Genomic DNA, 69,603 nt, shown 5'->3' with positions numbered 1-69,603 from the left:
AAAATCCGTGGGCACCTAAGCACTTCTTACGAGTTGTGAATGCGAAAGCATTAATAGAGAGTTTTAGTTTAGGGGACGCAAGCGGCTTGCGTACGCAAGAGCTAGGGGCTACGCTACTGCGCATGCGCAGACCCCTACGTCTGGCTCTGCGCATGCGCAGTACCGTGGCCCCTAGTTCCTGCGTACGTAAGGCGCTTGCGTCCCCTAAACTAAAACTCTCTAATGTCCGATTGAACGCCGCTGAGCGGTCCTTGGCGCTTTGCGCGGCAAGTAATGTACCATAGCGGTATACGTGCTTCCCGAGCCAGCAAGCAACAGCAGTCTGTGGTGCTGGTTAGGACACTGCGCGCCAGCTTCCGAGAGCGAGGGTGACGTGGCGTCGCGGTGATGCCCTCTCCCCTCACGCAACGCCTGGGGCGCTAGCGCCCCTGCAGGTGTCTCTTTCGCCCATCAATTGAAGTCATAGCGCTGGATTGACACGGACAAGGAAGACGACAGGACGTGAGCGAAAGACGACAAGGTGTCCTGTCGTCTCTATTGCCCGTGTCAATCCAGCGCTATGACTTCAATTGATGCAACGAACCAACTAACCCAAAAATCTGCGCTCTTTCGCCCGCTCTGCTTCGTCCAGGCGTGCTCGTGACGTGACGTCGCAGCCAATGCAACTTTTAGGTGCCGTTTCACTGCTGCAGACTACAGACGCCGGATTTCTGGCTCAATGGGCCGTTTGATGCTTTTGCATCAAAAATGGGGTTTATGGGGCTTATGGGGCTTCAGCCCTTTACCTCCCCCCCCCCGAAATTTTTTCGTGCTGTCCATGCACCGCCGACCAAAGCAACTCCCGACGCCTGAAATCATTCTGGATGTTGTCTAGAATGGTCTTTTTCACGCTCGAAAAAACATTTCCCTGCAAACATTGTGAACTCGGGCTGGATTTCGCGGCTACGCCCATGTACCGGGAGTCGCATAACGCAAGCAGCGCCATACGAGCACGAAGTTTCAAGGGTGTTTTGATAGCGAACGGGCTCGCCGCGGAACCTCGCGGAGGCCGCGGAATCTGCGGAGCGCATGGATGACAATTCCGAAACTTTATAGGTATCAATCTCATAAACTTTTGATGTGAAAGGTGTATTGACATTTCCAAAGTTGTGCTTTAGATTTTCAATTGCGGAACGTTGTGGGTTTAATGCTGTTATAAACATTTGACGACAAAGGTGCATTGACTTTTCTAAAGTCTTACAGCACACTGTCAAACACTATCAGACAAGTTGAGAAGAGACGAAGCGTTGTGGTTGATCATTTGTGCCGTCATGTCACATAAAAAATAGCAACATTTCTTTTTTCACCTACGCCAAAGTATCCATGTCAAGACACTAAAGCCAGCCAAGGTAACTACGTTCTTATTTATTTTTTCTGCTTTGACTTTTATTCGCACGCACACATTGCGCCTCTTCATTTTTTTTTCTTCTTCTCCGCCACCGCGCGGCGCACTTCGGTGCTCGTTCGATTTCCTCTGGCCGAGTGGATTTTCACCTGGCAGAGTTTTGGACGCTTTCTGGCAAGCAGATGAGACAAAAAAACAATGGTCGCTCGCCGCTACCACTGTGGGGACTCGACGGATTTCACCGCGTTCGCTTGAGCGCAACCTCTCCGTTAAGTCTTGTCTCGCCGGTGTAGGACACCGAGCAGTATGCGTATGGTTCTCGGTGGACCAAGCGTTTCACGTTTTCTTCGATATTCCTTCGGTAGCCACATTAGGTGCCCAAAGTAGGCATTCGATTGCAGCCAACATACTTTCCTTTGCGTATCTTCATTTCAGTGCCCCCGCCCCCACAAAAGGAAAATATATATATATACATTGTTGTGGCGCAGTGAATTGTCGCATGATGAAAGTTCGATTTTGTTACTTCTTTTGCGGAAAGTAATGGGCCACGGGACGCTTCAGTTGCCGGATACTCTTATTATATTATTGCGATAGCAATTATATGGACACGCCAGGCGCATTCCTGCCGTCGCCGTCGCCCTCATGTTTCGTATAAAGTCCAAGGACGATAACATCGTCACCGAGCGCCGCTTGCTGTATGTGCGAGTGAAAGCGTGGAGCGGGGGGGAGGGTTGAATGGGTGAGCCGACGATGGTGACTCAGTCTTGTGTGCTCAAAGGAGAAAAGCGGGGAGCAAGCGCGTCGTGCGCTGTACATCGGGGAGAATGAATGGAATGGGAGCGAGATCTAGGATTCTGTGAATCTGTGATTGCGCAACATGTTTATTTGCCTTGTTTGACGCATTATATGCAGTGACTTTTTCTTAGATAGATAGATTTATTGGGGGCTTATACGTATATTTAAGTATCTTGTTGCGAGGTTTTGTGTATACGTGCCGTGAACTTTGCTTGAATTGACGCTTTTTTACCTTTATAAAGCTGTATCTTCGCATTTGTATATCCAATTGTATCTTCGCCTTTCTAATGTACGAGGGAGAGTCAAATGAAAGTGAGCAACCCACCCCGCGCAATAATGGTTCGGTTCATCATCTGCGAGGCATGCGCGTAGCAGAGAGGCATCTCTCATTTACAAAAGTGATACGCAGGTGTGAGGATAAAGGTTCTTTAATGCTCTCATACACTGGGTTGAGCATGGCTGCGGGACATAAGTCATACTCCAAAAGTTGAATAGCGTGTTACCGTGAAGTTTTTGACAGCTGAAGGTATTTCCCAAAAAGAAATTAGTCGCCGTATGGCTGCCGTGTACGTTGAACATTGCATTTCATAGACTGTGAAGCGTTGGAGCAAGCGGTTCAGGGAAGGACGTGAAAGTTGCAAAGACGACCCAAGACCGGGCCAAAGCCATCGTGCTGTCACCCCCAACAAAATTGCAAAGGTTGATGAGCTGATGAGATAAGAACGGAGGATAAGCATCGATGAACTTGCAGAGCGTGTGAACATCAGTTACGGTTCCATTCATGCCGTAATTCATGAACATCTCGATTATCGGCTCTTGTGTGCACAATCAATGCCCAAGATTTTGAACCACCGCCAGAACACGGAGAAGTTCGGCGCCGCTTTGACTCATCTAATCTGGTATCACAATGAGGGTGACGACTTCTTGTCTGCAATTCTGATCGGGGACGAACCATGGTGCCACTGCTACGAGCCTGACACACGACGGCAAAGCTTACAGTGGAAACATTCGAATTCACCACGCCCAAAGAAAGCAAAGGCCGTCATTTTCACCGGAAAGGTGTTGCCGACTTTTTTTGTTTTTCGATCGTCAGGGGCCATTACTGATAGAATGTGCTAAATCTTGAGCAACTATCAATCGATTCCGGTATTGTGAAACGCCGGAACGGCTGCGTGTCGCAATCAAGAACAAATGACGTGGAAAATTCAGTAATGGAGCCATTTTTCTCCACGACAATGCCCGTCCCTACGTCGCTGATGTGGTTAACACAAAACTTGCAAATTTCAAGTGTGAAACGCTGAAACATCCGCCATGCAGCTCAGACCTATTGCCTTGCGACTTCCACATTTTGGGGCAACCGAAAAAACAGCGCAGGGGAACCAGATTCGTGTGGGACGATGACGTGAAAGAGTCAGTTGCAAACTTTTTGAAGCAGCAGCCCAAGGAGTTTTATGAGACGGGAATCATGCGACTCGTTAGTCAATGGCACAACCGCCTAAATGCTCATGGAGACTACTTTTAAATAATGTACCCCGTTTGTCATATATTCGCATTGGGTCATTTTCATTTGACTCGCCCTGGTACATTTTGCAGAACTCCTGCTTTTTATACGTGCTCTCTGTTGCGACTATAATTTCGGTGCAATTACTCACGATACACGACCGGTGACAGCTGCTCCTGCGTAATACATTGGAACAAATGACAGCGTCATTGAGGTTTTTCACTGCCCGTTGCATATGTACAAGAATGTAAACACGGTTCTTGAATGACAAAGTTTCATTAACATGTTTGTCCTCAACTTGTTACTTTCATAGCCTTTACATTTTTCATATCAGCGGCCTGCTTTGCTAGTTTCGAACTGATATAGTTCTAAACTTCGTGTGATGTTTTCTTTACTTATTAAATAGACAAAAAACATAGAAGCATTGATATCAGTAATTTAGGGCAAAATATTTGAGACATACGAGTATATTCTTTTATGAAAAAATACATATTTTACTTGTTTTGGCAGTGCGTAGCGTTCAAGAATTCGTTTGCAGCATCTGTGGCAGTGGCAATGCAAATATTATTCATGTATTTGATCCCTCGACAAATTGTTTAAGAGGAAGCTTTAGCTCGGGCCCAACTTAAACGCGGCCTATTCAAATACATGTAAAACACAGAGACGCTTTTCTAAGATAACCCCTGGATCGCTTTTAATAAAATTTGTTGCATTAAGAGAGAAAGTTAAATTCTAGTGTCTCTTGGAAGCGGAATTCTTGCAAGTGGAATTTCGATGTAGGCCTTGAACTTTGTTTAAAATATTTCGAGAAATTCGAAAGTTCTAAAGAAATAGAAGCACAAAGTTTACAATCTAATAGCTCTGCATCAAGAAGAGATATCGCGGTTCTGTAAACAGCACCTATTATAACAGTCAAAGCGGACAAATTTGGTATGTCAACTTGTATCTTACGTGAATTGGTTACGTTGTGTACAAGGGTTCCGCAAAAGCTGTATTTCCATAATACAATTTTTCTTTAGATTCATGTGTAACACATCAGTTTTGTCCGCTGTAGATGTACTATTAGATGCAACTCACAGAATTATGATATCATTTTTCATTGTTGAGCTACAGGGTTCTAAACTTGATAGTTTCGTTTTAGGAAAATGTGCGATTTTGGCCACTTTTTAATGATGCATTGACAGCGCAAATGAAAAATTCGAAACCATCAGTCAATAGAATGTAAGTTTTTATTTTAAATGCAACAAACCTCGTCAAATTTGGTGCAGAGGTTGCCGAGAAAAATGAATTCCCCTTCTACATGTATTTAGATAGGAGCACAGGATTTAAAGCTTTCTCTTGAGCAGGAGGCCGAGTTGCAACGTGAGCCGCCCCCCCCCCCCCACCCAACGAAATTTCTGGCTACGCCACTGCCTGACACGCATATCTCACTTTCTAGAAAAAGAGGCTCGCTTTCATCCAGCACAGACACTGTTTAGACCAAACCTTGGCACTCATGACAGCCTCCTACATGTGAGGGCAGGTGCGCTGCGTTTAAAGATGGTCGGTCGCGCAAACCGCCACCCGAGCATCCTCGTGGCGATGGAGCTCCGTAAAGCTTTTGACACTGTGACGCATGAGGCAATCATCGAGGCCGCTGAGAGACACGGAATCACATGCCGCCCCCTAAACTTCGTGCGTTCCTTCCTTCAAGATCGCGCTTTTTCCATGCGGGTTGACGGAGACGTCGGGAAGGTTTACCCATGCATGGCTGGAGTCCCGCAAGGCTCCATGCTCTCACCCCTCCTCTTTAATTTGACTATGATAGGCCTGAGCGACTGGAGGCTATTTCCGAACTGGGCTTCACAATTTACGCAGATGACATTATGTTATGGACTGCGTCACGACCAACTGACGACCAGCAGGAGACCCTGGAGGCGGCACTTGACGTTATTGACCACTACCTGCCACAAACTGGCATGCGGCGGTCTCCAGAGAAGACAACCTATGTGGTGATCAGAGGTTCAACGCAGGACGAAGCAGCCCTCACGCTCACTCTCGGAGGTGAAACGATCGGAAAAATCAGTGCGCGTTTTCGGGATACCCATTGACCACACAGCTAGGCACAGTGGATGCGTCCCTCGCAGACATTCGTCGGACATGGCACAACACTATGCACCTTATAAAACGAATATGTTTCCGCATGGGCTGTGCTGGCACCGACGTCTGCCGAAAGCTTGTTAGTGCTTTTCTGACATCCCGAGCGATATACGGAGCACACTGTTATGACCTGCTTGCTCGGCACTGGACACAGCTAGAGGTACTACACAGATCAGCTCTCCCTGTTATCACAGGGCTACCGAAACACACGCGTGTCGAGGAGCTACATCGCTATGCGATAAAGCCTACCCTCCGTGCAACCATCGAAGCAGCGAAGGTAGGACACGAGGAACGCCTGAAGCACACCAGACAAGGCAGGACTCTACTCGCCTACATGGGAAAGGATATATCAACTTTACCACAACTGCCATCCCACATTTCACCGTGGCATGACATTGCTGTCGACGACACTACGCCAACGCCCCGAAACATGGGCGCCCAACATGCGCACCGTCGGGCAGCATTCGTTGCGCGTCATGCGGACAAATTGGCAGACGCACGGCCAAGCCATGAACAAGTGTACACTGACGCAGCTTTAATTCGACCCACGCACCAGCGAGGAAGCAGTCGCCTACCACGTAGTGGGTTCTTGTGCGACACATTCTACCTTTACAACTGCTGATGCCGACGACCCAACGGAACTTGAACTCCGCGCAATAGTCTGGGCATTAGATAGAGTTTCAAGCACATGCACGCAAGCAAAACCCATCGATATATGCACCGACTTTCAGTATGCGCTGCATGCCTGCAAGTCACGCCACACAGCATCATCGGAAGTACTCCTAGTCAAGCAGGCCTTCAGGCGTGCGGAGGCCCACGGGGTCACTGCAACACTTCATTGGATCCCTGGTCACCAGGGCATCGAGGAAAATGAGAGAGCCCACGAGGCGGCGCGCGCCCTTCTTTCCAACCGCGTCGTCTCCCGGGATCTTACAGAAACCCTCACAACCAGCACAACCAGCACGACAAATGGAGCCCCTTATATAGGACCCAGACAGAGCTCTGAGAGCAGCAGCCAACCGACGCAAGAGGGAACTCCGTGCGACCTGTGCCCTCAGACCCAGACCCACTTCCCGCGGGTCTTCCTAGGTCGATCGGGGCACGTGCTGCTGCATAGGCTCCGTTCCGGCTTCGTCCTCACACCGGATGTGCTGGAGCGATGGCGGTAGTACCGGCCACGCCGGGAAAGACACGCCTCCATCTCCGTCTCCTGACTCCCTTCCATCGCAGGAACCCGGCCCTCCCACAGCCTCCGCGGACCAAGAAGCACCCTAGGCCCCACACAGGTGCCCTGACTGTGACATGGCCACGCGGCCATCTGCAGCCCATCTGCTTTGGGAGTGCCAGCGACGCGCTCAGCAGCGGGGCCACCACCTGAGGGCGGTGCGAGTGTCGTTCTACGAGGAGTGGATTAGACCGGCAACTGGCTCGATGGATTCCGACAGGGTCATTCTAGACTCGCTCTTGGCTTTCGCCAAGGACGCGCGGCTCTTAGGACGGCTCTGAATAGGCCTCCCCCCACCTCTTCCTATTCCGCATTATGGGCCTTCGAGCCATCCCTCAATAAACACATCTTCTCATCATCATGCTTTCCGGCAGCAGCTTAACGTTTACTGGGAAACGCTGGCTGCGAACGCTATGCACGAAGGTGAGCTTTCTGGTAGAAATGCGGTCTTATGCGTGGATAGATCTCCGGTTACTGTTTCGCACTTTTAATATTTCAGTCTGAGAACTAACAAAAGGACATGCGCTGTCGGTGTTTTTTTTTTTTATTACGTTTGTTTGTGGGCTGCCGTTTTCGAAATTCCGAGGAATAACTTCGTAAAGAATGAAAGACAAGATATGAGCAACTTTGGTGGTAGATAATTTGTTGGGTATGCGTGGTTCGAAATTTTTTTGTCGAAGCGACGTCCAACGCCGACGTGGGACGCCGGATGTTCTGCCACACGGGCTCGATCGTTAACGCTATCGCGTTGAAAAGCTTATAACTTAAGCTTTGCTTTGTCAATGTTCTCATGTTTGTGTGCATGGCGTCCTGTACCTTCGGGCGGGTTAATGTGTTAGCGAGCTGCCTTGAACTACATTTCGGTTTCAGGGCTGTTTTCATCTGGTTTTACTCATCATCAGAATCAGCAGCCTATTTTTTTTATTAACATCAGCCTATTTTATGTCCACTGCAGGAGGAAAGCCTCTCCCTGCGATCTCCAATTACCCATGTACTGCGCCAGCCGATTCCAACTTGCATCTGCAAATTTTCTAATTTCATCACCCCACCTAGGGCACTCCAAAGGGTGTAAACTGTTCTGTGCTGATAACGCGCGTGCCGTTCGTTACTGGAAAGTTCCGGGCTCGCAGCGTTAAAGAAAGGAAACGCATCAAGGCAGATGACGATTATCGTTGTGTGGCAGAAGGGGCACGCCAAACACTCTAAGAACAGTTTACACCCTTTGGCTTGCCCCTTCTGCCACACAAAAATAATCATCTGCCTTGATGCGTTTCCTCTCTTTATCGCTGCGAGCCCAGAACTTTCCAGTTACGAATGGCACGCGCGTTATCAGCATAGAACAGTTTACACCCTTTGGAGTGCCCCTTCAGATAACGCGCGTGCCGTTCGTCACTGGAAAGTTCCGGGCTTGCAGCGATAAAGAAAGGAAACGCATCAAGGCAGATGACGATTATTTTTGTGTGGCAGAAGGGGCAAGCCAAAGGGTGTAAACTGTTCTTAGAGTGAATGTGTAAACTGTTCTCAGAGTGCATGTATTATTGCGCAGAGGAGAAGGCACACTTGTAAGTGCAGCTCGCACGATATACACTCTAAGAAGAGTTTACACCCTTTGGCTTGCCCCTTCTGCCACACAAAAATAATCGTCATCTGCCTTGATGCGTTTCCTTTCTTTATCGCTGCAAGCCCGGAACTTTCCAGTGACAAACGGCACGCGCGTTATCAGAAGGGGCACTCCAAAGGGTGTAAACTGTTCTATGCTGATAACGCGCGTGCCATTCGTTACTGGAAAGTTCTGGGCTCGCAGCGATAAAGAAAGGAAACGCATCAAGGCAGATGACGATTATTTTTGTGTGGCAGAAGGGGCAAGCCAAAGGGTGTAAACTGTTCTTAGAGTGTATGGCGTGTAGCAGGGTGCCGTGCGGGAATGTGCCGATCTGTAGTTTGCGGAAGTTCACCGCCGAAAGTGAGAAATTTTAAAACTGTCAGCGAGCGCAGAACCTAATTTTCCGCTGTCCGTAATAGCGCTCCCTTACGTGTTTCGACACAACATGGCGACGCAACCGGACGTGTCACCATCCTGCCTAGAAACGTGTTAGAAACTGTGTGGGTGCCTCCAGGACTGTCACCTTGCGCGCGACATGTTTGTAATTTCGGAGGCCACATATATTTCTGCGCAACAGCTTACAGCACCGAGGCGCTTTCTGCCGCGGTTGTGGCGGCACCTATTGTGGGAGACACCAACTGCGGGATCGCTTTGTGGGCGTTTTGTGAGGCGCTGGTTTGTGTCTTGCCGGTGCGTCGAGCAACCCGTGCTCGTAAAATTTTCACGTTGGCGAAAAAGGCGTGACTTCTGGCGTTGTTGGACTTGTGCTCAAGTCAGCCGTGGCGCCTTTAAACCGATGCATCCTGGCCTCAAGCGTCCGGACAGAATTTCCTGACCACCAGTCTGCTTCGTTCGCGCTGAAAGGTGACTCGTGAGCCATTCGATTTCCAACTACGCGTCGCTTGTTTCTCGGCGCAACCAACTTTCATGTTTCGTATCACTTCGCAAACATCGGCCCATGTTTCCATTTTCTTGGCGCATACGATGGCACAATTTCACTAGCTTTGACCTCGAGTGAGTAGTATGTGTCGTGTAGCTGTGTCGTAAAAGCACGCCAATCGACCTCGGCGTTCGTTCCTCGATCGCGCGCCTACTTCCGCTGACAGGAAATGCATGCAAACACGTCGATTAGGATCTGGACCAAAGCTTCATTGTAGCTCAAACATTCCACGGCTTACAGTGGCTTCCCTGCGCACGGATAGAAGCACGAAAACGTCAGTCACGAAACTTCTCAACCCTGTAGTGCCCTGTTTAGAGCAACCGGATTTCTGGAGCAGGGACGGTGCTTGCAGCGCGGATTCTATTTATACTTTGCATCACTGTCCGAGCGCGCCACCAGCTCCTCGGACCCGATTAGCAGGGTGACAGATGTTGCAGAAAACAGCTATTTATAACCTAACCGAGGACAGTACAGCGAGGGCCAGGCGCGAAGAAAATTTCTCTTCACAACTAGGGCGCCGCTCCAGAGATCTGAATGTAAGCTTTTCTTTCTGCGTTTACGAAAGCGCGTATTGGCTTGAATATCGCGCCTGGCATGCTGCGGGAAGAATTTGGGAGACCGCCAGAATTCGTAGGGCCAAGCGAATGACGGTTACTGTGACCGCAAGGCAGAGCGCGGCCGCGCGCGAGCGCGGGTGCCTTGCGTCTTTAGCGCGGACGAGAGCGCGCAGCTGCGCGGGGAGCGGCTCTTTCAAGTGTGTCGGCGGCACACCTCGGAGCTCAGCAGGTGTTCCGGTCGGTCGTATCGGTCGCGCTGAACAGGCGCTCTGCCCATATCACTTTTCCTCGAATCGTGCGTTGCGCCGCCTAAACTACTAGCACCGGTGCCCGTTGGAAAAGCTGCGACCTCAGCGCTCCAAGTAAGGTTCACCTTGCCTTCGTGAATTTCCCTGTCATCCTTGTTTCTTCGTTACCAAGCTGCGTCATATTCTCTTCTCACTCGGCCTACAACGGGCTATAGCAGGAAAGGCAGTTGGAGCATCGTCATTGTTTTCGGTTTTTACTTACCGAAGGTGCGTTCGCTGTCTTAGTATAAGAACAGCCTAAAGAACGCCAGGTGCACGGTCGTCAGCATTGTCCTTGGCTTGTTAGCTTGACTTTCCCAGTACATTTGTGTAGCTAGCAGCAGATGCTTGATTTGAGGATGAATATATAAGACCGATACGTTTACAAGGAACTGTAGTAGTGGGATCACCCTCTTTCTTCTATGTAGGAGTTTTGGCACCTGAAATTGCAGAGTCGTCCTTCAGGAGTTTGGGTAATTGCATCCTTTCTCATAGGCATCATATTTGACACTGTAGTGTGTTCGATTTGGCTCTCCTTGACAAATTTGAAAATGCAATGCACGTTTCATGTTGCTCGTAAAGAATCTGTGGTAGCATGCCCAGAAAAACTCCGAAACAGAGACAGCATGCCTTGCCTAGAAATTGCACAGGTATTTGGCAGAGTTGCAGCCAAGTTTCACCAGAGCCTGGAGCGCTGTTTGTTTGTGTCCATGAACAAGTGTGTGGGACCTCCTTTTTTTCCTCGAGCAGCAGACTGATGGTGACTGCCCGGATGTGCAGGATGTGCGGCTGAGGGGCAGTGGCAGAAGCCCCTGCAACGTACTGGTGCCTAGTTAGGAAGAACACATCATTTGGTGCCCTGGAGCTGAGCGCTGGCGTCAGGCGGCGAGCGCCTGCGGATGCAGCCTTATGCGGGCGAAGAGCTTCCTTCTTTTGCTGGCCTGCATTGTGGTGACCAGCACCCTCATTTGCCTCTATGGGGACCCAAAACCCGCCCTGGACGGGCTCGTCTCAGAGACCCACCGGCAGCTCAGCAACCTCAAAAACCTCAAGGTGAGAGCTGTGTGCAAGATCAGAACTAATGATGCAGGTTACAATATTGTAGTCTTAAGTTTCTAATACAATCTAAGAAAAACCAACTGATTCCACGCATATATGAGAATTGGTAATAATCGAAGCTTCTTGATGCTTACTGAAATGCATTCACTTCTCCTTCTTCACTTCTATGTAGCTCAGCATTCCTTACTCACTGGATTCTTTGGTCTCATTTTGTTCCCTTTACTTCCTTCTCCACCTCAGCTACTTTTGAGACAGACTTCATCACTTTTCTGGAGCCAAGTTCTTCAAATTTCTGTTGTCGACGTCCTCACTTGTTGCCTCTATTTCTTGTGTCGTTGGACACCTGCCCAGTGACGCACACCCATTCTGGGGGATTGGCCAAGAAGGTTCATATACCCAAGTTGCACGTAACCAGTGGCCCAAGTTTGTCTGTGTGCATGTATACCCAGTGACAAATGCCTGATCACACATGTCCAATGACCCCAGTTGTCCATTTGGGCACACACCCAAAGCCCCAAGTTGTGTAATTGGAATAACGTCATCCAGTACCCATAAAGTTGGAGTAGGAGGCAAAGAGAGCTTTACTTTGATATGTTCTAGTAACCGGTTTTAGTAACACAATTTGAAAACAGATTCGATGTTCAACTTCAGCAGGTGCTTTCTCATATAACTCGGGACCCTTGTTTATTTCTGAACTAGTGAAACCGCTGGATTTAATGAATCGGTCATATCTGTGGAACTGGGCCTGACAAATGCTGGGCCTTCAATTGGTGCTATCTGCTGTATGTTGAGCCCTCGTGCTGTGCACTTGTTTGACTTTCATTCTCCGGTTTACCTTTGTGTACGGAAGGTCATAACTATGAAAGGTTCAGTTGTCCACAGCATATGTCTCTCCAGCCCCTCTTCTACCTTTTCTTTTTCCTTTGAGGTGTCAGTGTATGCAAAGGAAGTCCTTGCCCACTTATATATTCATGATTGAGATGTACCCTGCTTCGTCAGTCAGTAATGAGTCAATTCTTTTGTCTGGTATGCACTCAGGTTGTTCCTGAGCAGCGTGATCCTCAGGAGCTCGAGCGGTACCTGTTGCACCTGGGGCTGTCTCCAGCCACGCCTTCAGAGGGGGGCCCCTCCTCAGCTGCCCTCATGGCTAACGAGAGTGGCCCACTACCACCTGTTGTAGGCACCGCCATGGGTGTCGACCAGCTGGGACGGCTGCCAGGCTTCCTCGAGGCCTGCCAGGCACACTTCCCTGACCACTCTGTGGTCGTCTATGCTCTGGACTTTGGCACTGCTGAGCTGCTCACAGTCAGTATTTCCCACAGTTTTTCCACTATTACTTATTGTTGATTCTGATGTACTCTTTAGTTTGTGTAGGAGTGACGTCAGTAGTTTTGTTAGCATAAGCAGCTGTATTGTTGGGTGCACAGCATTTAAATGGCAGATTTCTGGCAAGAGTGAGAAACAGCTGTGCATGATTGCAGACATCAGTGCAAGTGAATATTTTCACTATGTGAAAGCAGCACGGTGTTTTATGACTCAACATTTTTCTCCTGTTCCATCACTGGAGATCACCTCTTGAAGATGAAGGAAACCTGCCTTCTGTCATCACACTACTGCCATGTGCACTTGTTGCTGTTCATACTCTAAATCGTGAAATTATGGGAGTTGGTCATTCTTACCGAGGCAAGGAAAACAGTACCGGCAGACAGCGTAAGCGACAAGAATAAGCAGCACAACACAGGCACTGTCTGCGTACTGGCAGTCAGTGGTCAGTACTTGCATTTTCTCATGGTTCATCCTCTCCATGTTGTTTCCCCTGTGCTGATCATTGCTTTTGCCATGTTTGTTGTGGTGGGTATGTATGTACATACATGATGTACATATATATAGCTGTGCATTTGGGCGAGAACGAAAAACTGGTAGTTTTGCTGTAGGGCCGAAGCATTGAAAGCGGATAGCAGGGTCTAGCGTTGCTCCTTGGATGGTGTTGTAACAATAATGCAAGTTAGCTGCTGCCGCAGAGCACGAACTATGTCCTGGCAGCTTCCAGGTGTCTTAACACTGGCATGATGAGCACTACCAGTGATGCTGTAGGCATTGAACCTTGTTGATGCACAGGGCAAGACCAACGGAAAACTGACAATGTTTGACAATGTTGTCAGTACCTATTGAAAGGATTAGATAGCTTTAACTTGACGGTTACTGTTCATTCCACTCAGGACAGTGTGTGCACCATCGTGCGGTAGGCACACAGTGACTTGGAATGCTAGTGTGTCTCTGCATAATGCTAATTAGGCAAAATGCAGCATTAGGCAAAATGCTGCCCGACATCGTTGTCTCCACCGATTGAGTGGACCGCGATGGTGCGTCCTCTTGGCTAGGTTGTTTTTACAGCCAAGTACACTGCACATTGCTCGTGCCTCTGGAGACCTTCTAACCTTTCGTATGCATGCCAAGATTGCATCGTCAATCCTGTAAGAGCATGACGGCTGCTGCAAAGCAGATGGCGTGAATGTGTCCCAAGTGGCTATATAATTGCTATTTCAGTAAAAAGCAAGGACTGTGCCAAAGGCTTTATGTCATGTTTTCTTTATTCTGTGTGCTTGTTTTAAACAAGCCGTTGTAATTTGTTGATGAATAGACCAAACATTCTTCTTGTTCTCTTGCCTTTCGTGCTGCCTCATTGCTGCTGTTCTTTTTTTTTCCATAGTGTAAGCTGCTCATGTTGGCACTTGTTTTCTTCCTCTGTGCAGGCACAAAACATGTGTAACTCTAGCAACTGCACCTTGCGCACACTCAACTTTGACTTCTACCCACCTCATGTGAGCAACCTCAAAATTTATGCCTACCGGCCAATCATAATTCAGGTGAGGCACATTCCTTCTTTGTTCCGTCCCTGTCTCTTGTAAATATCAATTTGTCATTTACCGAAGTGGCTTTACAGGTATGCCTTGTTTCCTATAAATAACACTATAAATGCGAAATGCAGCTGGTCCTATGCTGTGTCCTAAGACTTGATTCCGTGTGCTGTATCTATCCAGAAGGCGTGTGTACTTAGTTGTCTTATATAAAAACTGGAAAAGTAGTATACTGGCAAGTGTGTGGTATACATGGCATGCATGTGCACGCACATACATAAGGTGTTTTTTTTTTTACGTAAAGGGATTTTTAAAAAAAATCTCTTGCACTAGACAGACAGTGCATTTCCACCTTTACATCTAGGTTACACATGTGTGCCGGCTCAAGTTGCATAGCAGATGATAATGACAAAAAGAAATCATTAATCCGCTTTTGAATTACTGCATTTCGAGCATACATTTGTGAGGAAGAATCAGTCTTAACTAGGCAGACATTCACAGGAAGACGGAGACTTAGATGTGATCAGCTCTGATTTCACACAGAATGTCACTGTAGCCAACGTTTTGATTGAGATATTTCTCCTGTTTGAGACTTGACGGAGACAAGTCTTCTTGTTGAAACGTTTGCCACAGCGACATTCCGTGTTCAACCTACTGTTGGTTAGAATCACTCTGTCAATCTCTGAGGCCACTCCATATCGTTAAATTTTTGTTCTGCAATTGCCCATTAAAATAGTTTCACTTAGAGTTGCTGTCCATAAGTTTCATATATAAATCCTCACATCTTGCACCTTGTTGGAAGCACAGTATTAAGTGGGCTGTGTGTTGACGCGAACATGCTGCACCATACTGCTGGCTTCCTAAGATGGCAGCTGCTTATCAGCAAAGTTCAAAAAGAAACGATTCTTTGCTTTTCATCTTTTCTTTTTAAGTAGTTATCCATCTCTTTGCATCAAACAAATGTAGAATTACCCGAGATTTATCTGCCCATGCAGGCTTATCTAGTGATTACCCATAGTCTCCTTAAAGGGACCCTCAAACACTTTTTGAACATATAATAAAATGTTGCCGATTTGTTATTAAGGCTTCTGTGAACATTTGAACCAAATATTATTGTATGTGCCAAAATCGGTTAAAAATTGCTTGCTGTCACTTCCGCAATGTCGTCATGTGGCGTCATCGCAAGCAGCTGGGCCCCACAACAGCTATTCGCTGATTTCGTGATAGCGAGAACATTCTCTGTGATACAGTTATCGCTCACTTGTGGTAAAGACAAAAAGGGGCGTAACATTAAGAGACAAAGAGAGAGCCCTTTGGATCAGAGAGTAAACGGGTATAGCCAATATTCTGATTGACATTAAGAGAAAAAAAATGGAGCTGGGCAGGTCATGTAATGCGCAGGTTAGATAACCGTTGAACCATTAAGGTTAAACAATGGGTACCAGGAGAAGGGAAACACAGTCAAGGACAGCAAAAGACTAGGTGAAGCGATGAAATTAGGAAATTTGTGGGCACTAGTTGGAATCTGTTGTCGCAGGACACGGGTAATTGGAGATCGCAGGGAGAGGCCTTCGTCCTGCAGTGGACATAAAATAGAATGATGATGATGATGATGATTTAAAGCAATTGAAGATATCTAGTATGTCTGCAATCTCAAAAAGACAGAAAAAACATTGAATCTTTTCATTGCCGCTCTAAATACGACAGTTGTGCATTGCTGCATCTGCCGTGCAAGGCCTTCGAGGTTGAAAAGAGTAGTGTAGATACTGCGGCCGTCACGAGGTGCCACCACAAGCTGTCTCACGTTCAACCTTTGGGCTGGGCCAGCAGGGAATTGCTTCCCTGCACCCCCTTGCTTACTCCCCTGTGTAACTTCCAGCGCTCTAGTAAAAATGAAAAAAGAGAGAAAAACTATGTCCAATTTCGCTTGTGTTTGAACAATTCAAAAAAATCTTGCAGTAGGAGGTTCGTGAGGCAACATAATTGAAAAGTGTTGTCATTCTATGATTAGTTGGAAAAGTGTTTTAGGACCCCTTTAGTAAGTATGTAGCACCAACATTTTCCCATTTATAGTACATGTAGTGACAGTAAGATTTAAGTGCTTGTGAAATGTCAGACATACTTCCAAATTGACGTACAACTTTAGCACATAAGCTACACAGAGGCAGAACTGTTCAAGACATCATATAAACAGCCAGAGATGATGGCATTCCAGTGCTTCGTTAAAACTCTGCACATTTGAAAGGATCTTATGCATGAGCGAGGTGGTGTGCCTTGTGTGGAACCTGCACAAGTAGCCAATAAGTGCATCCTACTTGACCACATCAGTTGCTAGAGCTTGTAGCAGTGAGAGCTCAAGCAAATGGACCATTGTCACGTTACATAATACAGTAGAACTTCATTCATATGTCTCAGAAAAAAATTTTGTGAAAGAGCATACTAACCAAGAAAGCGTATGACCTGAAGTCACTAAAAGATATTGCAAGCTCGACTGCAGTTGAGCTTGGGCCCAATCAGCCCAAGGCGCATGTTGTCCTTTTATTATAGGTGTTTTCCAAATCCACGCTCCAGCGACGGCTCTCTATAGATGACGGAAACAGATCTCAATAGCTATGCTATTGCTGGCTGCATGCACCAGAAGCGATTCAGGAGCTGGAAACACGTCATAGTTGCCATCTTTTAAACACCACCATGTAGTGTTTTAAGATGGCGTTGTCAAACCGAGTGAAATCGAGTTGGTGAGCGCCACCACAATACAATGCCGCCAGAGGGAGTGAAACATGGCACTCACATCACGCTGCCTGCAGCAGGTAAAGGAGCCTTGTTTGGGTAATCGCCTATTAAAAGCGTGCAGTATCCCTTCCAACAGCGCTATGTTACAAGCGCTGTAAAACAGATAGGCGAGGATGCTTGTCACAAAAGAGTTGGCGGCGATAGGTGTGAATGTGATGTGTGGCGACTCACGAGATTTGCTGGTACCAGGAGATAAAACTGATTGAGTGCTGGTGCTGGACAGGGCCAGGCGAGTACTGCGAGAAAACTGCCCTAGCAACTGTCTCTAGATTGCGCACGCCTTGTGCCGTTTCTTGTTCACATAGAATCCAGCAGCTGGAAAACGTATCATATGGTCACAGTTTGCTTATGCACTGAACATTGGTGCCGAGAGATCATGTTTTCCAAGAACGTATTAAGCAGTGAAAAAGAAAGCGTAACTGTATTTCATCATTTTTTTGTGTGTGTTCTCAATTGCAAACATTGGAACCGAGAAATCATACGGAGCAGGATTGTGCCAACGAGGTTTTACTGTATATGGAATGAAAAACTAGATTCTTCAATGATGTACTATAATAATCCATAATAAAAGTCAGCTGTATTAAAAGAAACATGTAGTAATCAAAAAAGTGTTTGAAAGTATCACATCACCACTCCCAGGTTTGTCGCGTAGGTCAGTATTTGCCTTCTATAATTTTGAATATGATAGAATTAATTCACTTATTGGGCATGTCTTTCTGTGTGCAGTAATCTCATGATACTTCTGCAAGGTTAATGTGATGAGTTAAATGCTTCTCTCCTTGCCAAAGTCGTGAGAAAGCATTCTATAGCTGTATCTTATGATTCTTCTCATTATCCATCCCTCTTTTCCTTTGTCATTGGTTCACGGAGAGCTACTTCCAAATTATTTAGTGTCTTTGAATCATATACATTTTCCCAGTTGGTACATATTTTTTCAATTTTCTTTTACCCCAAAATGTATGAATGAGGTTATACTGTATAATGGATTCTTTCTGCGCAAAATTTGGTGTATGTACAGTCAAATCTCGTTACTACTAACCCCACGTTAACGAATTTCTCAAATTTACGAATATTTTAAATATCCCCACCAGATTGCCTATATTTCCAATGTAAAAATATTTCAGAACTAGGAATTTTAATACAGTGCATATTTTAGAATAACGCACATAGTTTATTTTCCCCTTTACAATTGAGGAATATCAGTATTACGAAGTCAGCTAAAAGTAACAGCGCTGCGACTCTCACATGAAACAGAAACCGCAAGTGCAGTAGCTATCATCATCACCATGTCGAGTGCCAACAGCTTCACCCCAAACTTCACCAAGAACTTCATGACAAAGGTTTGGCAATGTTCGCCCGAGATCCAGTGATGAATGCAGCCAGCGATGACAACAAGAAGAAGCGAAAGCAGTTTTTACTGCAGGACAAATTGGATGTGTTGCAGGAAATCGACGCAGGGAGAAAGCAAATCGTTGTGTTCAGACAGCGTGGCATTGCCCCATCGACCGTGGCGACCATTTTGAAAGACTGAAGCAAGATTGTCAAGCTTCACTGGGAATCGCAGCTCGCTTCAAGGACCTTCAAAATGTGGACTAAGCTGTTCTCACATAGTTCAAATATGTCAGACTGCAAAATGTTCTCGTGTCTGGCCCAATACAGATTTGCCGATGCACCTAAAATAACTGGTTTCGACGCCAGTGCGGGTTGACTTTTTCGTTTCCACCAAAGGAACGGAATAACTTGGCAGGTAGTCTAGGGCGAGGAAAAGGCTGCTGTCAGAGAAGGCGTGGATTCCTGGCACAATGATCGTTTTCTAGAGGTGGCTGAATCGTACTCTAAAGACGATATTTTCAGTGCGGATGAGACCGCATATTTTTATCAGCTCTTGCCAGCCCGAACGATGCACTTCAAAGGGCAGCAGTGCAAAGGAGGGAAGAAGTCGCATCTTCGCGTGACAGTCCTGCTCGGCTGCAATGCAACAGGCACAAAGAAAATTAAACTGCTCGTCATCGGTAAGTACGCGAAGCCTCGCCGCATGAAAAACATCATCAGTACCGTACGACTACCGCACAAACAAATGAGCCTGGATGACCAGAGAACTCTCTTACGAGTGGCTCATCAAACTCAATGACCAAATGAGTAGGGATGACAGAAGAATTCTACTGGTTGTCGACAACTGCTCTGCTCACATTGTGAATGTTTGCTTGACTCACGTTCACTTGCAGTTTCTGCCCCCAAACAACACGTCCTTGCTGCAATCCCTAGACCAGGGCATCATAAGGAGTCTGAAAGCAAAATTTCATAAGCGCCTTGTAAAGCGGTTGATTATCAACCTCCGCCTAAAGCAGCCGACTGCAATCAATATTCGTGAGCAGCAAAAATTCTCACAGGAGCTTGGTAAAACCTGAAGACGTCTGTTATTAGCAACTGCTGGCACGAAGCAGGGCTTGTCAAAGTGCCTGTGCAACTTGACGATGACCCAGAGGTGACCGACAGCAACCCAGGAGACCTGTGGACCGAGGTTGCAGAACTGCCGCCCGCCGTCTCTTCCTTCGACGACTACGTGGAGAGCGACAGCGTAGCACTAATGCCGGCGGACCTGATAACCGGAGGGATTAACTGCATTCGCGACGTCTCCAGTGACGACGATGACCCAATGGAAGGTGACTTTGGGTCACCGAACACAGAAGATGAGACTGTGTCGAACATTGATGTTTTAGTGCACATGAACAAAGTCCGCATTTTCATCGCTCAGTGCAATGATGTACCCGATGAGGTATTGCACAAAGTGGAAGATGTAGACGCATTCCTAATCGGTCGTGCGTGCTGCACGCGCCTGAAGAAAATCACAGATTTCTTCAAGTAAAGCAGCTTCGAAGTGAGTGAAACAGTTTTATCTGAGAGTATGCTTGTCTGCACATGCATCTGCCAAGGTACGCCATTATTCATTCCTAGGTTTGTCCACTAGCATACAACCGCAAGTTTTTCATTACAACGATATTTCAAAATAACAATTTACAGCAGTTCCATGTGATTCGTTATATCAAGATTTGACTGTATGTCCATGCCACGATTATGTACAAACAGGAGCTGGTTCGCGAGTCTGGTGGCGTGCTGTGGGTGGAGCCGGACTACCAGCTAACGAGCGCACCCGACCCACGCCGGGTGGTGGGCCGGGCACTGCGCGAGGGGTTGGCTGCGCCCTGGGCCTCCCAGCCACAACCCACCTCGGCCCTGACCCACCTGGGCATGTTTGAGTTCCTTAGAGCGCCCCGCGAGCACTTCTTCTTCCAGCGCATGGTTGATCCCTCCGTGCTTCTTCTGTTCGACTCACCGCAGGTACACTCCCCTTCTACCCTCACCTTCTCTTGGGTCACTCGCGGGGACTTGGGTCACTCGCAGATTGTTTAAGGCCAGGCAACGCGTTCAAGTGAAAACCCATGAGCAGGCCTTACGAGGCAGCTGTGCTCAGTTCCGGCACTTTAATAGCACCAGCCATTGCAAAACATTATCGTTAGTCGGGTTAATGGTGCTCGTAATATCCTTGATGTTGGTGCCATTCTGTGAAGCTAAAGACTCTCTTACATAAATTCCAAAGTCACCCTGAGGCTGAATTGTCATTAGATCACTTTCGAAGATATCACTATCAGTCCATGCTCATGTCACACAAAAGGGAAAGTATGGTAAACAATCAATATAGTCAAGTTGAAGTGGAAACTGAAAATGCTTAATGGCACTGCCAAAAAGGGAAAGTATGGTAAACCATCAATATAGTAAAGTTGAAGTGGAAACTGTAAACACTTGATGGCATTGCCAAGGGGTGCAGGTGGGCCATCAAGTTAGGTGAAGCAGATGCATTAGCCAGGAATGAAGTATGAAAGAAACAAAGAGTGTGTACATGTCAGTTTATTCTTGTGGCCTAAACTGATAGCTAGGATGTAGCTAGGATGTCGTTTCATGAGCATGCCGGCAGTGCACAAGGTCGGTGCTTTTATTCCCTGATGTGACAGCTGCATTCCGATAGATGTGGAATTCATAAAGACCTGTGCGCTGAGGTCCCGGTGCACTTTAGAGCATCCCGAGTGGTCAGATTTAAATTCTGAACCGTACATTATGGTGCCTCCTTCTGGTGTAAAGCCTGGGGACAGGACACCTCACTATGACCTCCACTTTCAAACGCGTATTTCTCTCAAAGTTACCTCCAAACGAGCATACCGGCAGCTGAGAGGAGTGCACCACTCCCCTACAAAAGTTTGAAAGATTGTGGTGGCTGTTCTTGTTCCAGCGCGTTAAAAATGTGGTGGGCCAGGAGGCTTGAGCCTACCAAGGAGGCCCAGGTTGGAGGTCTTAGTTCCTGCGGGTTTAATAAATGTTATGTCCTCCTCTGACACCAATAGAAATGTTGCACTTTTGTGGTGTGCAGGTGCGGGGTCGGCTGATGCTGCCCTGGGTGCGGTGTGCCCTGGTGGCAGACTGCATCACTCCCGTGGGGGCCCAGAGTACGGGCTGTCGCTTTGACAAGAAACCCCTCTACCGGTACTCCGGATGCCATAGGTAAGTCAAAGCAGCAGGATTTCTGCAGTGGGCACTGGAAAAAAGCATTTCGTGTGAGCTACATCAGTAGAATAGCACTTTGAGTTAGCGAAAAGATTACTTTTCCATAGAGTGAGGGTTTGGCGTGCCAGAAAACAGAGTAAGTGTAGAATTTGAGTTACGACAGCATGCTTGGACTTTTCGATGCCCTATAACTTATTTTAGGGCTGACGCACTGCCTAGCCAAGGCTAGTCATTGTCAATCAACGAAAGAAAAAAAAAAAATTGGCAGTTTCGCTTGAAGTGAGAAGCACTGACTGCGATAGCAAGATGTGGCATTGCTCTTGAACTTCTCGGACGGTGTTCTAACTATACGCGGGTCCGACTAACATGGACATGGCAGGTGTGCCAAAACTTCTGGCGCCGTTAAAAGGTTTAATATGCCATGTAGAGCCTATAATGACATTGTTACAGGTGCCACTATGCTGCCCGTTAAGAGTTGAGCCAGTGAAATTACATTGCTTTCAGATTTTAGCACTGATATAGTTTTAGACTTCAATATTTAATAGCCTGAGAAGACTTACGATAAAAGGCACGCACTGTGACTGTTATGTTTCATGAAATTTCTCATGAGAATGACAGCCCATTCTCAAATTTCTGACAAATAATTTAGCCAATTAGCCAAAGACTTAAGAACTAGTATTAGCAATATTAGTGATTGAATGGTGTAGCAATATAACCCACATATATGGCAGGGATAAGCATATAGCATACACATACTTAAATATATGCGAAACCCCACGGTAATGACGATGACAAAAACTCACTTGGAGTGTCCATTGTGGGGTCTCTCACACCCGTGCTCTTGGGACAAAGGAACGACAACACAGTAGTGCAAACAATCACAAGGGCATTTATTGCACCTTTCATAGATCAGTGTCTGCTAGCCGAGTTGCTATCCACAAAACATGCCGATGGGCGCGCGACAAATCCAGAAGTCCGACTCACCGCGACCGGAAGCGAGCGAATATGTTCGCCCCATGCTGGATCCCAAGGCCTGGTCGTTCGCGTGTATGGTCACGCGAATCGTGGCGCGTTCGAGGGCGGCCACGCGAGGCGGTCTCGCAGAAGCATGGGTCGGCGCGCGCGGGAGACGTCCCCGCCGTGCGCCGACCCGCCGGGCAAGAGGGTCGCTGCACGTGCGGCACGACCGTCCCGCTTGCTGTCTCGAACCCAACAGCCCGAGCGCCTTGTCTCCCGACGCCCGAGTAACCCTGCAGCGGCGCGACGCTCACGCCATCTCTCGCACCGCGCTTGTACCACTCCAACCACCGCGGGCGCCAGGCCACGCGGCGGGCGAAGCCCCCCTGCAGGAAAACTAGATCTCAGGGGAGGCGTGAGTCACGCAACCCCACATCCCCCCAACCTTAAATCACTACATATTCCGGCGAGACATGTGACACGGTCTAACATCAAACTGTGCTTTGCAAACAAGGTAGAACATTAAACAGTGGTCGCGCCGAAGAAATGTCCGCACGCTGTCCATAACATGCGAGCCGACATTGTCCTTGGGTGCACCGCTGGCGTCCGCCGGTCACAGCAGCAGCTTTGCAACTCGACAGCACGATTCCAGGCCCGGACTCCGAAGACGACGATGCAGTAGTCGGTACGAGCAAGCGTCGCTCGCGCCGACGCGCCCTGCTGGCGAGAGCCGCAGTAGCTGTCGGTGACCGCCGGCTCTTTTGTCCGCCGCCGAGGGTTGGAAGCTGGATACAGGAGGCCGCCGAAGTCGCTGCGCCGAACTGGCCACAGCATCACCATCGCCCGGGGTGGCTTGATCGTAGTCCGGGGCAGCAGCGCAGACGATGTGCAGGTGACGGCAGACCAGGGGTGACTCCGTTCACACTGCGTACACTCAACACACTCGGCAAACACTAAAGTAGTGCAAGGGAGAGGAATTCTGCATGCGCATCGCCCGCGTGGTACGATGTTCAACTCGGCTAGCAAAGATCGGGCAGCTACTCAGATGCTAAGTTCACGTGAACAAAGCTCGCTTTCTTGAGTCGAACGAGTAATTTCAATTCGTGCGAGGCTAAATAGAATGAGGGAAGCGAATTGCAACACCTCAACGCCACGGTCCACCAGGTTGTGTCCCTTCACGTGCGACAGGCAGCTTCGTAAAGCCTTAGGCCTAAAGCGTCGCTACCCTGACAACCGGCATCCAAAAGCAACACCCAAAATGAGCGCAAAACAGGCAGCCGCGAGGAGACGTCAGCTCTGTGAGGTGGTCCTACTCCGCTCGGTGCACAAAGCATCCGAGTTGACGGCGCCCACCGTCCCAGACGGTGTCGGAGCGCCCGGTGCCAGGCCGCAATACCAGCCAGCCCGTAGTGGCACCCGTGGCCCGCGGCCACCCGGCTCCCAGAGCCGCGACTTCATCAGAGTCAAAGAGATAGGAGAAGCTATTTATATGAGAAATTCGGACCACCCACGAGGCTTCCGTACTCACTCGCTTCGGGCTTGCCACTGCTCCGCGGGCGCTGAGCCTCGCTCTCCCAGGATGCAGACCACGTGGCTCTCGTACCGACGAATGCCATTAAAAAAAAAACACTTGCGAAAAGGCTTAGCATGTTGACATGTTCAAACACACTACCGCCACCATCACCTCGCTCAAGAAAGCACGCCGCCGACGCTAGCGATCAAAATTCACGCTAGGCCTACGCTTCGGTTCAAACAAAGGTCTTGAACAAAGCAAAACTGTTAAAACTATCGTCCGATGCCCCAAGAGTCCCACGTTGGGCAGCCAGATGAGGGGTCTCTCACATCCGTGCTCTTGGGACAAAGGAACGACAACACAGTAGTGCAAACAATCACAAGGGCATTTATTGCACCTTTCATAGATCAGTGCCTGCTAGCCGAGTTGCTACCCACAAAACATGCCGATGGGCGCGCGACAAATCCAGAAGTCCGACTCACCGTGACCGGAAGCGAGCGAATATGTTCGCCCCATGCTGGATCCCAATGCCTGGTCCTTCGCGTGTATGGTAACGCGAATCGTGGCGCGTTCGAAGGCGGCCACGTGAGGCGGTCTCGCAGAAGCATGGGTCGGCGCGCACGCGGGAGACGTCCCCGCCGTGCGCCGACCTGCCGGGCAAGAGGGTCGCTGCACGTGCGGCACGGCCGTCCCGCTTGCTGTCTCGAACCCAACAGCCCGAGCGCCTTGTCTCCCGACGCCCGAGTAACCCCGCAGCGGCGCGACGCTCGCGCCATCTCTCGCACCGCGCTTGTACCACTCCAACCGCCACGGGCGCCAGGCCACGTGGCGGGCGAAGCCGCCCTGCAGGAAAACTAGATCTCAGGGGAGGCGTGAGAGTCACGCAACCCCACACCATATAATTGCTATCGCAATAATAATCACACTGTGCTATTGAAGCTTTCGAGTGCTTATCCTGCATGAGGATAGCCCAGAGCTTTTAAAGGATTACAATATTGGCAATGTGGCGTTCACAACTGTCGCGGCACGGGCGATAGTTGTCATCATTGTTGTGGCAAGTTCTCAGAATGGCTAGGCATCTTCCAGGTATCGTATATTAGGGCACTCAATCACTCTCTTAGCTGAAACATTTTTCTTCGCCAAGGCATCATGTGCCATCTGTCAAGAAATTAATATGATAATACCAGAATTCAGGCTTGATCATCTTGAATTTGAACAGCACAACAGAGGAAAGGAATGAGGAGAACACAGACAGCTCTGGATTCCAACAACTGCCTGTTTACAGATGTCTGTTCTTTCAGAATACAGTCTAGCGCCTGCAGAGCAAATGCCTCTAGAACGAAGGGACCTGCGAAACGATAGATTCGTCTGTCTCCTTTTCTAGCGCGGCCATGGCTCCGCGTGGCTATCAGCGTGGCTGAATGCATACGCATCCTGCACGCCTTCTTTTAGAGGTACCGTATTTATTCGAATCTAGGCCGATAGTTTTTTTTTCAAATAATGATATTCCAAACTCTAGGGTCGGCTTAGATTCGAGGATATTTAAAAAACGCTCCGGTTTTTCATTGAAACTGCTAAATATGGTGCATAGCTAGCGCCATCTAGAAAAGTCAGTATCGCAGCCGCTACTAGCCGTGCCAGTAGCCAATTGTACACAAGCGAGGTCGCCATTTTGACCTGTGTCATGTCGGCTGTACCGGTGTGCGGCGTGGTGTTATTGCAATGGCAACAAGCAGGAGATGCCACTACAGTGCCGCTTTCAAGCGAAAAGTTGTGATAGCCGCAGAGGCATCGTCGAACCTTCAAGCCGGGTGGGACTTCGGCGTCGACGAGAAAAACGTCCGTTGTTGGAAGGGACAACGCCTGCAGCTTTTCGCGTGTGCCGCAGCGAGGATGGCATTTAGCAGACCAAAGAAAGGTGGTCACCACGAAGTGGCGATAGTTTTGGCCGACTTTGTTCGGACGCAGAGAGCAACTGCCCTTCCAGTGACAACAGAAGTGCTCCAAGCGAAAGCTAGGGAACTTTCAAGGGAGCGAGGCCTAACGCCAAAGGATTTCAAAGCCAGCCGGGGCTGGCTTCAGAAATTCATGAAGCGCTTCAGCTTCAGCCTCCGACGTCGCACTTCAATCACCCAGAAGCTGCCAAGTGATTTAGAAGAAAAGCTGATAGCTTTTCAGCGCTACGTGCTGCGAAAGAGAGAAGCGGCAGGCTACAACCTTAGGCAAATCGGCAACGCCGACCGCCGCAGACGGCTGTGTACACCATGAATGAAAAGGGTGCCAAGAAGGTAAAGGTGCGCTCTACGAGCTATGAGAAGCAGTGCACAACTGTGATGCTGTGCTGCACAGCTGATGGACATAAACTCCCTCCTTATATGATATTGTCACATGGTAGTGACGGTTAAGAAGGCAGCAAAACTGTGATTAACGAAACGAGCATTTTACTGGGCGAACTTGTGCCCTCAAAAACAGGCTACACTCAAAGAACAACTGTAGCGGCGAACACACTCGGCGATCGGCGAAAATCTGCTCAGCGAGTCAAGCACGTCGGCTTTTATAGATCAGTCGTTGAATGTTCCAGAGTAATCGCTGGGACCCGCATGCCTTCCACAAAGTTCTACGCCATTCGCGTCGCGCATACATGCAATCAGATTACACAAGTTTCGGCGACAACGGACAGCGGATGGAACCATCGATAACTTTCCAGAATCTTCCGACATATGCAAGCGCGTCCTGCGCTGTGTGATAACGTTTGTTAGGCGGTGAAACGCGTCGCCCGATAGAGACAAGTACACGTGTCAATATTTAAAAGGAAGACACTGCCTGCTCAAGAAACTTTCCCAAGAAATGTCATTGTGCGGGCAAATGAGAATCGGTGGATGACGGGTGCGATGGTGGAAGAGTGGGTTAAGATTGTGTGGTGACAGCATCCAGGAGCCCTTTTGACAAAGAACTCACTCCTTGTCGTCGGTTCTTACCATGGGCACTTGACCGACAACATGAAGGCTGCGCTCGCCCAAGCGAACATGGACCTCGCTGTCATACCGGGCAGCATGACGGGCCAGTTGCAGCCACTTGATGTCTGCATCAACAAACCTTTCAAGGATTGTCTGCGGAAATATTACACGGACTGGTTGACTGACGAAGACCACATGCTAACAGCAATGAGCCACATCAAACATGCATCGCTATTGCAGCTCGCGGGCTGGGTAGCTGCAGTGTGGGACGACATCCCAGGTACTTTGATCGTGCGTGCCTTTAAGAAGTGCAGCATATCTAATGCGCTTGACGGTACTGAAGATGGTGCACTGTTTGAAGGAGGCAGTGACAAGGAACACAGCGACGACGACATTGAATGAGCTCTGCACGTTTAGATTCAATAAATGCTGTTTGCATTTTGTGAACGCTGTCCTCGCTTTTTTTGTTCGGCCTACATTCAAGGTAATATTTTGTTGCTGTTGTTGGCTTCGGATTTAGGGGGTCGGCCTAGATTCGATTAAATACGGTAACCTGCCACGCGTGCAATGACTTATGCATCATGTGCAGTCTTCCAGCGTGTTTAGTGATAGAGGTTGCATAACCTCGAGATTTGGAGATGCGTTGATGCGAGAGGCAGACGAAGCATTCACTATCCACTGCCGGCGCTTTTCACGATAGGGTCGTCCTACTCTGAGCAACACTATCAGCAGCAGGTAAGGAATGGACGCGAAGGCATGGCTGGCTTCGCTTTGTACCGCTGATGTGAAGATATTGTCGATACGGCATGAAACCACATCTTTCGTTGCCGACTCTCGAGTTCAACATAAAAGATTTATTTTCTCATTCAAATTTGTTCTTTTCAACTGCCTGTTAATTCGAAAATCTTGTAGCCGCTTCCGTTTAATATAAGTTCACCGACAACTGTACTTAATTGCATTTTTAAAAAATCAAGTTTCAATAGTATAACGAAATTTTAATATAACAATATTGCCATCTTTACCGACTTCATTATGTCGAGGTTTAACTGTATGCACATTATCACAGTTTGCTTTGAAAACAACAAAAGGTTAACTGCAATAAACTTTTACTTAAGCTAAATTCATTAGAAATGATATGTACTTCAAAACAATCTTGGAATAACTGCAGGCCTGGTAATAGTCAAATTTTCTTCACCCTTTAAAAAGCACCTAAGCAGATGACAGTTAGCGGATGTGATGCATATCTCAGACCATGGCTTACAAGATTTTCAGCCTGCCATGGGCGCCACCTCACTTCCAAGGCCATGTCGGGAAGCCACGCTAGTTCTCAATGTTCTGTCTTTCTATCTGTCTACACTGTCTACAACTACGCACTTTACACTGTCCAAAATTTTGTTGCAGTTGGCCTTTAAACCCTATTGCCGATAACAAGCTAACTCGTCATGACAATGGTTGAACTACCTTGGCAATTTCGCCACATGAATAAATAATACACAATGTCTTTTGCTATATTTTGCAGCAAGACCAGGAAAAGCTCTATAAGTATCCTTCATATCATAATTTTTTTTAAATAACAGATGTAAGTGCAGATTTTAGAAGAAGAGTAAGCATTTTTCACACTCTTTTTTTAATTCTCACGGCACTTGAGGGGTTAAATGCTTACAGATACACCTGCCAATCACTTTGTTGCACTTTCCTCACTCAGGTACGATGTATCGGCTTTAAACATTATCCTGGGCCTGCTCTACGAGAACAACCGGCAGCCGTACGTCTTTCAAGACGAGGACCATTTCTTCCGGAGGATCGTAGACGGCAGCGACATGCCGCTGTCGGGTCAGCCCGAGGCCAACAGCACGGCCAATCGCTCGGCCACCCGATGATGGTGGCACACTCGTCCTCCAAGCACTGGACACTTTTGCGCACACCTTGCTGCTGCTGCCTCTGCTGCCATGACAAATTCCGGCACAGATGGCAGTCCTCTGCAGCTTGTGCGTGCAACTGCTGTTGCCCGCTTTTTAGCCAGCACCGAGTTTGTCTTCTCGAGTTGTTTCTTCCATATTGCTGAGGCGCTGGAAAACGCTTGCAGGCTAGAGCATTCGGATCTTAAATTCTAGGGATGCACGTGGCAATTGATGTGGGTTAAGGCTAGTGTGGAGATAAAATAGTATACAGAGTAAAGTGGTTGCACCATTCTTGCCTCCCCCCCCCCCCCCCCGCATTGATTGTCATGGGTCAAGAGGTGATCTAACGGTGTTTCACCAGTGAAATTTTACTGTTTACTCTTTTATGGATTCCATTGTCAGACTGAGTAGGAGCTTGCTCGATCGCATTGAAGAAAACTTGCAGCAGTTGTCCTGCATCCACTTCTCCGTTTGCTGGCTGTCATACTTTGTTTTGACAGGTGATGTATGGCTGTGTGTCTAAGATGCACACTTATTGAATGTTGAGTGTGCTCACCATCGGCGCCGAGGTAATGCGCACGGGCCAGATGCCCGCACTGGCCAAATTAAGAATTGGACGTTTTGAAAATGTCACGTCAGTCTCCCCAACTCCCCAATTGATATAAGCCTTCGTTGACATCAGTTCCATGCACTTTGGGAGAAGTACGTGCTTTAGCTGTTTTAGAAAACGTCATTCAAATTGGGGTCAGAATCTATAATCCAGGTGCTGCTTTTGCATGGATTTTTTTGTTCAGCAAGGAAATTTCGTGAGCTGCTGTGTTCTTGCCACTGGATGCTCAACGAGCGGATCTGGTGATGGACACATTTGCCGCTGCCCAAATCTTTTATTTTTGTTGCATGTAGTGGAGTCGTCTTGCTTTATTTCACAGCTCAAGAACAATATGCCTAGCACGGACAATATGCTGCTTAGTGTTGTAAGCCCGTCTCGAGACAGATGGAGCGTGCTGTGGTTTGTTTTCGTTTCTGTTGAAGTTTGAACATGCCGTTGTTATTGTTCTAAAAAAAGTCTTCTTGGCTTTCTATCTGTGTGCCAACGCTAAAGTTGCGTGTGGTGACTGCCACCATTACTTTTAGCACCACCAGATTGCATGAGAGCTGAATGCATGCTTGTATTACCAGCGCTAATTGGTGCACGATGGTAATGCTTTAACCGGGAAATGAAGGCTATCAGAAGTTCTGAGAACCAGGCGTGACTTAGCAGATACAAAGAACAAAACGCTACTGAACACTTCCATTAAACCACCATTTCATATATGTTTGCAGCTAACTAGGTTCTTGCCAATTACATCCAGATTGGTTGTACCTGGACGAGTCTTTCATAAAAGCGGCTTCATTCATTGTTTTGGTGAACCTGACATCATCAGCATTGAGGCAGCCAACAATGATATTTAGCCTGATTTGCAGCAAGTGCGAAAGGTAATCAGCGGTATGGTGTTTTGGAATGTGCAGCTTAAATTGGTCGTCATTAAGCACCGTTCTGCTGTTGCAGTTACAGTGCGCATGTCTTCACTTCGCGAGGAGCAAATTGCAACTCTGGCCATCCTGCAGGGTCATCTGGTTGACATGTGTTGTCTCTTTTTTTGGGTGGCAACCCAGCAATTTGACGATCAACATGGGAAAAAAACAGTTGGAGCATGGTAAAACAGAGCTTTGTTCGATAATCTGGTAGGGAAAAGAAAAACCCTGGCTACTGGCATTGCAGAAGTGGGACTTTTTATGTATACATTAGTCAGCTGTATTGTCACTAGTTTACCTACATGTATAGGTTGTTTGCACATACATTTCTTGTGTTTTTGAGCCATACGTTAGTTTTAGCAACCTGCTGGAATTCAGTGCCAGGCTAGTCAGTGCAACCTTGATTGCACAAAATACCCATCTTGCCTCCCCTTTCAGTGTTTCCTGCTGTCCCTTATTTTCTTTCACGTCATGTTCCCTTAGATGTGTTCGTTTTGTTATTCCATGTGGTTGTTTTTTCCCACTGTACAAGACTCGGATCCGCCTTCTGGAACGATCGCTCAATGAGATACCGTTTTCAGTTTGCAGTGCGTGGCTAAATTGACCGATAAAGAAAAGAAAATCGTTGAGCAATAGTGTTTCCTGCCCACGTAATTCTCACATTTGCTCCATCTCCATCGGTTTCCACACGATGGCCACAAGCGTGGCAATTTTGGGGTACGCACCAGGTAAACACGAAGGCATTCCTTTTGAGAGTTGCATCACTTGAAAGTGAAAATATAGCCGAGCAGGGATCGTTCCAGAATACAACCCCCTTTACCAGCACTTGCTGCTGTTAAGCTTTGGTGCGCACACATTTCATGCCGTCTGTTGAACAAACGGATTACATTTAGTTTCGTTTACGCAGATAGAGTATGTAGGCTACATTGTGTTCATTCAAGGTCCCCCCACCCCCCAAGCTTTTTTTCATTGTTATTTAGGGGCTGTGTGTATGTTATAGCAATACCCTAGCGATATATTTGTGCTGCTTCCAAAGCGAGTTTGGTCAGTGGTTATAAAGTGTGTTACAATGTCTTTCCTTCCTTCTTTTTTTTTTCTTTTGGTACTGCAGAAGTATGCAGCCCACATTGCATTCCAATTCATTTGTTTGAATTGGCCCTGGCTTGCAAGTGAAAGTAGCAACTGCTTGCCTTCTGAGGAGCGGACTTTCTGAGCCAATATTGATTATATGTCCGGTTCTTCCATGCGAGAACTCTTGTGCAAGCACTTGGGACACTCAACAAACGTTTACTGTTTGAATGTCTGCTATCATTTGAGGCATGGGGGTTTTCAGTTTACCTTCAGGACTGTCGCTTCTACTGTGCGCCACTTTACTAAATCAGCCGATGTGGCTGCATCAAAAGAAGTTAGTGAGTCGGCATACTCATTAATTCGCATTATTTTCATATCCCCATGTGGTTGTTGCTGTTAAAGGAAAACTAGGGAACTATCCTGTTAAGCTGTATTAGTGAGTTATGCTCCTACAATGGAGAAACGGACACTCTTATTGTGAACAGAGGCTTGGTAAGCCATAGAAGATGGAACAACAAAAAGAACCAGTGGCGTTGGCCACCTTGAGGTTCTCGCACCTATTGATTTTGATGGCATCTACGCGGGCCTAGTTAAAATTAGTTAAAAACTTTTAGTTAAAATTATTTTTTGTTAAAGAAGGACCACATTGCACTTCAAATGAGCCAAAGCCTCTACTCAGCAATTTTCAAGAACATTTCCGGCACCTAAACGGTGCAACCACGAGAAAATACTTTGAAATCTGATCTGTCATACTAACTTACCATGGCTGAAATTGCAGTGCAAACTTCTGAAAATGAGATGCTGGACTTTAATTTGCTTCCATAATAATGAGAAAAGACAGTAGTTCACCAGACCATGCTAATTTAGTGTTGCTCATTAGTGCACTTTGAAGGGGCATTTCGGCTATTTTTTAGGTCCATGAAGTTATTGCTCTAGACCTTGCTGTGCCTCCTGTCATGCGTAAGATAGTTGTTGGTATTCAGATCCAGAACTAATTTCAAATAAGCAAAAGAAAAAGAGAAAAACACCAAATTGTCACGGGGCCGTGTTGCCGAGACAGCTGCTAACAAAGGATGTTGGTGGCGACATTAAAGCGGATGTACACTGAGGCTCTTCCAAGCAAAGGCTCTTCCTCTAAAAATGCTTTGCTTTAATACTATAAACTTCGTTTAACCCCGATGGTGCATTGAAAATTGGCTCAGATTACCTAGTGCTCAGATGTAGATGCCTACAAAAAATGACAGGTGCCTCTAGAGAGTTTTAAAACAGTGTTGCAGGCGAGCCAAGTTACCTGGTTTCAGAATAATTAAACATGACTAATTTCACATTATGACCCAATCTTAGGTCTTGCTGGTCAGCTGAACAGGTTGATGTTGATTTTGTCTGATTGTCAGAGTTTGCAAGCAGTTGCCGCTTGAGGAACACATGAGTTGCCTGTTCTGGAGGTTTGCCCCAGGAAGACAGGAGGATGAATCTTGCTAACGATTGAAACATCCATCCTAGGGGGGGCATACATTCCACTTTAGTCAGCAATGCAAGCTGTGTCTGTGATCTTGGTTACATAATTTTTATCTTCACATTTTTTCCACGAGTCCTGTCTACTGGATTCTTTTTGTTTTAATGGTAGTTCAAAGCAATATATAACGTTTTGCACACACACAGTTAATTACCAGCCATAATATAGAAAGCTGAGCGTGGAAGTTGCACCCATAGCCTGTGCGAGCAATTGTAGCTGACCTGCGCTTGCTATATTCACTTAGTGGCTTAAGCAAGGGCAAATCTCTTTTTATGAAACAATGTTGAAAGTCCTGAAGTAAACAACCTAATTTTTATCGGGACTTAATTTGCACGGATGGTCTGCAATTTGCAGAAGGAGTGCCGCAAATAATTCACACTTGCATCACTATGCACATTCAGTCCTTGCCTTTAGTGCAAAATTTAGACATGTGCAAGTGTCTCTGAAGCACAAGATTAGGATGAGAATGTCGATTTCACAAATGAAAAGTTGTTCAGTAAGTAAAGGCAATTGCCAGTAAACTGTCCAAGCTGTATTTTATTCAGTTTCTCAAGCGTAACGGCAAATATTTTTTACAGAAAGGTTGTTTTGATTGCCTGAAATGAAACAACACTAGAGCTTGTAACACTGCATTACACCGCATTTGAAGTCGCTCATGCTTGCAAGGTGTACGGGCAGAGCACGCAACTGAGGCAAAAAAAAAAAAAAAGTTGCACCGCTCTGCTTTTGTTGATAAGCTCGCTTTGCCAGCACACTACTAAACAATGGTTTCTAGTGCATCAAGGGCTATGCATGCGAGTTTTCCATACTGTGATGCTTGACTGGCATGCACATTTGCCGCAACAAAGTGTCTTGAAAAGTTGTCCTCACTGACGTGCAGCGAGATGCTGGCTCGGCTTGAATAAGTGGCTGTGTTGCTCTGCAGTTCTTTGACTGCGTCGGATGCAGTATGCACAAGACAATGACGAGCTAGGCTTTTATACTCACACAAACGTCTTTTTGGATAGGATGTGCGCGGCAGAGTTTTTTCTTTAATAAAGATTTTTTTAACTCAACACCAACGCTTCAGCTTTGATCTTTTGTGCATCACTGGTTACATCTGCTAACCTGTGGTGGTGTGCCATGACAGTTAAGTTATGAGCCTCGTGCAGAGTGATCTGCACTTATGTCCTGATAAGTTTGAAAGAGGATTAAGCCCTTGTGGCTGCTTTGTTTTCGCTACAGTTCAGTGAAGAAATGCATGTTTTGGTCCATAGTGTTGGATAAAACAATTGACATAGTTATTCATCTTGTTTTTCAACATCTTTAGTTGCCGAGTAGCAGAAGAATCTCTCCATATATAGGTTAGTTTACATGAACCTTACACAAGTGGGTCAAGTCGGGAGTCTGGTTTCTAGACCCAACTCCATTTTACATGCATCTTGCCTAGTGGGTTGGGCATGTCAATCCACCCCTTGCAGTTGATTGGACTCTGCTCGATGCTCGCTCAGCTCAACCTGCTAGCGTTTACATGAACCCGATGACCAGTTTTCGCCCCAATAAGCGGGCTCAACCTGCCTTTGTCGAGTCCATGTAAATGTAGCTTATGTGGTGGCTGGCTTCTCCAATGGTGAGGCCTGCAATAAGTGTGGTTTGTCCTTTCACAAATGTGCCAGAAGGCGTATTGCATGACACAGACTTAAAAATGCAGTCTTGCTGTGAAACTTGATCAAAAAAGTGCTTAACCACCAAATCTTTGTAATCTAATGTGAAAAAGAATATGTGCAGTCAACTAATTCTTTAACAGCGCTGCGCAAGCAGCCACTTGTTGGGCAGTCGGTGCCTTATAATGGCTCGAAGCAACCACATTAGCAAGATCAAGAGAGGTCAGAAAGAGTTATGGCTTTGCGCCGTTGCAAGGCCTGACCAGTCGACACTCTCGCAGTACTGTTAAAGGCTTGATCGGCCATACATGAAAGTGTCACATTAACACATTTAAGTATTCCGTGTTTTTCATCATTGCATCATTACTGCATGCAGTGTGTTACAACAGGAAGTAGAAGATGCCTCAAAATTTCTCACTGCTGTTGGGCACATTCTGTAGCCTGCACTTTTTTACAGCGAAGCTGTTAAGGGATAGTTCCCCCAGGATCTGACATAGTAGTTCTGCGGAAACCCGCAAGGTGGAGAGAAGTAATGAAGTCCCCCAGGATCGTGTTCATGTGTAGACACAAAACTATCATAATCAGGATTGGCTCCAGCATTGTCGTCTTCCACAGCTGGCTTGTTGGTGCCCCTCGGCGCTACCGCACAAACACGCTCATGCCAGTGCTCCCGCGTTCATTGTTGTCAATAATTAAGATTGGTAAGATCCCAAAGATAGTGCAATGCCGGGCCGACTCATGGCGGAGATGAAGCTGGCGTTAAGCACTCCCCATACATTGGGCCGATCCCGCAGATTGTGCAATACCGGGCCGACCCGCGGCGGAGGTCCAGTTCGTCATTAAGGGTCTCACGTACACAGCTTCGCTGGTCATCCTTCTTCACAGAGTGGAAGGGCACCGAACCTTTTTTCTAATATGCTAACAAATGTTGTTTTGTCGCAGCTAAAAATGCCTCGGGGCGCTGCACTCACTTCCTGGGGGCTCTGTATCTATCTATCCAACCATTTTCCCGCCTACCTAGGTGACTGGGCTAGTCAAAATGGTAGTGCATTGAGCTGCAGTGCTGAGGAAAGCGTTCAAAACGAACCTTTGGACCAACTTAGGCTGCTGAGTATGTGGCAATGCATACGTGCATGATACTCTTCAATGAACCTCTTTCATGGGGGCATGAGTCGCTGTAGATGCGGGACTGGATAGTTACCGCTTTTCGAAGAAACTCTTTGACGTCGACTTGGAGTACGGAATATATGTGCCACTCAGTCCATGCTGTTCTCCAAAGAACCTCTGACGCCAACTTGAGTTGCTCGGTACGCGCCGGTAGGTGTGTGCTGCTCTTGAAGGAATGTCTTTGACACTAGATATGTGCCACCCTACAATGATGAGAAAGATCCTTGAAGTTTCTCCAATACTGAGCAGAATCCAACCCACTTCCCAGGGATATATTCCTCAAGGACAGCAACCCTACACATTAGCAGGCTGTTTTGGTCGAGCTGTCCAGTGTGAGAAACGTTCAGGCGTGCGTTCCCATGACTAGATGATTTCCCTCATCCCAGAAAAGTATGTTAGGATAAGCCTTGACTTCGACGTCTCAAGCGTGGTGAAGATTCAAGCTGGCGTTCCCACGTCAACATAATTCCCATCTTCCCCGAAAAAAGCGTCGCCCCTTTATGCCCTGAGCAGACACTAAGGGGAGGACTAAGAGGAGAAGACACGAAGTGGAAGAGCTCGTCGACTTCACAACCTGACAAAAAGCGCTGATGCTTCCACAAGTTCCCCAAGTTTTCCAAGAAGACATTGACGACCACAAGATCGTGAGGGGTTATTTAAGGCCGTCCTGGTCCCCACGTTAATCAGAACTGATCGAGACTCGGATAGAGTCACAGCCATAAAGCCTCACCACATAATCAGAACCGCGGCGCAGGTGGGACTTTAACCTTTCGTTTTCAGCACGCTTCGGCGCTTCCGAAGCAGCCGACGCGGCCGCAGTGTTGCCACGACACATAAAAAAAAAAATATAGTAGTAGATTTTTTTCGCGAGAAATCAGTAGAAATCCGTAGATTTCTTATTTCAATTTTTGCACTCAGTTTATGAGCCCACGAATTCAGCGCTTATATTAGTACTCTGTTGTAGTATTGTAGCTTCTAATAAAAAGTACAAAAATTGACCCCGAGATTTTTGGCGATACTTTTGAAAAACCCGGGGATCCAGAGAACCACTGTCAAGCACGAATTTAAAAACAGTGAAGCCCTCCGATGGACTATTCAAAAGCGTCAGATGGTAGTTAGTACCTGAAAGCTTTATAATATAGTATCTTCCAGACAGGGGTAATTGGCGATCGCTGGGAGAGGCCTAGTACATGACCGGGGTTGTTGGAGAAGTATGGGAGAGGCCTTTGCCCTGCAGTGGGCGTAACCAGGCTGATGATGATGATGATGATGATGATGATGATGGGAGAGGCCTCCGTGCTGCAGTGCACATAAAAAATAGGTTGATGATGATGATGATCGTGGTTTCATAGTTGTGGGAAACGGTAGTGCACTCACTTTCATAAATTCACTGCCTAACCCATAGAGTTTCATATTAGTATTTATTTAGAAACTCTATGGTATCACATTAATATAAACTCTGTAATGAAAAAGTAGCATCTTTTGCTTTCATTTCAGTAGAAAAGCAAGAACATCAGTAGATTGAAGCGCTTTATCACTGAATCAGCAGAAAATTTTAAAAATCAGTAGATCTACTGATAAATCAGCAGCCGTGGCATCACTGCGCGGCCGCTGTGTCCACGTGATCCCTCATGCCACGTCACGCCGATGGTGGCGCTAGCTTTTCCAGTGGTCTAGAGTTAGTGTATATGCTACCAAAGGTACCTTTGGTAGCACATACAGTAACTCTACAGTGGTCGAGCCAATACTGCAAGGCATGCTGTAGCCAAATTGGCCTCCGCACAGGCACGTATCCAGGAATTTTTTTTTTCGGGGGGGGGGGGGGGGGGGGCAAACCCAAGGCAACTTTTCTATGCAAATGAGGGGGGTACTTTTACTAGTACCAGGCACGTACCCAAGGGGGGGCCCGGGGGATCAATTCCGTGTGTTTTGAATAACGCTTCTACAGTTATCATTCGAGCCGCTTAACGTTGCCACTTCTCTGCTGTGCTTGTTGCAGGTGTTTTTCCAACCTTCCGCGGTGGGCGCAGTACGTGCAGAGTCGCAGCTTCCTGTGCCATACGCGGTTGTACGCGACTGGCGGCCACGCATCGTTACGTAACTTCCCAAATAACCATAAGAGTCGGTTGTGGCTCTTAACTTATCAGAGCAGTAAACGAGGGATCGAAAATAACTGTGACTGTTCTGCAAATATATATTTCTGTATATTTCTTCCAGAGATAATTTAAAAAACGCTGCTATGGTGGGGTACAATTTAAGAGGAAGCTTTGGCTCGGGCCCAACTCTGAGGCGGCCTATTCATATACACGTAAAACGCAAAAACGTTTTTCTGAGATAACTCCTGGACCGATTTTAATGAAATTTGTTGCATTTGGGAGACACAGTTAAATTCAAGTGACTGCTTGAAAAGGAATTTCGAATTAGTGCCTGAATTTCGTTAAAAAGATTTTCAAATATTCGACAGTTTGAAAATAAATGGAAGCACGAAGTTTACAAATCCATAGCTCTGCGTCAATAACAGATGTCGCGGTTCTGTAAACAGCATCCATTAGACCATTCAGAGCGGACAAATTCGATATATCGTTTTACATCTTATGTGAATTTGTTACGTTGTTTACAAGGGTTCTGCAAAAGGTGTATTTCCATATTGCTAAATTTTTTGAGATTCATATGTAACATATCACTTTTCTCCGCTTTAAATCTACTACTAGATGCAATTCACAGAATTGCTATATCATTTTTCGTTGCCGATTTGTAAACTTGATAGTCTCGTTTTCTGAAAATTTTTTATTTTGATAATTTTTAATGAAAATTGACCATATAATTAAAGCGAAAATTCGAAACCAACAGTCACTAGTTTAGGTTTTTCTTTTAAATGCAACACACCTCGTCACATTTCGTGCAGTTGTTGCTGAGGAAAACGAATTCTCCTTTTACATGTATTTAGATAGGAGCACCCGAGCTAAAGCTTCCTCTTAAGTCTGCAATGAAGCCCTGGGCCGCTATTTTGTAGGGATGCCTTATGCCTTATTCTATGGTATTCTTATCATCCACCACACACGGCCGCCTGATCCCGTTGATAATGTGGGTAGACTGTCGCTCTGACCACTGGCCAAGCGCGAAAAGCCTGAAAAAGCATAGAATCGGAAAAGGCATCGCTACAAAATACCGGCCCTGCCCGCGCCCTCATAGCCGCCAGCCACTGCTCCTCCGCGAGGCTGCAAATAATTCGTGCTTCAAACCTCTTCTGTTACCCCAATAAGGCGGTAACTACAAAAATAAAATTATTAGCGTGTAATTTTATACCTTTCTCCTCGCCTATTATAGTTGAATGGCGAATGCCTAATTCATTATTGAACTGAAATAACATGCTCGCTTCGCTACAACTATTTGTTGTGAAGTTTCACTTCAGTTGGCAGTGAAGTTTCATGAGTAAAACGGGTTCAGCAGTGACATGAACTGCACAGCAGACTTTTGAATAGTGAAATGCTCAGAGTCGATACATTTTGTCCATGTCTGTTGCACACCTCATTGTTTCCACCGATGAAAAGACTTTTGAAGAACAGCAGACGCTCCGGAGGTATCAAGTACGACGTCATGTTGAAAAGACCGCATGACGACGATTTTTTTTTTTTTTTTTTTTGCTCCTGTCATTGGCTGGCGGAGTAACACAACTCTGCGCGGTCCGTGTGCCTTTGTTTCCAACTACTGTTGTTAAAGTTCTATTCTACTAAAGTAATCTTTATTTTACAGTTTCTCTTATTTACTTGTTCTTGGCAGTGTTGTTCCTGCGCTTCTTTCCTGCGCAAGTCCATTTGGCGTGGTTCTTTGTTTGCCAACTAAAGGAGAGGCGTATCGCACAGGCGTATACCTGTAAAATACACCTTATTTCATTTCTTTTTTGTGGGTTTACGCGTTTTTATGGCGAATGAATGGTGGGCGTTATTCACATTTGTACTAGTAAAGGTACCCTCCCCCCTCATTTGCATAGAAAAGTTACCTTGGGTCGCCCCCCCCCCCCGAAAAAAAGATCCTGGGTACGTGCTTGACTAGTACAAATGTGAATAACGCCCACCATTCGCCATAAAAAACGCATAAACCGAAAAATGAGACATGAAATAAGGTGTATTTTACAGGTACGCCTGTGCGATACACCTCTCCTTTACTTGGCAAACCACGTCAAATGAACTAGCGCAGGAAGAACACTGCAAAGTACAAGTAAAGAAGGCCCGAGAGTGTAAAATAAATATAACTTTGGTAGAATAGAAATTAAAAAAAAACAGCAGTTGACAATAAAGGCACACGGACTGCGCGGAGTTGTGTTAATCACAGCAACAAACAATATCGTCGTCATGCGGCCTTTTCAAAATGGCGTCGTACTTGATACCTCCTGAGCGTCTGCTGTTCTTGAACAGTCTTTTCATCGGCAGAAGCAATCAGTTGCTTCCGCCGTGGCAATCAGAGCAACCGAGGGGCTCGATTTTTTATTAGTCATATCATAAGAAGTCAACAAAGGTTGCGAAAGAAATGCGAAGGTTGTGGGTTCGTTCCCACCTGCGACAAGCTGTTTTTTCATCCACTTTAATTTCTATTAATTTATCTTTTCTTTATTTCATTTATTAAGCACAAGTAATTTCCCCTATGTTGTTCTTAGTGTCAGTGTTTGTTGGCTTCTTATGATGTTCTAGTACACTGTAATTTGCAGCAACGAAGTGGAGGCTAGAGGATTGGTGGAGGAAGTCAAGGGAGAGATAATACCACAAATCGGGGAGCTAATGTTTTCTATACTATTTTAGATATTTATTTTGAGGGAGGGGGGAGTGAAAACTAAAGTTTAAGGGGAAGTGGATATAAAAAAAAATAAATAGGAGGGGGAGTAAAAGGCTAGGTGGCGCCAGCCGCCGCCCGTCACAAAAGGTGTAGCCGCTATCCATTCATCCATCGCATCATAACTTTATTCAACTCTGGTAGCTCTATGCATCGCATGGAGCCGTTCCAAAGAACAAATCGCCTCGGGCACAAACAATGAAACAAGTAATTTGTGAAATTCACAGGCACTCCTACATTTCTCTGTCGCAGTGCACTTGCGGATGTTATAAAGCGGATATGATCGTCATGAATCAACTCGTACTGCCATGTTTGCTTGTCGCATTCGCGCACATACCTGCGACGTCCGCCCAGCGCTGATCTTAAACGAGTCTACTCGTCTCGAGCGCAGGCATGGCTAGCACAAGTCAGCTGAAGAAGCCGGATATCCCCGAGGTACGGGTACATGGCTTGAGACTGCGTGCATTTTCAGACGGCGTGTTGGAGGTAAAGTGCGACATGGGCGGCTACGAGTTCGAGTGCACGATCGACAAGCACGACAGAATCCGGGCGACCCGCCTGCCACTGGCCATCGGGTGGGCAGTATGGGAAGACATCCTGAGGTCATCTCTGGAGGAAGCCCTGGCAAAGCTGCCGAAGCGACTCAAGGCGTACGTACTGCGCCGACAGCAGATCGAAGAGACCGAACGCAAGCATGCGTCGAACCTAGTCAACCGCAAACTGCAGACCGCCGGCAGCTACACGTTCGTGAGGATGGACCTGGCGCTCAGCGTCGAAATGAAGAGCGGCGTTCTTCGGCTGGAACTGTGGTACGACGACTTCGCGGTGCATCCTACGCGTATCATTGTGAAGAGCAGTGGTGCGCCCGAGTTCATGGACTTAGTCGCAGAGAAAGTGGACGACATAAGAGAACTGATAGAGAGTTCGCCTCTCGACAAAGCCTGCGACGTGTTGTGCTCGTAATTAGCGGCGCACTGTTGCCCTGCCGTTTCTGAATTGCGACACGCGCAACCGGAATGGATCTTTCTGCGCAGCTGTCGTCGACGACAGTGATTTCTCTACCTACAATTTTTGTGCCCGCGCTGCGCAAACATTGACTGCCGCATCGCAACCTGTGAACTCGTGTTGTCATACCCGGCCATTTCGGGTGCGAAATGTGGTGCAGGTCGTCGGACGCTAAACAAGCGCGGGGTCGGCGCACAGGATACGCAGCCATACACCGATAACCACGATGACCTTCGACGTTGATAGGACGAATAAGTTTTATGGAAAATATATGCAGATACTCAGCGGTGTTAACTCCAGCTGGGTGGAAACGCGTGTTCACTAAGAATGTGATTTCCTAAGTTAAAGTGAGAGATTGTACCTGTGCGAACAGTGAAACTTGCAAAATGACTAGACACTCATACACGCAACTAATTATTTCTGGTTTAGTTAAATGTAGTTGGCAATACACAAAGTTGAAATTGGTTGCTATTGTATGATAAAACGCAGTGCATAAAATTAATATGAAAATTTGAGGACTATGAACCAACAGCACTGAGAAAGGTTAGCTAAATAGCACTTGGTCAGTTGTTAAAGTTGTGCAGGGTCGAGCAAGACAAAAGAACACCTTGGTATTGGGCATACATGGAAGCAGATCCAACTTGCTCAAGTCAGTAACAACACTGTGTGGTACATGCAACTATATGGAACAATTTCTGCTTTGTATATAGTCCTAACTAAAAGAGAATCAAGTCCCTCAGATCCCTTCATTCTTCGAGCTGTGTTACGTACAGGATTTTACACAAACTTGGGAGAAAGAGATGAACTTTATTAAAAATTATGGGGCTTTATGTGCCAAAACCACTTTCTGATTATGAGGCACGCCGTAGTGGAGGACTCCGGAAATTTTGACCACCTGGGGTTCTTTAACGTGCACCTAAATCTAAGTACACGGTGTTTTAGCATTTCGCCCCCATCGAAATGCGGCAGCTGTGGCCAGGATTCGATCCTGCGACCTAGTGCTCAGCAGTCCAACACCATAGCCAATGAGCAACCATGGTGGGTAGATGAACTTTATTGTCCAAACGGTTTGTTGTGTGAACCGTTGTTGCTGGTAATACACTCAGGTGTTGCTTTGAGGCAGGAGGGACATTACACCATGCTCAAAATTTTGATTTTGATGCAGAGTTTGTTAGCTTTATGTAAGGAATAATAAAAACAGTACCATATCAGTAAACATGAAGTGTAATGGCCCTAGGAATTGGCATTTGGTCTGTCTTTAAAGCTACAGGTTATAGCACTTTCCCACTTCCTCATGCTAGCTCAACAGTAGAGGTGTGTGAATATTCTAAATTTTGAATATGAATTGAATAGTCCCTGCTACTTGATTCACTATTTGTAGTTGTCGAATATTTGGTTCTTTTGAATATATAAGAGATACAAGCACTTTTTGTGTCTCCAGGAAGATAAAATGATCAACGGGACAACTGTTCCGAATGATTTTGCTGCGGGGATAGCTGTCACTGTTGCGTAGGGACACCAGTTCCTCAGCAAATGCATGGGACTGATAACTTGTGCTCAATAATTTCTGGTCATTCAAAAAAAATGGCTTGCCTTAGGCAGACTTTATGCGAATTTGTTCAACATTAATATTTGGCAAGTTTCAGCATGTTTGCATCCCTTAAAGCAATGTGTGGTTGCTGTGGCATCTCACCTTTCTCCTTTCAGTGAAGAGAACACTACATTCACTTGGTAAAAGGCTGTTCTCTTGTTTCATTACCCTAAATGCCATGGTGCTCTAGATAACTGAAAGCAGATGTTTATCACATACAGGCTTGTTGGTTGTCCAGACATGTAGGCAATTGTGTACGGCATTACATGCATGTGCCATGTACAGGGCGTGCCAATCATGTGCCAAGTTTTAAAATAAACACGGATCGTTCTATGCGAATAAGATGAAGTGCATATTCTTGAGAGTCTTGTTGAGAAATTGCCTGTAATGTTTTGTCCTTGACATCCAATTATTCAATGAAAAATAATTAACTTTTTAATTGTTTCAGTTGCCAAGATGTCAATGAAACAGTTTAGAGAATCATTAAGACAAGTCAAAGTGAGTTGTTTCCAGCAGTGTACACACCATTCGTTTACTTTTTCCAGCAAATAGAGAAAACCCACAAACTGATAAAACTACCATGTGAATGTGCACCGATGTGTACGAGATTGCAGTGCCATCAAGCTGTCACATAGCGAAAACCAGCTGTTTATCCTTTACTGGGCCGAGTTGCAGTAATGGCAGCACGCATGTTCTTTCCACAACATGTGAACAGCTCCCGGCAAGATCAAAGTCAACGAAATGTGCTGCCCTGAATGGTGAGTGAATTGAGCAACTTGCTTTCCCATTGGGACTGTTTGATGGTGCTGCTATCCCATGCACACGGGGTGCAGTCACATGGTACTAATGCGATAGCATTATAGGTCCCATGTCGCAGAAAATCCGGTGAACTGCATCCGGTGTCGACCGTCTTTTCCGTAAAGATCATTTTAAACCACGCGTACTCAACCACTCTTCTATCACCGAAGTTGCTCATACCTTGTCTTTCATTCTTCGCAGTTGTTCCTCAGAATTCTGAGAAAGGCAGCCCACAAACAAATGTAATGAAAAAAAAAAAAAAAACACATAGCGCATATCTTTTATACACGTTCTCAGACTGAAATATATTAAAAGTGCGAAACGATAACAGGAGATCAACCCACACAAGAGGCTACGTTTCTAAGAGAGAGCTTGCCTTCGTGCATAGCGTTCGCCGTCAGCGTTTCCCGGTAAACGTTACCGTTACACAAGCTACACTTGCCGGGAAGCATGAAAAGCAGTCGGGGGGTCTCTGAATGCTATCGCATTCCACTCTTAAAGGCAAAGGTTAAGCGTCCTCCCAACTTTTTTTTTTTCGTGTCATGGGCTGTCTCTGCATGCTGAAAAAAAGTAAACATGACATGTGTACCTTGCTGGAAACACCTCATTGTGACTTGTCTTACGATCCTCTAAAAACACATAGTTGACACCTTGACAATAACAATTACAATGTTAGATAATTGCTTTTGATTACATAATTTGATGTGAAGGATTTTAACATTTTTTGCAGTTTCTCAATAAGACACTAAACAATATGCACATGCTATTACTTGTGAATAATAATCTGTTCTTTCAGGACTTGGTGCAGGATAGTTGAGACAACCTGTACAAGCCCATTTCTTTTTTGCCGTGCTGACTTCATGCAAATTTAATATTTGAGGTTGCGTAAGAAATGAGAAAATATTCTATGTTCGATTAAATAGTCATTTTACTTGAATATTTGCATTTAATTTGGAAATTTCACTATTCAGGCACCGTTACTCAATAGGCAATTACTTGTGTGCCCTACACCATCCATGTAGCAAAGGGCAAGATTTTACCAAGAGATTCAAAGAATAGCTTTATCTGGATCTAAAGCGACGCTTTCTTTGCCTACATCTGGGTTTGATGTGGCTGCTCCTGCTGGGCCAGTATATTGCCAGATACTATATGGCTATACGTCATATGCATAATAAAAGTCAAACTTCCAGCTTATAACAGTTGCGTTAGGTCCAAATTAGAATTTGCCTCAATAATATGGGACCCTTTCACTAAAAAAGATGTCAGCCAACTGGGAACTGGTTCAGCATAATGCAGTCAGATTCACTTATGGAAAATACTGACAGCAAGATTGTCCCTCCATTATAATGAAACAAAATAATATGCAAACGTTGCAAGCATGCAGAAAATTTAATCGCATCATGTTTCTTACAATTGTCTTTCTGGGAAAACCAAATTTACGTTACCTTCTTGCATCCAGCATATTTCAACGAGGAGAACATGCCACAGACATGATTTTTCTCTATCGCCGTTGTTTACTAGAACAAATTTATATAAGCACAGTTTTTTCCCACGAACATTATCGGAATGGAATTGTCTTCCCCAAAGTATTTTTCTGTCCCCGGATTTCGTGAACGAACTGGACCATTTTCTTTTCCATTCGTAGGCCTTGTATTCAAGTGATGACATTGTTGTACTTGTGTTTTTGTGTGTGTGTGTGTGTGTGTAATCACTGTCCTGCTTGGATTTTACTATTGTACTGTAGCCCCTCCTGCATGGGCCTGCAGTATTCTCTAAAGATAAAAAAATAAAAATAAAAGTAAGCTCCATCAACCTGGCTTATGTAACACTGAATGTTGACTCGCAGCGCAGTGCCATCACAGGCATGTGTTTTGTGTAATCAAACATTAAATAGCAACATAAAACCAATACAGTGCTCAGCAATTCAAAAGCAACACTCCAAGCAGGTGGTTGCTGGCACTTGTTGCACCAGTGGCGAGCGATGGGGTGTCGAATGCAGTCACCATTCCTCATAAATGTTCTTGCCCTCTTCGCATGCCACAGTGCATCAGCTCCGTTTTCCCGACACCCAACGGTGGTGTAACAAGCGCTGGTCACCATGTTCTCAGAATATTGCGTTTGAGTCACTGGGCACTGTATGTAGATGTAATGTCAGCTGATAGGTACGGTGTCTCTAAAGTACACAGATTTCCAAATGGAATAGGGCACGACATTCAATGGCTTTTTTTAAATTATATTTTTGCCACTGGGTGTGCATCCATTCTTGCAAACCGCGGTGGTGTTGTGGATTGCAATAAACCGGCCATGCTGCACGAGCATGCCAGTTAAAAAAATCAGTGCAGTGTAACCTACACCTGAACGAAAAATAGTGGGAAGCTGTTCTGTCCCGTGTAAACTCTAGGGATCAGCTTTATCAGGTCAAAAGAGCATGCCGGGTGGCTACGGCTCACGCGGTCCTGGAATGAGGGCTCCACCCATGACCGAGACCTCCCTGCGGGGAGCACACTGGTGCATTTTTGTACCATTAAAGTTTCTCTCTCTCTGGCCAACCTGCCAGAGCATATATGTGGTGGTTATGTGCTATTGCGACAAATGTATTCAGATGTGTCAAATTTCATTCAAACATGCCGCAAGGCAATCTATACAAATAAAGATCCGTAAAACCCGTCACATGAATGTCGACGGTAGTGCATTTAGCATTAAATCAATATAGTGACACAATGTGTTGCTACTGCTGAAACTGGTTATGTATTAGGCATGTACTGCAGCAGAACTCTCTTTTGTGCTTCCCCGATAACATTTGGCGGCATCTAGCAGCACTACCGCAAAACCTGTGCATCACTGAAAAAGATTTATGGTGCGCTGGTGCATGTGAATGCTGAGAAACGCATCCAGGTTCCTCTCTCGCGCTTCTTTTTGGAAATGCTGCACCATCTGGTGGTGCTGCACAGAAGTCTGCACATGGCCTACAAACTAGAAGCCTGATGCACTGGCGCCGGCAAACCATGAGAATACCGTATTTACTCGAATCTAACGTGCACTTATTTTCCGATAATACGGGTCCAAAAATTGCGTGTGCGTTAGAATCGAGTACAACCCTAAATCTGCGTTACCATATTGCCCCTGGCATTTCAAAATGGCTGCCTCGCACATGCTTCGAGCCAAGCTGCCGTAGCTTTCTCCATGTGCTGCAGTACGAGTGCTTAGGCAATGCTCCCTTTGGCTTAAGTTAGTGCACCGTCCATCTTCCCGTTTTCTGCTTGCCCTATCGGCATGGAAGTACCGACTGCAATGACATGCCAAGTTCATCACGATGCCGCAATTAAAAGGAAAGCGATCACGTGTGTGGAGATGGACGGAAATCGGGCCGCATCACAGGAATTCGGAGTTCCCGAAACTTGCATGTGGGACTGGCGCAAACAGGAGAGACGTTCTACACCGGCGGCTGCTACGTACGGCGCGGCCGCACAGTCCCTATCTTGAAAGCGATCTGCGGCGGAGACAAAAGTCTACGCATCTAGGCGCACTGCCCTGTGTTCTCGTGGCTTAGTTCGCGTTGAGGCGAGAGGCTGCACAAAGGTCAATTCCCTCGCTCCAGCGTTTTGATAAAGAGTTTCCACGGTCTTTGAGCGAGACGTGTTCACGTTTGCTTATGTGCGCATGACACCAAGCTTGTTAATTTAGCTAGTAAGTGAAAGTTTAAAAGTTCATATGGCCAATAAAACTACTATCCTTACTTTTTGTATAGCTGTCCACTAATTTGCTGTCGTAATCGATGCTTCGCCTTTCGGGCGAAACTGCAACTTTTCTTATTTATCGCAACTTTAGAGCATTGGGAGTAAATCTGTTTTTTTTTCAAATGAGAGAAAGTTGTATTTCTGTACGAAAGAATGAGGTGCGCGGTACTCTAAATGACTCTTTTTTTTTGAGGTCACGGCACACAGGTGCGCAATACAATCAAGAGCTTTTTCTCCTTTTTTTGGTTGCGAAAAACAGGTGTGCGTTACAATCAAGTAAATACGGTAGTTCTCTTGCTTACCACACACCAACTGACCGCAACAGCACGCTCCGCAATGGTGCAATTCGAGTTGGAGCGCAGTAGGGACCAGCCGAATGTACCACAACACTCGCACTATTCATCTTGTTCGTTTAAACGTATTCCCATGGTCCCATAAGATATATACAATGAAATTACCCATGCAGTCAGGGAGCACAAGCTGTTATGCAGCTAAAGCGAGGTGAAAGCTGATACTGTCTGCAGATCTGTTTTCTGAGGTAAGCGAACGCACAAGTTTGCTAGTTGAGGTTGACAGATTATCTCAACATTACTGCTCATGATGGCTGGGTCTGCACTGATGTAGTTTTGCCGCCAGTGCTCCATACACAGGATTTGCGTTCTGTATAGACTCGCGCAAGGGACACACCCCCAACTTGGCAGCTTAAAATTTGGAAAAACAAATTTCCAGGAGAAGCAATCGCATTTGGTGCCCCGATGCCACACACAAGTTGGTAAATTTTTGCATGCTGCGTACTTCCGCACGCCATTACTAGATGGCAAGAGCTCCACTCTAATGCAATGAATCCGGTTTGTGCACAAGTCGCCTGCTGCGCCGACACCATTATGACTAAAAGGTTTGGTTCCGTGCAAGGGCCGCTCCATGTCAAAATTCTGAAAAAGAAGTGTGGTCCTTACACGAGTCTGTACGATGGTTGTAAAGCACACCATGGGACATTGGCAGCTGTGCATAGGATTTGCACGTTACCTAGCACAATAATACAGAAGTGAAGTCTGCACATACACAAAGCCTCTGGTAATGCAAATTGTCTGGGAAAAATGATAAAGAAATCTTTATTTTGGGATGACTCTTACTCAATGGCCGGGCTGTCTGTGAGTGTAGGTGTGAAGACGAGGAGTGACTCTGAACCGGAAATTTTAAGCTTGCAAAAATGCTTGCTCAGGAGTCAAAACGATGGCCAGCACAACAGGTTTATTGAACTCCACGAGAGCAGCAGATCCAAAGAAAAGGGGTAGCTCATCCCTGGTAAAACTGCGGAATCTCCTCTCCTGTGAGAACCATGCGCTCCACTCCGTCCTTGGTGATCACTCCTAGCCGTACGACACCTCCACTGCTGCCATCACGAGCAATGGCCAGGGCAATTGCTGAAAACAGACAAGCCAAAATGCAAGCATGACTGGAATTGAAAGAAAAATTTGCTATCTCCCTCGCAGATGGTACCCCCCTTGGCAGTGTTGCCGACTGCTGTTTTGCCGAATTCAAGACAATGGGGGGTGTTCCAATTCTGGGCTGCCGAAAACATCAATATTGCGAACATGTTACGTGACACTTGACACACAACGAGCCGACACTGCACATGTGAAACTTCGCAAACTTTTGATATCGGAATGAAACAGCAGTTGTCTTTTCAGCCCGTCGCAATGACTCACCAAGCTTATGCGCTGTAAAGCATCGAAGACAGTCTACGTAGGCAGTTAAGGAGACAGCTTCGAGGTCATGTAACGAAATGCGTTTTGAACTGTCTGGAAGATGTATGGAAGATGCTACTGAAACGTGACGCCACCTAACGGCGACAAGAAAAAGTTGAGAAAAGCACACAAAGTGCAGAGAGTACTGGAACACAGCCTACATGAACAAGCCAGGTGGAAAGACCATCATATAAGAACAGAAGGCCACCATTGTAAAGGCCATCGCGTCAGGCACTAAGAAGTCGTTGCACAGGCTGAATATTCTTTTGCCATAGTTTTATTAAAATTTAATCTCATATGTGGCCGCATAGTGGTTCAGAAGGCTGCAAAGCTGTATTTTTGCATGTTTAAAGTTGTGCACACCACTGGGCATATACTATAGAAAAGGGCACTGATGCATGCAAAGAAGTAATTTTGGCTCTTTCTGCAGATTTGTTATAATGAGGTTCGAATGTATTATTTTATTTCGTAATTGCTTTCACTCGAATTTCGGTATTCAGAATTTTTAAGTGTTTCAAACAAACAAGTATAAATGTGAAAACATGAACGATCAACAGCCTCAATTTTGGTGAGCAAATTGCATGCCATTTACATAGCTCAAAGCCAAGACAATCTGAAGATGAGTTTCATTACAGTCAACAACCAAATTTTTGGACCTGCTTGATTATTAGAACATCTCCACGATCCTTCAATGTTTTTTATAGAACAAATGTATAACAACAACTGAGACATGATTTGCACACACAATGTCAGAGGTGTGGCAGCTGCAAAGGAAGTTTGCATTATATGGCTCATGAAGTGGAAAATCTGGCAGCACGGCTGGAAATGCTGCAATAAGTCGTGTAGTCACAGCCAATCAATGGGAGGTACGAGCCGCTTGGGCTGCTGGGTTCGTTGGAGCACCACCACCGCACATCCGTGGCAGCATCATTGCGGGGGACAGAAAGAAAAATAACCAGTAAGCTGGCTATTGCACATTCCGTTCGCTGCAAGCGTTTCCCGGTAAAAATTACGGCTGCATAAGCTGCAGTTGCTGGGAAGCAGCAACTGTGTGGCCGGTCTATATATAGCGCCCTGCGTCATGGTGCTGCCAGTCGGTGCAGTGATTTCAATGAGTTCTGTTGCACACTCCGATGGACAAACCTTTCACTTTGACTTCTCAGTCCCTAGCTGTGCCCGGCTCATTTGGACGACTACACAAGTACACAAACGAGGCCGAGGCATAATTGAAAAGATGTCGCAATGCTTTTGCATTCAACTATTTAGGAATACCTAAGTGCCCTTGAATTTTTCAGGTTGTTTCCAACTTTCTCACTTTCATTGGCGAGGTGGTTTTTCAGCTTTATGAGAGCCGTATGGCTATTCCGAATAAATATGCGTGGACTAGGTGCGAAGTTAACTCGACTGCCGACATCTGGCGAAGCAGTGCTGGTTAGGCCTAACAGACATGACAGTGCAGCCATGATGAACATTCACTGCTGACCAACGTAGTCACAGGCAGCAAACTGCCGTGAGAAGTTTGCCACTATGCTGACATACAATTGCGGACTGATAATTTAGACTCGATAGGGTCTGAATACTCTAGACTCTTAAATATGGATTCACCAGAAAATAAGTTTTATTTGACGAGTGGCCACAAAAAAGACGCGGTATTCCCTGATGATCATTTTTTGAAATAATTTCTTGTGACTAAAGCCCAGACGCAGTGGCACCTACAAGTGACAACATACTAGGCACAATGTTCACCATTTATCAGTGCCAGAAGCCAGGAATGCAGTAGCCCGACGATGCATTCATTACTAGTCGCAAAATCTTGTGAAAGTGAAATTATCTTCGAAAGCAATTGCTTCAGAATACAGCCCAAGTTTGCTGATGCAGTGCTGCGCATACAAATGGTTGCGTTCGACCAGAATTAGTACAAGGATTCTATATCTTTATTATCATCCACCGTTCACAACTGGCCAGTTATGCCGATAATGGGAGTGGATCGCCTTTCAGACCACTGACAAAGTGCATTAAGGGAAGTATTGGAATGAAACTGCTGCATTATCTCTGCCCTGGTCAGTATGTGTTCCGACTATTGTCATGCTGTCACTACATGTACACAAAAGTATGGCCAAAGCATGCACCAAATATCCAACTATTGACAACAGCACAGAAGTCAATTGCACTGCAATAGTCGAATCATTGTGGGTTTCTTCACAACAGTCGTTCCCACTTTTTACAGCGAAGCTATATACCTTTACCCTCCAAGGAAATTTTCATGTCATAAGCAAAAAACTTCCCATACTTGGACCGATCCCAAAGATAGTGCTATGCCGGGCCGACCCTCGGCGGAGGTGAAGCAGGCTTTAAGCACTCCCCATACGTGTGCCGATCCCGAAGATAGTGCCATGCCCGGCCGACGCTCTGTGGAGGTGAAGCAGGCGTTAAGCACTCCCCATACCTGTGCCGATCCCGAAGATAGTACCATGCTGGGCTAACCCTCGGCGGAGGTGAAGCAGGCATTAAGCAGTCCCCATACCTGTGCCGATGCCGAAGATAGTGCCATGCCGGGCCGACCCTCAGCGGAGGTGAAGCAGGCGTTAAGCACTCCTCATACGTGTGCCGATCCCGAAGATAGCGCTATGCCGGGCCAACCCGTGGCAGAGGTGAAGCAGGCATTAAGCACTCCCCATACGTGGACCTATCCCGAAGATTGTGCAATGCTGGGCCGACCCGCGGCGGAGGTGCAGTTCGCCATTAAGGGTCCCACATACACAGCTCCACTGGTCATCCTACTTCATAGAGTGGAAAGGCACCGAGATTTTGTTTTTTTGACCAATCAGGCATGTAACAGTGCACATACTCATACTGAACTATTTGGACCATAACATGCAACTTGCTGAAAAATCAGGCAAAAACAAGCAGCAGCGAAAGTGATCTTTTTTTTTTACGTTGAGAGCTTTAGAATAGGGGCCCCAATAGTTTGGGGCCCCAAAGAGCTTTGCGGGTGTTAGCGCTGAGGCATGCAGGAGTGAAGAGCTTTAGAATAGGGGTTTGCATTTGCGGATAGCGTCTTGCACTGACAGCGCCACTACGGCGTCAAAGAAAAGCTATTAGATATAATTAAATACAATATACCATGTTATGAAAATAGTAATTTCGACTTTCATGTTTTAGGATTTAATTACAATTTAGACATTATTCTTTAGCAGCAAACAATTAGTTGCACTTAGTTTTGAGTAACCAACTTTACGTGCCTTCACCAGCCAAGCTAAGCTGTGTTAGGCTTTCGAGCCATGAAATCTGCAATTGAATTCCGGATCAATAGCATCTAATCAATTAATCTTCATAACGCACACTAGTTGTGAGAAAGCAATAACCACAGTCACTTCTCCTAGCTTGCGAACTTCATGCATTACCACAAATCGAGCCCAGTTTGGTGCTAGGTTAGAGACGTTGCTTCGATGGGTGCCGCCATGTTTGTTTATGCAAATCTTTTGGGGCAGCTTTTGGGGCTCCCTCTAAATCAGTGAAATAGCATGCCCGATGCAAAGCCCATATGCAGTTTGTGTCTCGCGTGTGCGAAGTGGCTTCGACGCTATTTTTCTGGTGCCCCAAACGTTTGGGGCCCCTATTCTAAAGCTCTCTATTAAGGGAAAAATGCACGTCTCTGTATGCTCAGCAGACTTACTGTTTGTGACAAACTTGATGCACTCTTCCTTGGTCATGCCAGGCTTGTAGTTGGCATCGACGTAGCCATACACATAGGTGCTGCCTGAGCCACCCATTGCCACAGGCTGACGCAACAGCATGCCTCCCAGTGGAACCATGTATACCTGGACGTAAAGAGAGACAAGATATAGCTTAGTGCAATACACATTTTAGTGCAAGATATACCTTAGTGCTCACCCCTACAGGTGCCAATAAGGCTTTACGAATGCAGTTTTGGTTAGTTTCAGATCAGATTACACTGCGCAAAAAATCTGTTGTCGAATTTTCTTGAAAAAGAAAAAGACGAATTCGAAACGGGCAAATACTGTAATAATTCATTGTGAGCTACCGTTTCCTAAATTGAGATGTTCCTGAGGCAGGCTGAAAACAGGCGTTTTCAGTGGGAGAAGACGTGTGTTAGACCCATTCACTGTACACTAAGCACCACCAAGATGGATGCTGCCGCTATTGGAGTCACCACTGGGGTCAGGTGCGCGCACGCCAACTAGCCAAGTTCGAATTATCTGGCGAAGGCTAAGAAACATGGCTGTCTCTCTGCAAGTGTCTAAATGTCTGCATTCTGATAACACAAACAAAACCGAAACACTACACCAATAAGCTTCTTACCTGGCCACCATTCTGACGGTCCCAACCCGCGCAGATTATCCCAGCCACCAGCTGATCACGATAGTTGTAGCAAAGCTCCCGGAAAATGTTGGCGGCTGTCTCCACCTTGGCTGGTTGGCCAGTTTCCATCCTGTGGCATCGGAAAGTCAGTGCACCAAATTGTTAAGCAAAACCGTGAACATTATTGTTAGAAAGCCAACACAAGGATACAATGCTAGAAAAAAAAAAAATGTGCAGATCCAATACACATGTACGTGAAATGAAGCTTTAGTGAAGTGGTAAATAAACACTATATAACCAATGAGGATGCACACTATTGTGTTTATTTTCATCCTATGCAACATGTAACTTCATGCCAATTATATATTTACATTTATGCACTACACCATTTACAAGATATGCCGAAATGCAAAGACCAAATCTGGCGGATGCACAGAGGGATATGTCTCATGGCGATGCGTGATGCTTGCTGAGGGAAGATTTGACGATGACAGGTGTGTGCTGCGGGGATGCTCCACTCACTTGCACCCCATGATGTTTTTTCTGCATGGCTCCAATGTCTCCTTGAATTCGGCTTCATCATGTTGCATGTTTGCCGCCAGTAGTCGTTAGTTGCATAGCCATACGAGAGATGGCACTAGTGTTCTGATAACTGGTGGTATGAATACTCAGGCGCATAGGGAACGACCATTCTCCTCCTTAGCTTGGTGTCGCATGCTTGCCGACACGCTTCGTGGAACTGCTCAGCGAAAGATTTCGGAGTGGGGCACCGAGATGGACAAACACAATTGTTCAAACATGTCATGATTCGCGTGACTGTACATGTGAATCATTAGGCAGTGGTGTCTGGCGTGGGGTAAACATACTCGCTTGATATCCTGTTGAAGTGAGTCGGACTTCCTCGATTCGTCAGCACCCGTTGCAATGTTCCATTGGTTGTAAGGCTAGCTGCAAGTTGTGTATAAATAGCACAATAGATGCCCTTTTGATTGTTTGTGCTACTATGCTGTCGTTACTTTGTCCCAAGAGCACATCTGAGACCCAATAATGGCTGCTAAATGGAGCTCTTGGAACATTGGACGATAGTTTTGACGGTTTTGCTCGGTTCGAAACAACTTCTGTTTAAACCGATACGTAGGCCTCCCATGGATGTTGATCGCTACCACTGGTGGCACGCTTTTTTGAGAGTGAGGCGATGGTTGCTGTAGCACGGTTGAACTTGTCAACATGCTAAGCGTTCTCCACAGTTCTAGGAAGATATTGTCATGGAGTAGTGACAGTGAAGAAGGCAGCAAAACTGTGATTAACGAAACTAGCGTTTTATTGGGCGAACTTGTGCCCTCAAAAGCAGGCTATACTCAAAGAACAACGATAGTGGCGAACACACTCGGCGATTGTCTAAAATCTGATCTGTGGGTCAAGCGCGTAGGCTTTTATACATCAGTCGTTGAATGTTTCCAGAGTAACAGCCGGGACCCGCGTGTCTTCCACAAAGTTCTACACTATTCACGTTGCACATACATGCAATCATATTACACAAGGTTCCGTGACAGACAGCGGATGGAACCATCAGTAACATTCCAGAACCTTCCGACACATGCAGGCGCGTCCTGCGCTGTGCAATAACATTTGTTAGGTAGTGAAACGTGGCCGCCCGATAAAGATAAACAAGTACGCTTGTGTCAATATTCGTCGTTACGAGAGCCACATGGCCTGCATTCTGAGAGAGCGAGGCCTAGCACCCGGAGAGCATTGGCAAGTCTGAAGTGAGTAAGCAAGGAAGTCTTGTCGGCGGTCTGAGTTTTTAGGTAAATAACTTCTATCTTTTTGAATCTGGGAGCCGGTTGGTCGCAGGCTATGGATGCCACTATGGGCCATTTGGAATTGCAACCTGACACTGGTTGGGACACTGGGTGCCGTCTGCTCAAATGCCGTGTGCAGAAAATGGGGTAGGGCCACCTCACAAAGCTGACGTCTTCTTACAGATGCCTGTTTTACATCCATTTTGGGTGTTATTTCTGGATGCAGGTCGTTGTCAAGTAACGACTCGTTAAGCAAGAAGCTTTCCTGAGCTGCAAGTTGCATGTGGAGCGACGCAACTAGGTGAACTGTGGCATTGAGGTGTTGCCGATTCTAGTTAGCCTTGCATGATTTGAAATTACTAGTTCAGCTAAAGAAAGCAAGCTTTGTTCACAAGAACTTAGCATCTGAGTAGCCACTCAATATTTTGCTAGTCGAATTGAATGTTGTACCACATGGGTGATGTGCATGCAGAATTGCCCTCCCTTGTTTCCGTGTTTGTGGAGCGTAGGCAGTGTGAGCGGAGTCATCCCTGGCTTGCTGCCATCTGCACATCATCTGCACTGCCACCTGCTGCGGCGGACAATGATTGAGCCACCCCAAGCAATGGGGATGCCTGTGGCAGGTCCGGTGAAATATCCACCTCTGTCAGCTCACAACCTGCCGCGGCGCTCTTGGGAGTAGGGCACACCAGTGCAAGCAACACTTGCTCGTGCCGACTACCACGTTGCCGTTTCCAAAATCCTGGCCTGAAGTTGTGCCATCAAGCCTGCAAACACACCCTCTGCAGACTTGCTGCTGTGAGTAGTGGATGCCAACGGTGTACCCAAGACATTGTCCGTACACATGTTACGTACAAGAGTGCTTGGATATTTCTTCGGCACAGCCACAGACGCATGTACTATCTCTTGTTCGCGATGCACAAATTGTGTTAGACAGTGTCTCATGTTTTGCCAGACTATGTATGTGACTTAGGGTTGGGGGAATGTGGGGATGCTCAACTGTCGTGCATCTCCTGATGTTTTACCCGAATGGCTCTCATGTCTCCTGTAATCTGGCTTCTCGGTGTAGCTGTGTGCCGCCAGTAGTCAGTAGCTGTGCAGCAGTACAAGAGATGCCGCTAGCATTCCTTTGCTAGTGCTACTTGGTGGGGTGGATACTCGGGCACAAAGGGAACAAGCATTGTATTCTCTGGCTTAGGGTCGGGGTCACGCGTGGCCATCTGACATGCTTCATGAGACTGTCCCGCGAAAGGCTTTGAAGCAGGGCACTGGGATGGACAAACATGATCGTTCAAACATGTTGTCATTCACGTGACTGCACATGCGAACAATTAGGCATGGGTGTATGGCATGGGGCAAACATTCACTCAATATCCTGTTGCAGTGAGTCGGACTTAATCGATTCATGAGCGCTTGTTGGCACATTCCATTTGCTGTAATTCAACTAGCTGGCATTGCTGCATAAGAGGCACAATAAAGAGTGTTTCGACTGTTTGCACTATTATGATGTCGTTTCTTTATCCCAAGAGCATGTTTGAGACTCCACAGTGTACAGAAAAGTACGAAAGATATATATCAATACTTCAGTATTCTAAACATTTTGTCACGATGGCACATACGCAACGGCCAAATCAAACCAAGTAAATCAAGGAGTCTGTTGAGCATGATGCACTCTGCCATGGAGAGGCCTGTGTGCTTTAGAGGTTAAAGGAGTACTGACACAAAATTTTCAATTCGAGATAACTTGTGAGATCAATTTATGGGACCCACGCACATGTGCAACGAAATATAAATGGCTAACGTGGCTTAAAAACAAATTTTAAGGCACATGAACGGAGCCAACTGCACAGCACCTCGCAACATTGATATCAATACATTTGGTCTGTAAACAACCGAGACAACGCTACATCACGAGTTTGTATTGGCTACCATGCTTCTTGCATGTGCTCTTCTCTGTTGCTCATACTGGGATGCTCTCCCTGTTTCTGCAACAGTTTCTGTCAAATCCGCTGGAAGATTTCTGGCACTATCACTATGTGCTTGACTGTGCTGCACTTACTACCAACGAAGTGCGAATACAGTACAAATGCCGCATGTATACTAACATCGTTGACTTGTGCCTAACACATTCAGGAATGGGCAGAGTGAAGCATAATTTTTTCCACGATAGGGGGAACAGGTTCCAACAGCATGCAGTGTCGGATCGCACGCCGCATGCGTGACCAACTAGCTGGATGTGGCCGCACCGAGTCACACAACTGCCGCATCAGTCAAGACAGCTGCAGCCAATGCTGGCCTCTTTCGCCATCGACAGCGGCACAAAAAGTGGCTACGATTTGTTTCTGGCTTGAAATAACTTATAAAATAAGGTGACCTCGAAAGTGTGCGTGTTATAAAACGTTGCATAAAATAAAATTGTTGGTGTGATTTCGACTTTCAAGTGGTCAGTGCAGCCCACGTAGCAATCATCTATGTGAAACGGCTCACCTGGTTAGCGTGTTTTTTCATCATTACCAATGGTGTCGGGAAAATGAATTGCATTGTCACTTATAAGCGCCATAATTGTGCAGGTGTTGGTTGTGTTGATGAATATAGGCACTTTATTAGGAGCTACGGACAGATTACAAAGGCCGTTGGTCCCAGATCCGACTGTCAACGACCTAGGCCTATTGCCGGCGAGCTCGACCACTGGAAAAGCTAGCGTCACCGTCGGCGTGACGTGGCATGAGGGATCACGTGGACACAGCGGCCGCGTCAGCTGCTTCGGAAGCGCCTAAGCTAGCTGAAAATGAAAGTTTAAAGTTTCACCTGAGCCGCGGTTCTGATTAAGTGGTGAGGCTTTACCACCTTGGGTGTCTGCTTGACAACATTTGAAAGTACTATAATAGGTAGTGGCTGCCTCTGGAGGCATGCAGCATGGTAGGCTACTGCTCGGTGCCGCAGTGCCGGATGCACGCAACAGAGCCCTGTGTCAGCCTTATTCACACGTAGCCACAGGGCAAGGAGCTGCGTGAAGCTTGGCTGGCGAAACTTAGAACCGGCAGACAGCCATTGGCTACAACTCAGGTATGCAGCAAGCACAGATGCGAGGAACATTTCTGCTACGACGCCGGGACTGCGCGATGTTCGGTGAGTAGCAGAAAACGCACACTGAGACGCTCGCCCGCACCCGCTGCCCGCCTAATGTCATGACGGTTTGGTCTATGAACTTGTTGATGCTAGATACTGGCAAGTTCAGTAGAACGAAAAGAGAGCGGTAAGACGCACATTAAAGAAAGGCACAGCGTATGGTCATGTTTATGTTATGAATTAATGCACTGGATCACGAAAATCAAGCAGAGGGAAATCGCATGCTGCGAAGACTGATAAACATACAATGCGACGCAACTTGAGAAATGTTATTGAAATGTCTAAGAATTTAGAAGACAAAAAAAAAAAAAAAAAAAAAAGATTGAATCGTCGCGACACCACATCACAGTCGCTGTAGCTAGGCGTCGAAGTCTTTATAACGGAATTATTTTTCAACAGTTCTGATAGCGTCCACGCAACAATGGTTGCTAGTGTACTGTCAAACGCTCATATGCTGCGGCCTAAAGCTCACGGCATGGTGCGAGAACGTGCTCACAGCGAAAGCAAAACATTGTGCGTGGACATGCATGCAGACGCGCAGTCGGTCGCTCCGAACCCGTGCGATCGCTGGATTGAGGCTCCATTCTGTTATGCCCTGTTTGGTTATACAAACAGCCCACTATAAGAACATATTTCACATAGTTTACTTTCAGCGTTTGCCTACCTTTCACGCAAGAAGCCGGTTCGGGAGACTCCATCGCGGCGACCGCGCGCAGTGACGTTCACATACTGTACATATTCGGTAAAGAGATAGCGTCTGTAAACGATCCTGTGCTTTCAGTTTGCCCAAGATCATTATATCGACAATCAAAAACTTCCCTCGTTTCGAAAGTACCTGTATAAATGTCCAGGAGGGCTGCCGTGTGGTGTTTTTATTGAGTGCCGTAAGCGAAATCTATGAGGAGCGCGTCGCGTGATCCCTCATACTACGCAAGTGAGGCGCTTCTGACAGATGGCGACTCCGTAACTCCTCGCTGCCAATACTATTTCCTAGTGATCACCAGCTTGCCTAGTGTGCTCGCTCACTACCATTGGCGTCAATAAGCTGCAGAAGTGGACCTCACTGAAGAGCAGCCAGATTTTCTTGCTTCATTTCGAGCATGCCTGCTATAAACAAAACTCACATGCTTAGCGCAGTCCAATCTTTCACAATGACTACGTGCCTAAGCCTGGTGCTGTACCGACTATTTACCCCACCTCAAGTCCTGCTCCGAAATATGCTTCTTCATTCCCAAAATGCCCTCAACAACAGGTTCATACTACTTGCAGTAGTGCAGTAGAATGCAAACTGCGTACGAAAGTTGTCGCAGGCTGCAATTTAAGAGTCAATGCTTTGTAGTGGGTCGAATCCAAAGCGGTTGGCCATGTGTAATGCGGCAGTGACTCCCAGCTGCATGAAATCGGTGCCCCTAGATGACAAAAACGAGGAGGACAACGACAATTACGGTGAGGACATAGCAAAGTACATGCAGGCGTAGCGGATGAACCAGCAACACGAAGCTCGTGCGCCGGCGTGCGCATCACAGTTTTGTGTGATCACGTGTCCAGCTGTGTTTACAAACCTACCCTCCCCACTCGTTGCTCTTTGAAACCAAAACTTTAACTGGTCACCAAAAACATGACTCTATAAAATTATCTGTGCACCCTGAAGCAAATGAGGTTTCATGTCATGATTAGTGTGTCATTAGCTACTTATTACAACATAAAAACGAGATTGAAAATTTGCGCGCCAGTACTTCTTTTAGAGATATACTGACTATGTGTCACTATATGCTTTGATCTTAAGTTGCACATTTATTTTTTCATCACACAGAACACCGTTGTCCTGACTGGCACTACAATGCGAGTCACACATACAGGGCTAATAGTACTATTTACATTTACATATATGTATGTATTCACAAATATGTGGGAGGAGGGGGGGGGGGGCAAGGAAAGCAATGATTTAAAAAGATATCCAGTCTCCATACTCAGTGGCAACCTAAGAATTCTGTACATGCTCTGCCAACAAAATCACGTCATGCCTGCACTTTTCTGCCTCTGCTCTCTGAAACACAGTTCCCAATTACTGGTAATCAACAGAAATTCTCCTCCACCGTGATGTCACAGAAATAAGTGAACATACCATACTTATTCGAATAGAAGACATGGCTTTTTCACAGAATCCTTAGTCTTGAATCCCCTTCCCCTCGCACACATTATTGTAATTATTTTGAGGCCTTCCAATTATTCAGTGTTTCAGGTAATCCTCACCGAGTCTGAATAATTTGTCGGCTACTCTATATTGCCTTATATTAATCTGCATATTTAAGATCTCTTCTTTTGTTCCCCCAACTGCACCTTCTCTTTGTAATTGTGACTGCCTCATATAGAATAAGTATGGCAACTAGCAGGCTTATGAACACAGTCTCTTATAGTTAGGCAATGGTGTATTTGCCATCGCATCCTTAGGTTGACACTTACTGAAGAAGCAAAACGATCTAGCCTATTGGCCATATTTCAACACTTCAAAAGTAAATCAGCTAATTAATCATTAGTACGGCATCCTAATGTGGCACTGTTTGCTATGAGAAATGCCACAGTGCATGGTCATGTTAACTATGACTACTAGTGACTCTTTATTGTGGATCTGTTTCCAAGTAGGTAAATGAGCATAGTTTGTATCCAGCAGCCAAAAAAGCCAGGCAGCCTGTGCAAGGAAGTGAACAATGGCTAGCGGTGAAATGCCACATAGCCATGTCACCCATAGACCTCTGACTCTTTCTTTATGTCTCAATACTTTACGAAAAAATACTTAAAGAATTGTTCAATAGCCACCAAGCTACAATGGAATGGGTGATAAAAGCAACCACTCTGAGAACACACTGCACACATTCACCTGGGCCAAAGTAATGCAACCGTTCTCCTCCAATTCTATTCCTTTTCACATTTCGTCAGTGGCCCGAGCGGTGCTCTGCCTGCATTATCACACTGATCAAACAGCTGTGAGTAGAGGATCATAAAGGAATATAATCAAATTAAAGGAATCCCTACGTTAGAGTGGCCTTGGCTTCATTAGTCAACTGTGTTCTGTAGTGCCAATATCGTTATGACAAATGGAAATCTCACAAGACCCAGTACAAGCTGTTCCTAGTCGAGGTTGCAAACAGTAAAATGCATTACCATATAAACTCGTGTGTAAGCCGCAATTTTTTCATAAAAGTTTACTCAGGCGCGGGTTATACACGAATCAGGCCTATGGCTACATATTTACACACTGTAGTGCACTGTGAATACTGGGTCAGATAATTAAAAAAGTGGTGACAGGTATCAACATTCTATTTCACTATTCATTGCCGCTTTCAAGCTAATCACTCTCAGACAAGCTCAGCTCATCGGTACTTTCACCACTGTCGGATGAGCTCATCTCATCGGCGCACTCCCAAAGCTGTCCATGGCGTTTGATATCCCCGTGACTCTTAAACTCTTTGCGATGGTGTCCACTGACACGGAACACCACGCGTCAAGAATCCAACTGCACATTTGTTGAAGGGACGCTCACTTCAGTCGCCCTGCCACAGTTGTTTCATGGTTGCCTGCGACTATCCACTTGGTGTAGTTCTGCCGAAATTCTGTCTTGAATGGCCGGTTTACGCAAACATAGAGCGGTTGCAGCCTATTTGTCAAGCCACCAGGAATCCCGGCCAAGTCCGTTCGGCAGTCGGCACGACAAGCCTTCACTCTGTCTGTTAGGCAGACTCGCAACGATGATGATAATGGCATGTGGCGAGTGGGAAAAACTAACTGGCACTATCTTGTAGCACTTTGTGGGACTAGGCGCATTTATGGCATGTTCTGGTATCTTTCTTTCCAATTTTTGCATCTGGAAGTGGGGGCGCAGATTATACATGGGAGCAGCTTATACACGAGAATATACAGTAATTATACACACAGGGATTGTAACAGCTGTGACATGAGAATAGAATTGTCACTATTATTCAAATTAGAAACTGAACTGCTGTGCAACATTCCAAAACTCGAGCATCGCTCAATAACCATACTGCTAAAGCTGTGAAAACAGGAGTACTGATATGATATTTTCGACTTCATTTTCTTGCGTTAAACGAAGGACCTGAAACAAAGAACCAAATGTGAGTGGCCTACGGGCCGCTCATGTTTGTGTCTCCGCCTATCTTGCAAAACGCTCAGTCTGCCTGCTTTTACCTAAAATTTTCTATTGAGGTAGTAATCTTCCAACATGAAGTGACAGCTGCAAACGCATAGATCCTGGCATATATCGGATATCAGCAGCCTAATGCACTGCAGCCACTCCGCTTACCTGTTGCCTTGCAGAGGGAAGTAATGTTGCAGCTTGACCTGTCTACAATTGCTAGATTTGCAGCCCACAACGAGATTAGAAAGATTCATGGCCCTCGTGAAAAGGAACTTTGAAACCAACTTTGACTGCACAGCTCGTATCAACTATAAAGCATGTAACACATGCAGACGACACTTGCTGTGTGCCAAAAGTGCCTAAGTGCAGAGATAAAGTGTCATGTATTCTCTCTCTGTTACTTTCCTTTTGTAGAGACAGATTAACCAACATTCCAGCTATTACAAACAACATTTGTTCACAATTAAGTTGATTGGAAAAATTATCAATGACACAACATGGGTAGCCAATTGGATAGCTCGCCCAACTGAAGTGGCACGTGCCCGCGTGCCCCCTATGTAAATGGTGATGGGGTGGCTGAAAACTCGAGCAGCATTGCTGCGATCAGTAGCGATGCACATTTTTAAAACCTTATAATGAATTACATGTTTCACACGAAGTGCTTAAATGTGTCCCTTAATGATCAGAAGGACCTAGCCTAAAGACTCGGTACGTTTGTACAATGTTGTCAAAATCATTTCAGGGTACCTTTAAAACGACATGAGGACCGGGAAAAAAAAAAGAAAAGGATTAAAGCATAATTCAAGCTTCATTCTGCATTCAAGCCAAATGTTGCTGTCTGTTTTCATCTGTAAACGAGGCCTCAGTGTAGTCTGAAGAATGAATTGTGACTCACTCGTAGAAGCTGAGGTGGTAAGTTACTATGTCCGCAATGGCCTGCGTGTCTGCAGCGGAACCCGAGCGGCAGCAGTAGATTCGGTCTGTCACACGTGTCAGCTTGTCAGAGACACGGTTGGCCACGTAAGCCCTGCAAGAGACCGATTTAGATTAAAGACCTGCCTAAGGAGCATTTAAAGATTTAAAAAAATAAAGCAGTATAAAAGAACCCACATCAGGACAAAAGTACTTTTATAGGTAATTGACGGTTAGCAAACAGTAAGTAATGACAGCTGGTTGATACCACTGCAATGGAAAGTATGCAGTCACCGTATTCACCTGGTACCAACCCATAAGGCCGAAAATTAGGGGCCAAGAAAGAAGTTCGAAAGCAACTAAGGACCATGCAATGAGCGCCCAAAAATGAAGAGATGTACACAACATTAAGAGATGGCAAGATGGCACTGTGGCTTATATATAAAAAGCAGAAAGGTGAAATTCTAGTAGAGATTATAGAGTAGTAGAGTTCGGCAGGTTACGTCATGCAATGAATATGTAACCGATTGTCTGATACAGTAACAGAATGGGTCTCAAGGGAATAGACACACACATATAGTCGGGTGTTAATAGATTTTAGATGGAGTGATATGGCCGAGAAAAATTTACGAGCATAGGATGGGTTCGACTGATTGAGGGCGACAGTAATTGGAGTTCTCTGAAAGACGTCCCTGTGCTGCTGCAGCAAATTCAAATCAGCTGATTACGGGATAAGTCATGAACAGCAACACATAGGCTTGCCCAATCCTCTATCATATTCCACTCAAGCAGTATGACCAGCGACTGCGACCAGCATGCTCTGCCGCGCGTAGCTCCTGCAGTGTCACGCACACCAAACCACCTTCTGACTATGCGACCTGTGTGGTAGCAGCTATAAGTAGTCTATCCGAATAAAATGCGAAATTGGCAGCCAAGCAGTTACTCTACCTTCTACACTTCTTCCGTCCTTTCGAGACATAGCGCTCCTCGGCGAGTTCTGAAGCTCACGAGCAAAAGCAAAGCAACATCAACGCGAGTACGCTCGGTTTGTGTTGCCACTAAAGTTATTTTGCGACACATATGGCAGCACTACTCAACTTGACACGCAGATTAATTTAAGCTACAACATATACCATACACAGAAAAAAAAACTTTTTACACACGTCTAGTCTAACCGATCACACAGCAAGAGCAAAACAAGCATGATTGAGAAACCGTACCCTGTGCTCGTCCGAGAATCCGCACCGATCACGACGCCGCCATCAAACTCCACCGCAATAACAGTTGTCTGAAACGCAGAAACAACACGCTTATAGAAAAGTTCGAGAAAAAGAAAGAAGGTGGCAAAAGGTGCCTGCGCTTGGGAGATAAGTAAGCTCTGACATAATTGCATGTCACTGCGAGCGCCGGTTGTCTCATGCAACCAACACACGTGAAAGCAAATACGCTCACGCTCGATCACATAGGCTGAGAGATGCTCACCCCTGTTGAATGTTCAGATCTCATCCAGTCGGGAACAACGTCACTCAAGTCAGGGGGAGCGAATAAATTCATATCTGTGCCGATTTGAGGAAACGAAGAATGACCCAACACATTCGGGAACGCCATTTTTTTTACTTGTAGAGCGATGTCGATGTTCATGCGGTTGTTGTAGAGCAGTGCAGCATTTGTGAAGTAATGGCCAGAGCTGTAGCCAAAGTTGCCTTAACTAGCCACGACAAGGGTAAGTAATGGCGGTAACGACGTCAATGGTTATTTTGACTGCCCAGAGTAAAAGCTTTTTGATATGGCTTCCTACTTTCTTCATAGTTTTCTTGTTCCTGTAACAAAGATAACATAAAGATATGAGTTTTACAAAAACCAAGGTGCTCAAAAATGGCTGCAGTGAACATACGACCATGAATAACCATGACGTGCTTCGGGCACCACAATCACTTTCACTGCAAGCAGGCTCAAAATCATAGCCTTCGAGATCTGATACTCATAGGCAACCATGGGCAACCGTGACTGGGGCGTTACTGAAACGTGAGTATGGTGTACTGGAATAGGGCAGTATGTCGTCCGAGGGCGTAAAGGCGGCTCTTTTTGCGATGACGGCCTGGGGTGCTGAAGCACTCCGGTCTACTGCAGCGTCGTCTGTCGCTGTAGCATCAAGTCATTGCTTGCAAGCGGAGCCATAATGATGCAATACAGGGCCTCTGGGATTGGCAAGTATAGGTGTCTCGGAGGTCATGCATGTCCGAGCGGAGCTCGCCGATTGCTTGCTGTGGTTTTTCATGCCGCGTTTGCATTAATTACCCGCACGGCAAGCGCTGGATTTGCAAGAGTCTTGTTTTGTGTGTGTGTGTGTGTGTGTGTGTGTGTGTGTGTGTGTGTGTGTGTGCGCACCGCGGTTCGTACACAACGATTACAACAATTGGTTGTATTCTTGCCCTTTGGCACCCTTATGCAAACGATGGTAACAGCATCCGTCACACAGCATTCTCATATTTTTCTTCTGTAAAACCCGGCGGCGGCTTTTCTGGCTGCTGCAACGTGAAAGGAATTCCATGCAACCACCAGGCACAGTGCAGTTGCTGCTTGTGGGCTTTTCATTCTCGCGTGTTTCTAAATACTTTGATAGCAAAGGCAAATGCATTCTTACCGAACGGAACGAGCAGACGAGCCTGTGTTTGTCTTCCGCAACCGAAACGCTGAGAGAGAGAGAAAAAAAACTTTATTTTCATGTTCGGTGGTAACGTAGAAAGGCCCTCAGTCCAGAGCCTCGCTTGCGGCATTCTTCAATGCAGCACTGATAAACGCCGCAAGGTACCGTTGGTCGTCGGCGCTGGCTGCTTCTGTCAGCCACCCGGCATGGGGTTTAGGGGAAAGATTTGTGGGGGCAGGAAGGGGAGGTGGGGGTGGTCCACAGGACCAGAGGATATGGGATGTGTTCGGGTGTTCGCCACAGTATCGGCAGGGTGGGGGATCTTCAGGTAAGAGGCCGCGGAGGAGGTGCATTCTTGCTGGTGTAGGGAGTGTTTCAGTCTGGGCCTGACGAATCAGTACACCTTGTTCACGGGTGAGCACTTTGCTGAGCTTGGGGAACTTGCGTCTTGCCTCTTGATATGGCCGCAGAAGCAGAGGAGCCCACCTTTTCGTCTGGGCTGGTCGCGGAATGCAGGGTGCCTGGTTCAAAGTCTCGCAGGCGAGCTGATTAGCTCTTTCATTTCCCGGCAGTCCGTCATGACCAGGTATCCAGATGATTTCCAGAGGACCCTGAAGGTGCTCTTGAATAAATGTCGAAGTGTGGGCAGGGAGATCGTTGTGCAACAATTTCCTGCAAGCCGCCATGGAGTCGGTAAATATGATTCTTGGGTAGGCTGAGTTACTAAGGGGCATGTGTTTGATCGCAGTTGCGATGGCTGTCAGTTCCGCTAAGGTCGGATCTGTCTCTGGGTAACTCAGTATGTAGAGTTTGGAGGTTGTTATTCACGACTGCTATAGCGGAGCCCCGTGCACCAACGCTAGCATCAGCGTACAAGTATATGCCGTCAGGGTGTCTTGCCGTGTCGAAACGCTGAGCAGACGATCAGAAACACTGCATCATCTATGGTTGCAAACGTGCAAGCCTAGATGGCGTTATTGATGTATCCTAACAATCTTTATTATTTATTTTTTGCAAATTATAATAATTTCAATTGTGTTTTGAGAGTGTTTGAGTTTATAAATGCAGAAGGTTCCGCACAACATATTTAAATTTTGTGCGCTAGGCACCCTGGTCGATCGGAGCGCCGATTTGGTGGCATCATCATAGAGAAAGAAATTTCTTTCTCTATGGCATCATCGCAGAAGCTTCCCCGGTCCTCCCATTGCTTTGCTATACGGACCAACGATACGGACGACACACTGCCCCATACTACAGGCTTTCCCGCTCAATTTAATCCAAGCGCCAGTCAATTTAATCCGAGTACCAGTAATTTTAATCCGAGCGCCACTGAATTTAATCCAAGCACCACTCAATTTAATCCAAACGCCAGCCGAAATAATCCAAAGGCCAATGAACTTAATCCAGGCATAACACAGGAACATTTGAACTTCAAGACTTCTGAAAATTTGCGAACATACTATGAGTTAACACCCTGAAAATGAAAGAGCGAGGTGAGAGATAAGTAGCTATCCTGCTACTGCTTATTTTCTACTTCGTTATCAGAGCGACACAGCAGATGACAATTCTCGAAATTAATTGAAAGGAAACGTCAGCATGAGTACGTTGAGTTAATGATATACATGCGATTTGGTCATGGATTGAAACAACTTTATTTTGAATCCGGCAAATTTGACGACCCGGGCTCAGGTCTCCCATCAGGGAACTTCGAGGCCTTGCCTCGTCGCCGCCTCTAGGGCTTGCTGGACAGCCCACTCTTGGCTATTAAACGGGACAATAAAGGGTGATTCGATGATAATCACTAGGCCCTCGTCGGGAGGCTTCTGTCGTTAGCGAATACGATTCATTATTCTACTGCGATATCCGCAGCCTCTAATCGAACACCTTGTCATCGATACCACTAAAACACTCATGAATAACATTTGCATAATACACCTGACTGATGCGGTCGAGTAATTAGCGAGCTCAAGTGAAATATAATGCGCAGTTCAGGGTTCTCGATGTTTTGCACAAGATAACTTCATATATAGCCAATGAAATGCGATGAAACAAGTGACTCACTATGCCTACTATAAACTCGTATGCTTAAGTCACTGGTGAATATTATTCACCTTTTTTAATATCACTGAGGCAGCTTTCACTCGTGAGTGCCGTCAGTAGTATATATACACTTTGCGTGTATTTGCGGGCTTCTTTCACGCTCGGAAAAACACTTTTATGTAGCATGTATAGAGCAACAGAAAGCTGTGTCGGGAGTTTTTCATCTTTCTCTACAATTTTCTCATTGACACTTTTCATCAAATTAAAATATTTGAGAAGTTGATTAATTAAGATTGATTATGTAATTAGGTGGAATGTAAAAAAAAAATAATCTGAGTGGTTCCAAGAGACGGCAACTACCACCTTGGTTCATGTCCAGCTACGTTGCATTTGGACATTCTTAAAGTCTGGCTACGTGGGACATGCTACATACGTATGTGCATGCTGAGTTTTCGCCGCTCAGTGTGCGTTGAAGCGATATAGGCAGCACGAAGGTCACTTCGCTCATTGCTGCTGCCACGCCTCGTCACGTCAGCGTTTTGACGGCAAGTGTCCGCGTCCATCGAATCTGATGTGTTCATGTTTGCCTGTGTGCGTTGACACCATGCTTGTTAATTTAGTTAGTAAGCGAATGTTTCCAAATTTATACGGCCGATGAAACAACTATGCTTACATTCTATGGCTGTCTACGAATTCGCTATCGCAATCGATGCTTCGCCTTTCGGGCGAAACTGCGACTTTCTTTTTTTTATAATGTGCATCCGACGACAAAAGTTTACGGACCACGGGATCTCCGAAAACGTTCAATTCCCAAGCAGCCTGTAGCAGTAGCCAGCAAAACTGTATTCGACAATGTTGTTAGCATATTCTAGTCGAGGCCCGAAAAGCACATACCAGACTGCGTTGTGAGGTTGCGGAGATATTCAGCTTTCTCCCAGATCTCGTGCGCCGCA

At 46.2% G+C, this 69,603-nt stretch overlaps 2 protein-coding genes across 3 annotated transcripts; one reads left to right on the top strand and one right to left on the bottom strand.

The window, feature by feature from the left end:
* Positions 1-9,299: 9,299 nt before the first annotated feature.
* On the top strand, positions 9,300-34,185 carry LOC142576165 (uncharacterized). 2 transcript variants are annotated; one of them, XM_075686138.1, is made up of 7 exons: positions 9,300-9,511; positions 11,212-11,484; positions 12,529-12,795; positions 14,244-14,357; positions 20,229-20,480; positions 21,565-21,695; positions 28,831-34,185. In XM_075686138.1, the coding sequence occupies exons 2-7, from the start codon at positions 11,341-11,343 to the stop codon at positions 29,003-29,005; spliced, it is 1,083 nt and encodes a 360-aa protein (XP_075542253.1). In that variant the 5' UTR covers positions 9,300-9,511; positions 11,212-11,340; the 3' UTR covers positions 29,006-34,185. The 2 variants fall into 2 exon arrangements, with proteins under 2 accessions (XP_075542253.1, XP_075542254.1); XM_075686139.1 differs by lacking the exon at positions 9,300-9,511 and adding an exon at positions 10,268-10,506.
* A 14,944-nt stretch (positions 34,186-49,129) lies between these two features.
* Prosbeta1 (proteasome beta1 subunit) lies at positions 49,130-65,599 on the bottom strand. Its single transcript, XM_075686137.1, has 6 exons — positions 65,446-65,599; positions 65,184-65,251; positions 63,947-64,078; positions 53,968-54,097; positions 53,321-53,465; positions 49,130-49,320 (listed from the first exon to the last, which is right to left on the bottom strand). Exons 1-6 carry the CDS (start codon positions 65,569-65,571, stop codon positions 49,193-49,195), a joined length of 729 nt encoding a protein of 242 aa, XP_075542252.1. The 5' UTR covers positions 65,572-65,599; the 3' UTR covers positions 49,130-49,192.
* Positions 65,600-69,603: the final 4,004 nt, after the last annotated feature.

The sequence above is a fragment of the Dermacentor variabilis genome, chromosome 3 (assembly GCF_050947875.1).
Source record: "Dermacentor variabilis isolate Ectoservices chromosome 3, ASM5094787v1, whole genome shotgun sequence".
NCBI lineage: Eukaryota > Metazoa > Arthropoda > Arachnida > Ixodida > Ixodidae > Dermacentor > Dermacentor variabilis.
This window is presented reverse-complemented; position numbering and strand designations above follow the sequence as displayed.

Excerpts from the sequence above, each read along its gene's own strand:
- Prosbeta1 (XM_075686137.1), bottom strand. The coding sequence starts at position 65,571 with ATGGCGTTCCCGAATGTGTTGGGTCATTCTTCGTTTCCTCAAATCGGC. Across the intron at positions 54,098-63,946 it reads TACCACCTCAGCTTCTACGA|GATGGAAACTGGCCAACCAG; the intron begins GTGAGTCACAAT and ends CCGATGCCACAG. Across the intron at positions 49,321-53,320 it reads CATCAAGTTTGTCACAAACA|CAATTGCCCTGGCCATTGCT; the intron begins GTAAGTCTGCTG and ends GTCTGTTTTCAG.
- LOC142576165 (XM_075686138.1), top strand. The coding sequence starts at position 11,341 with ATGCGGGCGAAGAGCTTCCTTCTTTTGCTGGCCTGCATTGTGGTGACC. Across the intron at positions 12,796-14,243 it reads GCACTGCTGAGCTGCTCACA|GCACAAAACATGTGTAACTC; the intron begins GTCAGTATTTCC and ends TCCTCTGTGCAG. Across the intron at positions 21,696-28,830 it reads CGGTACTCCGGATGCCATAG|GTACGATGTATCGGCTTTAA; the intron begins GTAAGTCAAAGC and ends TTCCTCACTCAG.